Here is a 71272-nt window from a genome sequence, read left to right as displayed (position 1 = left end):
ATGTGCTTATATAACCACTGTCATATTGTGAAATGATTAGCAGTGCTCTTTACATCACATCATCAAATGGGAATGCAATTTAATCAGCTTTCATAAAGTATGCAATTTGTGTACTGAAGCAAATTTAAAAACATTGCCATGTTTATTTTCTGAACCAAGAAAAAATGACTGGTTACGAACTTTAGATGTGCTGGGCAGACTCAACAGAAAATGGTGTTCACAATTTGCAGAATTTCTGTTTAAAAGTTTAATGTATACTAAAGCAGAAATACTACTGCTTCTATAGATATATACACAGAAAGCTGTTAATTGTGCTGAAGACCTATAATGAAGGATCTGGGGGAACATTAAGCCTATCAGTATAATCACAGACCAATCCAAGAATAGGTGGCATCAGTGTGGCATAATCGGTCCTCCTGTGGGCATTTTCATTCCACTTTCACAGAAGAAATGAAGCGATGGGCCTAATGACACTTGTTTTGTTTGTCCCTGGTTAATTCATGAGTGTGGCTGTGAATTCAATTGCATAGCAATTTTTCATGTCAAAGTAGGTTATAAAAGGGGGACATTATTTGGGGTTTTCACATTTATGCAAGACACACAGGTTTAAAATCATAGCTTTTTTCTGCACCAAAATATTATTTTAAAAATAAAGTATAATTTGTTTAAATATAGTATGTAATGAAATGAATTGCCTAGGATCATCTGAGGTTTACTTTCTCCACTCAGCTCCATTTTTGTCTGAGCATCAAAGCTCTGCACTTTTCGCAAGCATGACAACCTCTAGTGTCAACATGGAAACATGGTCTTGGTTAATTATCAAATCAAATTGATTTTCTGACCTGATGAAAGTGATATCTTAATATGGGTGCGAGAGAAACCCAACGAAGTGTAATGAAAGCCGAGAACTGATTATGTATTTGTGATACAAGTCTTCCACTGAGGCCAAAAATAAGAAGGAATACAAGTCAAAAAGTATAGAGAAACAATTTCTTTACATGGTGTAAAGGTAAAAACAACTATATAGTGGGAATTCTGAAAGTTCGAGGATGCTTATTAATAATTATCACTTATTAAAGTGATACACTTATTATCTCCTTTGATCTCAGTGGCAGTAATGATCATTAGTGTTTGTCATGGTCCAATCTTAATTGTACCCAAGTGAGACATTCACCAGGTGGTAGACAGCTGCACGTGGCAGGTGTGGCTGTATATTACCTGACAGGAAGGGTGACTGTAAAACACCTGACTTCCTTTTCATTTAATCACAATTCCTCAGTGGAGAGAAAGCTAATTGCCGTTTTACTGTGGCTAAGACTCTTGCTGATGGATGAATGGAGAAGCCATATGATCAACTGCATGCTTGCTTGCCTAGCTAAGGACATAAATAGCTCCATTGTTTTAGCTTGGTGAAAAATAAAAAGAAAGTCCGGTTTGTGACTCAGTTCAACAGAGGTGTGTTGTGATAGCACTTCAAATCCAGGGTCTCACTGTATACACTACATGTGTTTTCTACTGCATATGTCACGTCTCTTTTCCAGCCTTAGCTACAGCCTCACATCATACACTTTCACCGATTCGATGCGCCTCTCCAACCTCTCACATTGCCACTTTCACAGCTTCGAAGATCACACTCCACAGTTATAGGGAAGACTCAGAAAAGTGCTTTTTCTTATTGACTGATTGAATGCAATATGTACATCTGGATGACACTTTTGTGCCAAAACTGCTTATTTTTTTCCTTGTTCTGACAAGCGCCCCCAAACTTAAGATGACAAAATCCAACACCACATTGACTTTATCTCTGGGCCACCCTGGAGCTTTTTTTGACAGCTGCACACTTAAATCATTTGAAACATGTTTAGAAGCTTAGTTTAGAAGACTTTCACAGCAGCAGCAGCAGACAGAGACAGCAAGAAGAAGGAGACCAAAATTCTGTGACAGATACCACAGGAATAGCACCTATGTTTATTACTAAAATGCAGTGTATTTGTAAGAAATTAATATGGACATTCACTATATGTTATTTGTCATTAAACTTTGAAGGTCCTGTCATGTTTCCTTGTAACAATTCGCTATTCGCCATATATAAAATACATACATTCTCATAAATGAAATGGAAAACAGGGTAAAAATAGTATCGTTGAATAAACATCAGATTATGCTGTCACTGAACATGTGTGGATTTATATACACTCTCTGTATCTCTCTCTCTCTACTTGACTGCTCTATAGGACAGGAAAATGGGTCTTCTGTATATAAATATAAAAGATTTTGGTCATATTTTTGTATATTTGGCCGTCTGAAGGGCTCTGTTGGACTCGTCGGCGCACAATTGGCTATCACTGCCCGGAATAGGGAGGGCTAAAGCGTCCGTGTCTCTCTCGGCTCTTTGATAATGAACAACCCCTACCAACTACCTAGGCTTGCAGGTTTGCACTTCCAGCAATAGGGACGTGCCTCTCCAACAATCGGCGCTCGAGCTCCCGTGCGGGCTGTATATAAATGATGTGGTGTAGTAAACAATTCTGAACAGCAAGCCTGATGTTGTTATATTGATATTATTAGTACTGAAACAAACTGGAGCTTTAACAAATGTATTGCTAAAGGGTGAATAATATAGATTGTTTTCATTTTGTTGTGCTGTTTTCTAATCATATGTTAGAGATCACTTTGGTGAAAAATTGTTCACTGACTATAAAGATAACAGGTGTTGCGTTGATCCAAATTGTATGTATTAACAACAAGCCAAGAATAATGTGTCATGTTCATGTATGTCTTTTCAGCTGTGAAAAGGATTGATATATTATTTTGCTTGTATTTTGAGCTGTGTTTTTTCTCTGTAAATAGATACATGTATTTTAGGTTTTCAAATACAATAATAAAAAATCTCTCCAGCAATTATCCAAGGCATTTTTTTCTCTTTTTGTTTTAGAGGAACAAAATACTCAGCAATTATACTTTTCAAATCTCACACACAAAAAAAAATAAAAAATGGTGGAAGGGCTATAATTTCTCCATGTCTTACGGGACCAAAAAGCTGCATGTGGGGGTGTGGATTCCTAAAACAACCTTTATCACAGCGACAACTGGAAGTGAGGTAGCTGATAAACCCTGGTGCTTAAACTAGCTCTGAAATCTGCTTCATTATGCCTCCTACTTTGCTTGAGTTCAGAAGGTAATCGCTGTTGCCATGGAACATTTTTCACAATCCAAAATTTCAGCTCATGTCATTTAGTCTGCCATTTCAATGTAACAGATGAAAGCACATAAAATATTATTTAATTACATACAAGTCTGAGTCAGTGTATTAGCAGGCTCTGTTTTGTCGTTTTTTCAAATCTGTATTTTTCCGTTGACCTTGGCAGCACTGTCTATTTTATTTGTGTGGCCCTTTGCACAGCTACCCTACTTATTCTGCCACCCAATCCATGCACGAAATGTATCCTTACTCAAACTGACTTTAATTGAAACTCACTGCTAAATTATGTATCCGAATTGCCCGTGTAAACTTCACTATTTCACTCCTTCTCTCTTCCTCACTCAATACAAAGCCTACTCTTTTCCTCCCTCTTTATGTCTTTCTTCTTCTGTCACTTTCTGCTCACAATGATAATATACTCTCATCAACTCCATTCTCCTCCTCCATTGTTTCACTCTCAATAGATTATTTTACCTACACTATTTTCTTTCCTTATTTCACAAAATGGGGCAGTAGAATCAGATGACAACTGTCGTCTCAAATTATTTGTAAGTGCTGAGATCAGACTTAAAACATGAAGTACTACTAGCTTTGCTGCCTGTACAACATTATAAATGAATGAAGATGGAAAAGGAACAATGTAATTAGATACTCATCATTGTCTGGAACTCCTGGAGCAGAGAAATGAAAATTTAATTTTTTTATATATTAAGCTTAGCTGCTTTGCTTGAATTTAATGTAATTAAATGTAATTTGGTTAAAAGTCTCTCCATTCCCAATGAGGCTTCGGTGCTTATAAAACAGTTTTTATGCTGAAAATTACAATACAGTGATTATGCTGATAATATATTAATTATATATGATATTGTGAACATTTAATCTTCAGAAGGTTTTACAATAAATTTGACACAAAGGACCAAAACAGAAGGACATATGAATATGAAAAAAATATATATATTTCCTTTAATGTTAATACTACTTTATGATGCATCTATTGCACCACCTTTCATGCAGTCTGATAGCTATTTTTGTTTTGGGTTCTTTAATTGCAGGATTTTATCAGAAATGTATGCCTGAGATACACATACCCTGGGCACTCCACATGTTATTATAAAAGGTAAATTGTAGTCTTCTGGGGATCAAGTTATTTCCACAAGCAATCCTAATGGCACGATACAAGCTGTCACCACAAATGGCGATCCTTCCCTTCAGCCACCCCATTTCACAGGAGCCCTCCAGGTATGTCTGCCGCACTTCTGTCAGCTAAAAAGACAAAAATGTACAAATACTTACTTGACACACACAGTTTTGTGGCTTTTTTTAAAAAAAAACATTCAATGTAAAATGTTGCTTTTTTCACTGCTGGATTGAGAAAACGTTTCAGTGACTGATGAAGATAAACACACACCGTTATTTTTGAGAGTTCCAAACATGATATACTTACTATATTTTCATGGTGCTACCCATACTCCAAGGGCAACTTGACAAGACTGAATGAATTAATAAAATCAAATATTATATATAAAACCCCTCCAAAAAACAATGTATATATTTTATTAGAGCATTCTGTCCTTGGGAACACATTAAAGCTTAATAAGGCACAGTAAAAGTTCAGCAAAACAGCTACAAGTAATCTAAGGGTTGGGGACTAAAGACAAATCAGGATTCCTTACCAAGCTGAGAACTCAGACTTGATATTAAAGAAAACTTACTCATTCCTTAACCATCATCTATAACTGGAGTTACAATAGTACTTTTAAGGTTTAAGTTACAAAATTTGAATAAAAAAATAAAAAAATAGCATTGGTTTACCTGCCTAGGTGCACCTGTTTACATATTAAATAAAAACATGATTTGTATTATTTAATTTATTTTAAGTAAAAAAGTATTGTATTTTATCTGATTCAATGCACATCCAAAGTAATTTATTTAAAATACTGCCATACATACATTAGACAATTGTGTCTTTTGTTGGACAGTCATCCTCAACATGGATCAAATAAAATGTGTAGTCTCTTATTTTGCTGCCTTGACTGATTCCAGCTCCCAGATCTTTGCCCCTTTACATCCACAACTACCCACACAGTGGTTTCTATGGAAACTCTGACTGTCTGGCTGAAAGTGTTCAACGGCTGATGCATGCTATATAAATCAACTGATCTACATTAAGGATAGGAGAAGAGTCTGATCTCTTCCATATTCCTTGGTTTAAAAGTGAAGAAAGCTCTCTCTGTAACCAAGCAACTTGAAATGATGCACTGCTTTTGTTAGTTTTTATGCAAACAAAAAGTTAAAGTTCAGTTTGTGTTATTCAGTATAAACAGCTCATAATCCAATGCATTCAAGGTTTATTGTCACCCTTGGTATGTAATGTAAGAAATGTAAATGTATACATTCTGAAATAAATGCTAAATCTAGTTAAAACATTTGGTATTTTTCAAATATCTAATATCACTAAAATAACTAATATTGTAGCAGTATCACTTCATTCACACAGGGAATGCAGACATCACAGAAAAAGGAAACACTCAGGTAACTCAAAATAACAAGAATCTTGTTTTATCAATGACATTTAGACATTATTCAATAAAAAATCTATTTTACAGTTTAAACTGTTGTTTTAATCTTGAGTAGTTTGTATACAAAACCTGAGTACTTCAATTATGTTCAATTCACTTCAGAGAATCTGTCCAATGTTTTATAGAGTTGATAAAAGAATACTAAATATGAATGAAATGATTGACCCTGTTGTCTTTTTTTATAGAATATAACACTTACATGGTAGTATGAGTTCCTACCTTTTTAGAAACATGCAGGGAACAGAATAATAATACAATGAAGAAGAACAAAAGCAGTTCAGAGGCATTATAATGAGGTTATGTCTCTAACTGCAAATTGTGGAGTAGAAAATGAATACCCTTAGGCAAGAGTCTCAGGTGATATCACTGGAGTTTGTTTTGTGAGAGGATCTGTAATCCTATATTTATAACATTTCTGACAGTTTAATTAGGTTATGTTGCCCTTAGACCCTGAAATTTTAACAACAAATGTTACATTGTTTTGAAAACAGGCAGTGGTAATCCATTACTACTGATATTGTAAATGTGTGCAATTACAATAAATTCACTGATTCACATTAATACTATAAAGACATTGAGCAGAAAACTTATTTTGTTCATGTAGACATTGTGGGCCATGTGTTATAAATAAATAAAATAAAAGTAAATCAAGTAATTGGCCAGATAACTGAAATGCAAAATGTATGCATCATTTGTATTTGGTGGGGGCTTACCAGTAAACCTAAAATCCCCAACAAAATCCACTCTTAAGCAATCAGGCAACAGATGTATTTATTCTATACACAAATTGAGATATATGATGTCATGTAATGTATATAATGTGAATATCATGATCATTAAATATGGCTATGCAGAATTTAAAAAGGATGGTGGCATCCTTAGTTTGATTTAATATACAGGGAATCTCTTAATCCATCATGGGAAGAACTGTGTATGCTATGCTTGTATTACCCATGGAGCCCAAACGATTCCACATCCTCGGAGGAACACCCTTTTGCTAATAGTAAATCTTATCACAAAAAAGATGCTCACAGATTGTATAGGGATTGCTGAACTTCCTAAACTTGAAAACTTTGGAAACTGTGTGAACTACTAATTAGCACCATTGGTTACAGCAAAGTATTTTAAAGAAACTGTTCATCACTTCAATGTTAATAATTAAATAATATAAATCCCCCACCCTTTCATTTTTAAATTAGAACCCAACAGATTTAATTGAGGCCAATTTCCATATATGACTGGAAGTATTTGTACATTACATAAACTTTATTTTATAACAGTCTGATATTTTGCTTATTGTAAAGCTGACTATTTATTTGAGACTGGTAAACTTTACGGTTTGCAGTGAGCTCATATTAACTTTATTATGAGCTTTGGCAAGCCCAATCTTATTGTTTTTCAAGAGATCTCCAGGCAAAACATGTACCCAGCCTTAACAGTGTCAGTTAAAATTAGCATAATTGGAAAACAAAAGGTATGAAAACATCCTGGTATTTAAAATTTTGTGCAAGGCAACTATTAATGTTAGCTTTGAGGTAATCTAATTATTAAGTTAGCAATTGCTTGTGTTGATTTGCCCATGTGCAGAATCTCAGTAGGTCATGCTAATATTTCATTAATTTGCAAGATTATGCACTTGATTAAAAGAGCGATGTTATGACAGTAATCAGAATGCCTGCACATTTCGTTTATAGACAAGAACAATTTACTCTTAAAATAGGTTTCAGCTGTAGTGTCTGTCTATATGTAGTGTACCTGTGTGCTGTCCAATACGTATAAGTTGCCATTCCTTAAAGGTAATAAAGTGGGTACATATTATACTTGTATTCCCAAATTGCTTTTTTAAAAGAGAGTTGGACCAATCAAATTGAAACTGTGTAGCTTAATTAAATTAATTGAGCAATTCCCTGACCAATATTTACTTAAGACACACCATTGATTTCAAGTAGAAATGTGATCACTTATCCCCTGTATCTGTAATCACTAAAGGAAGACATATTTAGATTTAACAAGTACAATAACATTAGAGAAGAAATGATTGTGCAAGTACAATACAAAGTAAATTGTACTGCTGCACTACTGAAACACTAGATCTTAAGCTGTCTTCCATAGCCACATGTTTTGTGCTGTTCAGTTTTGCATGACATAGAAAAACTACTGGTTAAAATTTCAACTCTTTCCTTGGTTTAAGTTATAGAAACCAATGACATATGTCTGATTGTGGCTCCCCAGCACCTGTGTTCACAATCAATGCCTCGCAGTCCTTGCACATACTCCCTAAATTGTAGGCATCCTTACAAAAACATATGGTGATCGCATTGTGGTATATTTTGTGAAAGTTGTTGAACTCTATAGCAGAATGACCTTGTCTCTCATTGGACAACAGAGCTATTGTAAATGTATGGATGATTGCAACCTGTCTATGTATGTTCTTAGCTTTCATTTTAACTGAAAATCACCTGCTTTTAAACAACATTATATAAAAAAATGTAAATGCCATTTCTGTATCTTGCTTACTTAAAAGGTTTTATTTTCTTCTTCTTGTCCCTCTCATCAAAGCACAAGCCTTCATTACAATGACAGAGTGTATTGATCTGGAACCTTTGTTTGATTTGGTGAAATTGTAAACTAGCCTAAGGTTTTAATTAAAAGACCTAGAACAATTAAAAAAATTGAAACACTGTGATGGGAAATTTGCTAAATAAAATCTGGAAAGAGTCCAGATTTAATACAAGCAGGATTCAGTCATATGATAATAATTATACTTGTTCAATGAGATACATAGACTAAATCCCTTCTCATGAATCATAAACTGATAAACAAAAAACTGCAAATTCATTGCCTTATATAGTATTTTGTGGTAACAAAAATATATCTTTATATCCTCCAAATGGTAGCATACACTAACAATATTGAGAATGGTAAACAATGTCCTGCACACACAAACTCCTCTCTCAAATAACATTTTGGCCACCAGACCTTTGTCAAGACTAACAGAACAAAGATATAAATGTACAGAAGAGATGTAAGTATAACTCTAACCTCAGTGATTAATAAAATCATCATATTTCCCTGCTGCAGTAATTGAGCTGTCAACTGGAAAATCCTGCTTATCACTGTCATAATATTTTTGAAATTAAGTTAAATTTAGTACAGTTTTTTCAATCCGTTTGACATTTTATACTTTTTAACTAGGTATATTTATATAAGCTGGATAGCAGGTCACATACCCCAGCCCCTTCAAATAATTCTCTATTTAGTTGTAGTACATCTGCTTAGAAATTAACAGTGATATACAATACATAATGTGTGTTATATAAACTATTATAAATACATTGCAAAACAACACTCCCTAACACACGGTGTACTGGTTCCCATAAACTGTTACAGGTGATTTAGATTGAAAAGATACACCTAATCATAGCAAAAACACATCATAAATATGAACTCCTTACACTACATTTAGAGCAGCAGCATATCAGTGTCCATTGATTTACACCATGTTGTTAAACTGTAAATGAAGCCTAGCTCGTGACTCACTTTCTCTCTCCCTCTCCCTCCTCCACAGCTCTGTGAAGACGTTCTCACTCCTTAGGTCAATAACACTCATCCTGTTACCTTGTAGGCTCAGTCCACCCCACCCCCATCACATAGACGTGGAGGACAATGTTACAGCCAGGATGGAGGAGAGTCCCTGAACGAATCCCTCAACACAGTTTCTCACATCCTCAAGGACAGACGCACTATTTCACTCACACACAGTTGGTAATTGGTATAAAACTGTTAAAACTACCACATGTATATAATCTTTCATGAAATCTTAATATATTCAAGTACATATATTTGCGCTATTTAAAAAACACTACATCCATATATGATTTGTTTTGTGCAGTAATGAGAATAACATTGCAGGGCTTTTAAAGCATATTTGCCTAGGAATCACAGGTGGGTGAAATGTGTCCTTATGTGGAAGAGTTTTACTCCTGCAGTAAACAATTAAGAAAACACAGAGGTAGAAATGACAAAGCCAGAGTTATTAAAAGTTGCATACATCAGTTATTGTTTATTACACAATAAATGTTTAAACTTTTCCAGGATCCAGGCAAACTGTAGATCTAGACAAATTACAAAATGTCCCCAATATTTCATTAGACAAAGAAGAGATTTAGAGTCATATTAGGAGAGGCACATCAGGAGCTGATTTGATCGTAGGCTGTTTGAATTCAGGATAAACTCCACACAGCTCCACACAAAAGCATGCCTAATGTTTTCTTCATGCATAAATGCCTGATTTTATCACTTTCTAATAGAGCATAAAGAAGTAGATGAATGGAAGACTACTTAATATGGATTTTGCTTACAGCTCTGCTTTAAAAATAAAATATTTCTCCAGTTAGCACCCATGACAACTTTGCTGTTAGATCATAAAATCTCCTTGATCATGCTTTCTCAGTAAATATTTGTAATTGCAGCAAGACACAGGCTTGTGTTTTTTAAAGAAGAAAAAATAAAAGATTCTTCTTTACAACGGCACAATCAAGAAACCAGAACTGGCATTTTGAATTCTTCTGGAAAGTTAAATATATAAATCTGTAATAAAAATTGGCTAGATCTATTGGGTTATTAATAAGTTATTTGAAGGAGTAAGATTGTAATGTTTTTAACTGACCCATGATGATTGCTATATTTTAAATTATGTATTGTAACTGAGCTTTCTGTTTTTCATCACAAAATAAGCCATTTTATTCAAGTTTACCACAGAGCAGTTAGTTTAATTCAGGGAAAATCGTTTTTTTTTTTTTTTACACTTTGACTACTTCTTATTCAGTTACTACACATTAACACCTTTGGTCAGTAGCAGCTCGTCCCCTTTAATACTGGTGGGCTGGTCCCTGACCTGCTAACCATAGCTGCATCCCAAATCGCACACTTGCTCTCTACACCCTTCGACACGTGTACACTTAGCGTGACGTTGTGCTGACGTCACAGAGTGTGCACTTGAGTGAGGAGGGTGTAGGGTGTAAGGTGTAGGGCGAAGTTAAAAGTACTCAATGGGACACACTTCAACGTCAGCATTCAGCGCCTTTTCCTTTGACCGAAAAAAGTACCTACGCAGTATTTTCTTGTCATCTGTCTCTGTATTTAATAATAATAATAATAATAATAATAATAATAATAATAATAATTTTGAAATACACTGTTCGTTAATATCAATAATATAAAATCATTTTATTTTATCTATCTATGTATTATTTCCTTGATACATAATTTAACAATTTCTACAACTGTCTAGCTAACATTACATTTATATACACCCGCCGCTGCTATATTTTCCCAGTTGACTTGTCTCCATCTTTAACGCACAGAGTTCTGGGACTTCAGCGCTAAAACACTTTCGCATAAGTGTGCTCTTTTGTTCACTCCGTCGAAGTGAACATTGAAGGGCACAAACGGCTCGATTAAGCTACCTAAGGGTTTGGGACACCCCTTAGGATGCCACCGGAGTACTTCCGCCCCGCAAGGGAAGGGAACGAGGGAATAAGTGCGCGATTTGGGATGCAGCCCATGCCTACTTTTGAAATCGTTATTTGAATAATGACTTGAAAATTAAATTGAAAACAGGCAAGTGGATAGTCACCTGTGACTGATATTTAGGATATTTAAGAGAATAGACAGTAAATAGCCCACTTACCATACCGTTATAGCTAGTAGCCCACAAAATGCTGCCTTATCCTACAACTACTGCTGCAACGATTATTCGAAGTATTCGAATAATCTAGGAATAAAATTAGTCAACTGTAAAAAAGAACTGTTGAGTATTCGCAATATTTTAAAAATGGCGGAAGGTGAACAAGCAACAAGTTCCTCTACAGGAAACAAACGTAAAACAAAAGTTCAGTCGTCTGGAATTACTTTAAAAGGCCAATCAACAACACAGTCTATTGTTTACTTTCCAAGAAAGCTGGCTTTTCACAATAGTACAATTTCAATATTGGAGCACTTAAAAAGAAAACATCCACGTGTCTTCAGCGGCGAAAGTGATTCGGAGGAAGATCACACTAGGTAAGTTTTACTTTTATTAAAAAAAAAAAAAAAAAACTTTTGCATCAGTTTTAACTAGCAATATATTTTACTATGTAACAATGTTGTTGTATTATACAGACATTTTACAGCTCACACACATATGTGAAACAGTTAGGGGGTGGGGGTTCATATAGCAAATAGAAGCGCTATTTCCTACCTTCCTTAGGACATTTTTTTTTATTGTTGTTGTTGCTAAAATCCCAGCTATTGATATCATTATCTTTTATTCGTGTTTGTGTGATCTTTTCATTTAAACTGATCCAGGTGTTCTCTCATTTTATGCTGAACAAAACTGGGACATTTGAACGATTTGTTTGACAATTATCTGAAATAATTACTTAAAATGCAGGACTGGTGATCACCCCAAGTGTAACAGTTAGCAAAACTTGAATGGACATTTAAAAAACAATAGTAAACAATAGAAAAACCTGTGTACTGTATTCTCAAATGTATTTATATTATTAAAGCTAATGCTTTGGTTGTTTAATCTTCATCAGAACTGTGACTAAGGTTGAATGACAAAAACACCACAGCTCCGCTTTTAAAAACAAAACGGAGACTTTGAAATGTGCAGGAGAGTTTTCTTACGAACGTTACTCTCGTGTTACTGACTGAGAGCAGGACTTCCTGTTATTATGGTGCTGCATTGTGGGAGTCTTTTGGGGCATCAATGTAGTTCCCTGTGCGCACACTTCTGCCTTTCCCAGCCCCGTACCCCGTTAGAATACATTACAATGATGCAGTACAGTATTTAATGTATAGCAAATTTTTGGGTTAGTATTTTGAAAACCAATTTAATTACAAAAAAGTTTGTGACTGCTATTATTATTATTATTATTATTATTATTATTATTATTATTATTATTATTATTATTACTAATGCACTGCCTATAAGCTTGTTTTTCAACAACTAAATAAAATATTACATTATATCATTTATTTACTGGGTATTTTGTAACTTGAATTATAGTAGTAGTGTGATGTCCCCTAAATATCCATCTAGGAGTATTATACTGCTACTGCCATACCAAACATATAGTGATACTTTACATAATACATTAAATGAAGTGTTTTTATAGCAATTAGTTATTTCTGACACTTATTTTCTCACACAAACAAAAGTATAAATAAGCCGCAAAATGACTGAAAAATGTCTGGCTCACACGCAGCATTTTTAGATAAAATTGTACGCTCTGATGTATACATGTTAACCATCACTTAAATTTGCATTATATTCCATTTAGAAAAAACACCCTTGATGAATATAGCCCAATATCCAATTGTTGTCAGGTTACCGTTACCGAATAAATACATGAATGTGAATGTTATCTTAACTGTTAAAACTGCAGGTTACTGCTGAAATGTGGAGTTTTTTTCTTTTTGAAAAAGAACTGAGACCTCCCAGTGTCACGTTAAAGTTTTCCAAGCAAACCAAACTCACTTATTTTGCCAAACGGACCAAGACCACCTCTTTCAGTGGTTTCAATTAGTTTTGTTGTTCACACTCTTTTCCAAAAGAACCAAATTGCACTGAATATGAAACAAACTTCTAGTGTGAACAAGCCTTCAGACTGCATTACTGTGACAATGGTGGTAGTTTGTTTCGAGTTATTTAATTTCATTTTAATGCAGTAATGTCAAACTTTAAAAAATGAAAAATAAAATAAGTTGTTTTGAGCAATTGCAGATCAGCAAATCAGGGAGATATAGATAGGCACACAATGTAATGTCATGCTCTTGTTCTCATTTATTTTTGATGATTTAACTTTGCAGCAGCGAAAACGCACTTAGATTGACATATCATTTGCCTTTCCCTCCTCGAACTGAACCGCCGCCCTGGTTAGAACCAATAGCTCAGTAAACACAAATGAAGGAAACTGGCAAAACGGGGAAATTATCGAACTTGTACAAACACGTCCAGAATACAGGTCCATGTCTCCTCTCTCCAATCCAGATGCTTCTGTAGCATCTCGTTCACATGGCTACTGTGCTCTTGCTGGCAATCTTTGTTTTCCGTGTGAATGGGTCCTTGCCGGCAATTTCCCGGCATTGAAAGCCAGTGTGAATGGGGTGCAACATGAAAAAAGCAGGCAAACGTTGCCTACAATTTACAGGCATTTCAGTGTTAATGGGGCTTTAGTTTTTAAATTGACAAGAAATAAGATCAGTCTTCATGAGAAAGAGGATTGCATCCTCTTTTCAGTTTTCTTAAACCATTCAGAAAATTGTGTTTTAAATCTGTCATCCCTGTGTTATTCCATTTATCCCCTGCTAACGATGACTGGAACATTATGGAGGGAAAATGGAATACTGTGTTCCATGTAGAGCAGACATAGAACCAAGTTTTCCAATCACACCACGTACTTGAAAATGTCCTGTTTTTCAACTTGTCTTGAAATTGTAGTCATTCAATTGTTTTTTAAAAGAAACTCTACACTGTTACACAATGTAGGTGTAGCTGCATTAATCGCCATTTTTACAGGTTCCTAAACGTGTGGACTGACACAGGAGACAGCTCAGAGTTGTGGAGTATGAGGGGCAGATGCTTGGCTTCTATTAGTGCTTCTTGCAGTACCAGTATTTGACCACAAGGCACCATAATAAACCTGCCTGCTGGAGTAGGGCACTGAGCTCCCCTGCCCCAATATTGTGCAATAGCTGGATTGAGACAGAATCACTGAAATTGTGATTTTAACTCTGAAATATCGACACTTTTTGTCTCATTTGATTAACTGATTGTACAGAAACTGGTAAATATTTATTACAACATTATTTATGATGGAAATTAAGCAAAGCGATGGTTCAGGCAGGAAACTCACTGAATTGTACTCAGTGGGCGAAAGCCTATTGGCTGCCTCAGAAAATCAGTAGGAACAAATGGTACATAAACTCACACAAAACAGTGTCCCATCATGTTTTTGAATTCACTGTGCTCCTGCTTGAGCTCTTCGTCTGTTCGCTCTTCACTGCTGGTGCTCTGTGTTTTCCTCTGGTTCTGAGTTTCACGTCTGGCACCGACTGTCTTTTTGGGGAATCCCACGGCCTTCACAGTACGGGAACTGCTGCTTATTTTTCTCCACCTCCGGCTGTGCATCGCAGCTCCAGAAGCTCTGGATGGCCATCCATGATGTCCCTATGGCCGCTGCCATGACTACTTGTAGCCCTTTTCAATGAATTCCGATCCCCGCCAGCTTCCAGGCCTGGATCTACCTTCTAACTCCGGAGCCACTCTCTGTCCCCGATGTCTCCTACACTCTCTCAGTTCGGCTCCGGTCCCTTCAACTGGATCTCCCTTCATCCCACCTGCTGCTGCTATGCGCTCGGCTCTGTAGACGGATCACCTCAGATAATCAAGCTGTTTAAGCTTCACGTTTACTGTGCTCGGACATCGTTGTTACATGGTTCTTTGGCAGTGTCGGTCTGGTAAGAAATCAAGTAATAATAAAAATAATGAATGCAGATTTGTAAAGTTAACCAAAATATATATTTTTTTCCTAACATGTTAATAACTAGGATTAAATCAAACAAAAGAAATCCCATATAAATCAAACGCACTGAATGGCTGCTCGGCCCTGTGCTGTGAGTCCCCGGCTCGCACAGCATCTCTCCACTGGAATCACTGGAAACAGTCAGACTGAGAACTCGGGCAAAAAATATTCAAAACGGACAGGCACGGTTCTGATTGTCATACCTTCAGAAGTTATTTTATTTACACAGTGATTACATTTTTAGTTTTGTTCTCCCATGAAGAAACCGACCACTCTTACTTTGCAAACACTACGAAAAACCCATTGCTGTTTGCCCATGTCGAGTCCTCGTATCTAAAACACTTAAATTTCAGGTCCACTAAATCCTAAATGACACCTGTCTACAAATCCACGTTACAGATAACCACGATGCCCACAACGTCGCAAATCGCTTTTTGTAAACCACTCACAAACTGGTCTATCTCAGTTTTTATGCAGGATTAATCACACTATCATCACTACGTACATAGCGCAACCTGCAATTAACACTACGAACCGGATCCATGGATGCATTGCTGAGCAAGCAACTCACAAAAGGTTTTACTCAATCTGCTTGGTGCATTACTGGCATTACTAAACCCTGGTGTAAATGAAAATGAAGGATCTTCTACTTGTTGGAATCACTAGTATTAAAACGCACTAGTGCAAAGATACGGCTTCTGTTCCAACAAAAACTACAATGCTTTCGGGAAATCATGCCCTCTACACTGACAGTCTCCACAGTAACCAAATGCGATCTCCTCTCCCTATCAGGGTGTCTAAATCTCATTATTGCATAATTCCCCAGAGCAGGTTTTGCTTTCCCGTTTTACCTAAATTCTGAAAAATGGTATAACCATCACTGCCTTCTCGAACTGGATGAGGGCTGCGCACTGATTTAATGTCTTGTTCTGTTTTGTAACCACTGGAACGGCAGCTCTGCCCGCCGGCTTCATGGGTTCATGGGTGATATAATCACCTGCACAATATGATCACAATGTGGATTTGTCATCAAGGATCTAATACTGTACTCTGACATGTATACCTTGCATTTAAAACAAGCTTGGCTGGTTATTGTGCACCCACTGCTTGCACTAATACACCTTTTTGTCTGAATTCTACCATTACTCGATGCATCAACATCCGTCCATGGACGACTCCGAGTGAACCCCATTTCTGACAGCGTCTCAGCAGCCCATGTCCAGGTCGTGCTCAGCTCATTAATCTCTGAAGAAGGTAATCACACCTCAACTGCACGGTGCATCCATGTCAAACCCAGGAAGCTGATCTATTCTGTCCATGAACTTTATTTACTCCATAAATTGTTCTTGCAATGATCTAATTTAGTGCCTGGAGGGGGGGCAACCGCAGGCCTGGGACCCCCAGAGATTTATTATTCCCAAGGGTTTTTTTCTCCTCTATGCCTGCAGGCTTTAAAATCATTATAATAATAAGTATTGCATTAAGCAGATTGCTGGCTAATGCATTCCTTCCCCGTGCTTCCCCCTAGTACACTTAAAGCAGTCGTGTGCACATCTTCTTCATATTATGTACACTAACTTTAGCATTGTTTAAGCTCTAGGAACCATAGCTTTCACACATAGTTAATCCCTGTCAGGTCTAGGTGGTCTGATCAAATCAGGCCTCACTTCTGTGGTCACACTATGAGCTGCAGGTAGCGGTTTCGCTCTAGAATCTAGCGGGGACACCGTGGCTCTCAAACATGAGTTGTGGAGTCCACGCTGGTTCTAGGTAGGCGCTGGTCCCCACTGTCCCGCCTGCGTCTCTGGCCACTATGCTAACGTGCTGTAAAACAGGGATCATTCCGGGCCACAGCTCACTCGGGGTCAACAATTGGTATTGTTGCACTCATCCGGCTCGGGGGCATGCGCATGCCCAGGTGGCTCCCTGTTCTGAGTGAGGTAGGGTCATCTCAAACATACTTGCATATAGAATATAAACATATGAATCAGCATTGTATTGCATATAGTATATGGTGGCGACTGTATTTACCCTGCATCCCCAGTACAGTCATAACCTCATGCTCTCACATTAATCTCCATCACTTATTACATACACCAACATCAAGACACTATTTCTAGGCTCTAGGAGCACACCACAGGTAGCTAATCCCTGTCAAGTCTAGGTGGTCTGATTGAATCAAGCCTCACTTTGGTGGTCATACTATGAGCTGCAGATAGCGGTCTCGCTGTAGGACCTAGCAGGGATACCGTGGCTCTCTATCATGATTCATGTCAGTCCACACTAGTTCTAGGATGGGGACGGTGGTTCCCACCACCCCGCCTGCATCTCTGGCCAGTTAGGTTGCTAACGTGCTCTAGAAACCAACAGGGATCGTTCCGGGCCACGGAACTCAGGGTCAACAACTGGCAGTGTTGCACTCATCCGTCCCGGGGGCATGTGCACGCCTGGGTGGCTCGTTGTTCTAAGAGAGGGTAGGATCATCTCTCAAACATTTACATGCATACATACATATATATAACATACATATCAAATGTAAGTAGTCACAAAAATCTCTTCTTGGGGTAGGTCAGGCATGTAAGCGCTGCCAAAAGTAATGGTGGGCAGGGCCCCCTTGAATGTGAGACCAATGCCAATGTCTTTGTAAATGCTTGTTACTAATAATAAATTACACATTATTGCATGAGTTGTCCTCACTGAAATTAAGCAAAGCGATGGTTCAGGCAGGAAACTCACTTAATTGTACTCAGCGGGCAAAAGCCTATTGGCTGCCTCAGAAAATGAGTAGGGAAAAAAGGTACATAAACTCATCCAAAATAGCGTTAATATTAATATCATATTAATTGAAGAAGAAACAATTATTACGTGCAACCAGTAAAACATGACCTAACCTGCATATGGTTTACACTTCTCCTTTCACACTTTCACATTATTTTAATTTGTCAGATGAATCAAATTTCAAAAGCAGGTATGACAATGATGCTTCGAGGAGCATATTCCTTTGAAAAGCATTCAATTTTACAGTCCATCACCGATTAACCATGCAAAAAATGACATGAATGCATGGCCATGTAGGATTTGAGGTCCTGTATTATCTAAATGTTAGTGCACACAACTATTGCTGACAGAATGATACCTCACAGATTTCTCCTTCAACAAAAAGTTCATCTGCAGCTGAGACACAAGGAACTGTAACATTGCATTTTTTTCAGATTAATATTAAGAAATTAATATTAAGCAGCCAGGGTTTTGTGAAAGGAATGTAATTAATAAAACAAATATTTGTTTTCATTTATTTATTTTCATTCCTCACCTATCTACAGTGCCCATGCTCGTATTTTGAGCAGTTGTTTAAATTAGTTTGTCTCTCTAAAATGTATTTGAGAAAAAACTGTATATGTAATCTATTGCATACTAAATATGTAAAATGATACAAACTGATGCATATCTTATTTAAATGCTAGATGAATATAAACACATGTTTGGCATTGTTCGTGAGGTTGATGTAGATACTAGAATACCCAAACCTGAATTCAAATGTAGTATGGAAGGCTCGCCAAATAGTGTTTGGAATGTGTCATCATTGTTCTATTTTACACACTACAACTGCATGGCTTATAAATCACATTGAGATGTTGCTCACCCTAAATGGCTTTCTGATTTATAAAAAAATATAAACTGATTAATAAGAATGAATCAGAATTAATAATTAATTATTCCTGATTCCTGGGACGTTCTTTTTAATTGAAACTTGTTAATGTTTGAAAAAAAAAATGTTTTACAAAAAACAAAGTAACCATTTAGTTGACTTAAATATAACCAACATACAGACATACATATTATATAAATGGTCAAGTCATATATAATATTTCAACTCCAATGGTTTTCTTCAGTCTCAGATGTCTTTCGAAATACAAAAGTTAATCTTTAAGTGTGACTGTCTTGTTTATGATATATGAAACATTTAATCTGTCAAATTCTGATCAGAGATTAAGATTGCTAGATTGATCTCAAAGAAGTTTGTATTTTATGTTTCAAAGAAGTGACAACATTAGACAAATTAATGTATGTGAGGGAAAATAGATAGCATCGAAGAATTCAAAGATCTAATCAAGAAAGAAACCATTACATAACTAATACCCAATATATCAACACTATATTGTTCAAAGGGAGTTGAACTGATAACTGACAATTTAAATTTTATTTTTATGTAACTGCATTGTACATCAAAGTTAGCACTTAAGTATCATAGCAACTGTATTTGCATGTGCAAGTATTGTTAGAATGAATGATATCTGTATGATATAAATTATTTGCTCATAAAATCTATAATGACATTTTGTTGCATGAAATCATGAAACATTATAAGTGTAGTCCAATCTTTTATTAGTCACTGATGTATACATACAGCTGAAATGGATTCAGATTCAATTGCTGAAAGACACCTTGAATTAAGGGGTTGAATTTAGATTAGGACTGTATAACTCCCAGTCTTTCCACTTTTTCACCACTGCCTAGGCACTCTAATTTACTTTTCAGTGATTGTTTCAGTTTATAAATAATAGGTTAGTTTAATTGTACTGCCTCCAAGACAGAAATCTTCATGAATCCCAACAGGTCCCTTTGCTCACTTTTTACAAAACGTTAACAATACTTTCAGCCTCAAATTGCATCACACTAATGGAAGAGGTGGTTTCTAGGCTGGACCATTTAAATGGGCTGAGTTTAATCCAGCAGCTTTCAGTAAATTAAGTTGGGTCAAAGAAATACCCCTACTGCTGACTATCCCCACTCGTGCATACAAATGGAGACTGACAACATCTTGTGGCCTTCCTTGGAAAATGCCAATAATCTAAGACATTTAGAAGTGAAGAGGATTAGACGCTATTTGTTGAAACAGAATAAAAGGATGCTTTCATAATGGCTGCCTATGTTCTTAATCCATTAAAACAAGAGTGGGAATAGTTTATGGTATTTGCAGCATAAAATCCAACAATCCATGTAAGAAATGCACCCTGGACATAAGAGGATACATTGAGTGGGTTATTCCTCATTAACATTAAATTTGTGTTACTACAAATCATAGATATGGCACTACCTGCATTAAATTATGACAAAAGCATACATTCCATTGAGATCCATTTTTATTATCATTCCAGTATGATAATTGATCCTTATCCCTGATATGACTTTTGATCGGTTTTCTGTATTCTGTTTTCATGCTCTTTGTGTAGCATTCTGGCTATATCCCAGATGGATATGTATAACATGATATGGAACTGATTACAATGTAATTTCAGCATTATGATCCCAGATTAGCTCTTAACTGACAGGATATCACTACACCACAAGGAAGTGAATACATTAACAGGCAATGCGCCATTGCTCACAACACCAAAAACACACATTGGTACAATATATTATACTTTCCATGCATACAGAAATACACTCTTATCATGAGCTTTGGGGTAACAAAACAAGTGCAATGTTTTCATTCCTGAGAGACCACCAAACAGACATTGAAATATAGTCTGACACTTCAAACAAATGCACAGTCTTTTCACAATTACGTTTCTTCACCTTGTTTCTTAACCTGTCGTTGTTTTAACTGAACTGAATTGCACCGACGTGTCATTTGAGCTTGTGGTCTTATCCATCTTATCGGGACAAAGTCGATCTCATCGGTGGTTTCAAAAGACCAGTGCTTGCCGTGAATAATAAAAAGATGCTTAACTTTAATTTGGCTGTCGGGAAAAGACACCAAAAGCATAGACAAGATATTGAAAATATATTTCCTTCCGTATATGGATCCCGTCAAAGTCTAAGCTATGGTGTCAAGCAAAGAAAGGCCTCGGCGCATTCTACATGCACTTTGCCAAATCAAATCAAATATGAAATGAAGGTTGAAAACGAATGCCCCAGAGTTCACACACATCAATATCTGCTTGCAGAAAGCCCTCTGCAGGTGACAGTTGATTGGCATAAAAAATGCTCAGCACACAGTGAATTTCTGCTTAGCATTGAAATGATTTTTCTGCTGAAGTTATAGGTTCTGCTGTTTATCTGGGCTAGGTCTTAAAGCAAGACATAATTTTGTATGGGGATCCATACAAAATGCTGGAGATTGTCAATCACAATCTGAAATTCATGGAAGACAACAAAGTAAAATAAAATGTACTTTGGAAAAATGTGAATGCCCTGACTTACTGTAGGCAAACATTTCTAAATCTTAATCTAGAATTTGGCACAAAACATTAATATTACACCACCAGCAGTAAACTTATTTGAAGTCGGTCTTTAATGGGAAATCTAACCAATACCTTATGATGGTCCTATACTAAAAGCTGCTTAAACGTTAAACTTAAATCTGGATGCTTAATTAAACCTATGCTATTAAACCCTAACCCAATACAAGCCTAAAACTCCATAATAGCCCAACATACACATAAAGACACAGGGTTCAAATACACTTCTATTTTCAAGATTTTAGCAATTATTGTAACTGTTATTTGATTAAAATTTTACATACACATTTTGCAGTGCAACCTCAACTTCCAGTGAGCTAGTAGTAAAAAAAACCCTTTACACTGAGAAAACAACTGATAAAAGAAAAGTTTTTAATGTTCTGCTTTTGTTCACTTTTCTATTGATAAAGGTTCAATTTCTTATCAGCAGACTCAGATGTTCCATTTCATTAAAAGGCAGGAAACTCAAACTTTCATGCAAGCAAAGTCCAGAGTGACATAAAAGACACAGATATCCTGCATAAATAGCCCTTCATGACTATGTAACAAACCTTGAACAAACATAAACGGGATACTCTCTAAAAAACAATCCACAGATCTCCACGTAGCATAGATGAGTTGGTTTTCTATAAGTTGTAACGGTTGAGCAGTTGTTTTATATGCACAACAATTATTTATATTATTTAATTCTCTAATTTTGAACACTGCCTCTTTGGGGTAACACAGCTTAAGTACCAATTGGAACCTGGAGGGCAGGAAAAGCAGATACAATTATGTGTGCTAGGAGGTGCCCAGAGAATCATTAGTGTCATTGTTGATTGATTCAGAAAGTAATCCTTTACTAAATTACCCAAACAAATATTTCAATGTTTGGAGTCTTAATGACTGGCACTGGAGATTAACAACCATATCTATGAAATGGGAAAAGTATATGTTTCTTGGTATCAAAGGCAACCAAAACAATAACACCCAGGAGGCAAATTTAGGTTTCTGTAATCATATCTGTTGAATCAAGATAGGAAGATTTGAGTAAATCTCTGGCCAGTGATACTGAAATGATATTCCTCTTGGATGCTTGAATCACTTCAGTCCTCAACCATTCCAGAAATGATTGTCACATTCCCAGGATATGACTGATCCTACCTTAAAGTCATTAACTTTGACATTTAAGCTGTCTGACAGCTGCAGTGGATAAGCTTTGGGTCAATTAAAAAAGTTTGTATAAGTGACACAACAAACTGTAGCTACATTCCTTTATTTTCACCCTAAGCCAATTTCCTTTCTCAAAAATAAATAATTAAATAATGAAGGTCAGTTATTTTTATAATGGTTGTGTATATCCATGTAGAAACCGATTGAATTTCCTTAACATCTGTCACCGAGCTCAAGATTTTAGCAGCCCTTGGGGGTAGAACATTTTTCAGTTTCCTATGTGGAAAGCCATTGTAATTAACAAGTGGCAACTTTAAGACGCTGAAACTGGCACACAAATCCAGTTAACAATGTGTGACCAAGGTCTCATCCCAACAGATGCAATCAAGTGCTGCCGGAAGGATGTTCCAGGTAACCTCTTTTGTCAGTGGAACAACTGCAACAACAATGGACACAAGACTACAATACATTTCACTGCTATCAAGGGAATGAAGGAAATATATCACTATAATCTTTTCTCAGAGACCTGTGAGAGCATATTAAACATATCCACAGTTGTTCAACTCGGCTTTAATGCAAAAGCTGGTGCTAGCATACAGGAATATAATGTTACTTACTTTACAAGAGGATAATGTTTATCCCGTATTAATTTCTGGTTTGGATTGGTTAAGGAAAAGGAAAGTCTACAATTGGGAGATCCAGTTAAAGTAAGTTTCAAATAAATACCTCCAGGAGTACAATATTACTCTTCCAAACAAACAACAAAACATTATAATCATGAACATATAAACATATAATTCCCAAACCATTTGTAAAGGAAGATTACATTTATTGACATTTTCTTTTGTTCACCCAGACATTTAAGGGTGGCACTTGGTGAATTAGCATAGCAATATGCAACAAAATGACACCAAAAGTTGTGTATGATTCCTGAGATGATTGCATTTGAAAAGAGTGGTATTCTCTCAAACCTAGATTGTGGCACTTTTTATATCCCAAAGAGCTACTCCAGCTAATTTGTGGTTGTAAATAAATTTTCCAATAAAATTGGCATACAGTAGTTTATGAAATAGTGCTGTTAATGATGCTCAGATATCCTTAATTGTCACTCAATCACCCTCAATAAGTACGTGCACAATAGGAAATTAATTCATAACATAAACATGTCTCTTTGTATACTTTCTACAAAAAGACCTTGCTGAACTACCACACAGGTGGATTGATATGAGCATCTGTATTTTTGCACTTTGTTTTACACTTATGTTGTAAGTCACCCTGGATAAGGGCGTCTGCCAAGAAATAAAAATAATAATAACACAAACAGTTGTCAAGAAATGAAGTAAATTGTTTGCTGGATTTCACTTTTCCCAATGTGTGATGAAGACTCATAACTCACGTCTATTTGACAGTCACACCGAAACAGAAAAAAAATCCAATATAATTAACACATTTATTTCCTGGGTATATAAAATTAAAAAATATGTCAATATGGATGGTGTCATGGTCCCCTGGCACTCCCCCTCTATCCCCACTAGGGGCCGCCATTTCCCTGCCTTCTCCCTCCTCTCCTCATTCTATCATCCTATTAGCATTCCATACACCCTTGTGCACTCTTGCTTCCACCCTCTGTTCCTATTCGCCCTGCACCTCCCAAGCCTGGTTCCTGCTCCCCTTCTTAAACCCCTCACTGCCCTCAGTCGTGGCGAAGTTTTGGCAGAGTCAGTGACTGCAACTCTGAGCCTTCTCCGTGTGTCCGCTCCCTGTAGCCCTGTACTCCTCGTGCCTTGGATTTCCCGTGTGCCCTTGACCTCCTGCCTGTCTTCCCGTATACGACTCCTTTGCCTGTCTGTCTGCCTGATCCCACGACCATCGCCCGTGACCACGACCACGTCCCTGTCTAGCCCCCATTGCTAAACGTGACAGATGGCAAACATATCTTTCAGGAAAAAGAGAGGGTTTGAATGAAGAAAATGTGAAGATAATCACTAGCTTTGTTTCAACTTACCAGACATCCATTTCTGAAAGAGTGCTAGAAATTCTTCAGTAACTATCAGCAACACTATGAAATAAATGCCTTTATTTCCTTTCAAAGTTACACATAAAACCTGCCTGGTGTCACATTTGAAAAGTAAAGCAAACGCAGGCAGCTAATTAGGGAGTATCTGAGGCCAAAGCATCCTACAGGGTGAACAGGGAGAAACGCACACCAACAACACTAACACTACTTGCAAATTATAGAAATGTAACACAGTTGTGGAGCAAATGCTTAGTCAGGTTAATCATTGGCAATACATAGATGACCTGTTTAGTAAGTGAACATGCTCCATCCAACTAGATTACTATACTATCATTCTTGAATCACTTAATTTTCCTGGGCATTGAAAAGAAGATTCACAGTAATGCTCATGTAATCAACATGGTTCCCAAACTGCGCCCCCCAAAAGACATTTGGGTCACAGCTCGCACCCCCTCCCCCCCTAGGTTCCACAAGAATATACTTTAAAACTTCTTTGCATTTCACTTTTCACAATTTTATTTGGCCATTTACATTGGAATCTCCCTATTCTTACTCCATCTAGTACGGATGAGCCTGAATCAACATAGTTACAGAAGATCCAGTAACGCTCTTTCCATTTTATACAATTTTACTTAACTTATTTTATTTAATATTTTATTTAATATATAGGATATCTATCTATCTATCTATATATATATATATATATATATATATATATACACACACACACATCTTTACCTATATATCCGATATAGATATATATGTATATATCTATATCTATCTAACATTCGATAGTTACAATAATAATAATAAAATAATGATTTTTATTTTAAAGCCTGTATGGTTAATTGGCTTTCTAAGTAGCTGTAATGAAGACTGACGGGAGGGTGGGATGTGTTATTTCTTGTATCTGATTGGCTGACAATGACAGATCTGCGCGACTCCGCTAATGGGATCGGTGGAATTCTGCAGATCTGCGCAGATCTGCGTCGCTACAACAACGCGAACAATGGCTTCCTCTCAGATAATTTCTGCGTGGAAATACTTTGACAAAGTAAATTAAAACACTGTTAAGTGTATAATGTGTGCAGTGCAATTAATATACCACAAATCTACAGCTGGGATGTTAACCCACCTAAAAGCCAAACACCTTTCTGCGAATCTAGCAATGACAGAAAAGGAAAGAGGAGCAACAAACAAATTAATATTATTAAGCTGCATACACAGCCAGCTTTCCTATTTATTTTCTATTCACTGGAACTGGAAAGCACAGGTGCGTTTCCGAACGCAGACCGCAGTTTGTATGTTGAGTGTGATTTGGAAACGTGGAAAAGTAAATTGTTTAGTTAAATAGATTGGCTAAATTAAACAAATAGTCAAAAACATTTCGCTGTTATGACCAGAAACCATTGCCACAAGGATGCTAATATTAAGGCATTTTCATTGCAGCTCACATTGCTAAACTATTATTCAATGAAAGTTTAATTAATACAAATTGAAAAAGCAAATATTTTTGGTTGGTCAATTACAGCTGTAATTGCAACATATTCCTTTATAAACAAATAGTCACAACCTTTATAGTTCATTTTAAATTGTGACAAAAAAAATGTGACAATATCGGGAAATAATAATATGAGAGTTACATTACATTACATTATTTGTCATTTAGCAGACGCTCTTATCCAGGGCGACTTACATTTGCTGACAGGTTTGTTTATTGCTGCTGCTATTATGCCACTTCCATACGTCTTCTAATAGGAAGGTATTTTACATAGCCTAATGTTTATTTAACAATGTTGTGTTAGATAAGTAATTTAAAATAAAGTTCAGAACTTTCTGCAATTGCAAAAAATGGCACATTGCATTATTTTGCATTTAATGTATGTCGCATTTTGAATGGGGGCGGTGACTACTACTAGTCGTGGACAACAGCTGTGGAATTACAAAATATTTGTCATGCACATCCCTATTTTAAAATATTGTAACCACATTCACAATGATGTAGCTAGCAAATAGATAATGATCTCAAACCATGTTGTAAGGCCTGCTCTCATGGAGAGGTGCTTTCTGTGGCGACTGTGCAGAGCACATAGAGCACATATGTCATGTTTATCATGAAAGTACAAATATTTCGTCTTCATTCTGAAACCGGGCCGCCACAATTTAGTTAATTACACAGGTAATTAAGAAGTAAATACCAGTAATTAGGGACACTAAATGTAAAGTGTTACCCTAGCACAGTAAAAACATTGTAACCATGCACAATTGCAGTGTAAATAGGCATTGTTACACTGGTAGTTACCAAGTAATTAGAGTGTAATACACAGTAATTAGGGACACTTAATGTATTGTGTTACGTGTATCTGGAATAAAAACATAACCCGAAGCAAAGACATGAAATAAGGTTACAGCAATAAGGGAAAGACAGAATGAAAACGAAAGAAACAAGTTCCTGCACAGCTTATAATTAATTGTTTCCTAATGAGAATCTATTAGTTGCATAGTTTACAGAAGCTCAGAACTGCTAACTGCTTTCTGCTGTGCTCACTTTGTGTTTCTGACGACAAAGCCATTCCCTGTACTTCCACAAGAACAGGGGGTTGCGCTTCTTGCGGGACACTAGGCATATTCTTCGTGCTGTGCTCGCTGAAGTCTTCAGCTCAGGCTGACTGGTCCCACACACCCGTCTTCATGAGCTCATCTGCCCATCGTGTTATTTTCACCTGAACGCCCTCATATCACACAACAGTGCCTCAATCCTTTGAAAAATAGAGACGCATTTGCAGTTTGTGCAGTTTACAGCACCATCGACTATTTGGTATGCAGACACTTTCAGGCTTGTATTTTTAAAGGCTTTCAAGCTTATTTATAAAGGTTTATCGGCACTTGAGTGTTACCTTGCCTTTTTGTATGCCTGAGAGCAGTCTACTGCAGCCAGTGGTCAAGTCAGAGATTATGTATTGCAGTAAAAAAGTTTTCATAGTCCACATATTTTGAGTATAAACTATACTACAATAAAAAGAAGTATTTGGATAAATACTAAGAGAGGGTTCCCTGTAGGGCTGCAACAACTAATCGATTAAATCGATTGCGTTGATTATTAAAAATCGTTGGCAATGAATTGAATCGTCAATTACCTGGGTCTACCTGGGGCAGAGCTAAAACAATTAAGGATGGCGGAGGCAGCAGCTACACGTGTGGAAAGCCGTGTAAGTCTCCTGAAGTGCGGAGCACTTTGCACGGGCACTGGAAAGACGACAGTTTGCTGCAAAGTGTGCAGCTCGACTCACAGGGCCGGAGCAGGACAGAGATGCATGAGCGGAGGAAGACGATCAGCCCTTCTTACCCCTTTATGAGTAACTATATAGACATATTGGTTTTGTTTTGTTTTGATTGATCTGTAATACAATATGAAGACGCTGCTATGCCAACGGCAAAAGCTGATCCTTTTAAGCTATTTATATGCTGCCCTGACGTCCTGCACGCATGCCTTAATGCATCTCACACAGGCAGTGGACACTTGATCCGACACATTTCTATCATCTGAAAAGTTGGATCCGTCACAATCGAACTAAGTACATAGTCTTTCCCATTTATTTAACTGATGTGGACTGTATATATTATTATTATTATTATACATTTTATTTATAACGCGCTATTAGTATTGTTATACCCGCGCGTACAGCAAGAGTAAAAGCAGACACACGTAAAGACACGCAATACAGCAGTACAGTATACAGACAAAACAAAGTAAGCAAGAAAACAAGCAGGACAGCCAATAAAAGAGAGCAAGCAAAACAAAAAAGGCAAAGATAATTTAAAACTTGCAACTATCATAGATCCTAATAAATAGGTGATTTTTAAGACATTTCTTTAAACTATCGCATGTATTGGACGGGCGTTGCACAGCTGTGGTGCAGTGCTGCGGAAGGCTCAGTCTATATGATCCAAGTAGTGCCATAATTATTGAATTCAAAATATATACTAATTATATATGGTAAATGAAAAAACAAATGGAAAACGTCTGAGTTTCATTTTGAGTTTGCCAAGGGGCTACTGAAGAAGTTAGGAGCTTTTACATACTTTTTACAATTATCGCCCACAAACTGCACGGACCTCACCATAAAGACACAAAAGCTGAGTGCATGTTTCAACGTTAAACTAAACTAATAATTAAATAATGCAAGTCACATTTTAGTTGTTTATCTGTGCTTAACCACTTCCTAGAATTAAAGCTTTATAGACAGTCGGTACCATTCATGCCCAGCTCCTGCACGATAGCTTGCCATATTGTATTTTCTCTGTTGTCTACTTACTCGTGGTTAGACACGCAGACTGTAAGCCTTTCCACCAATCCGTCTTCCTCTCGTGTTTCACTGGTGGATGTCATTTTGAACGCAGGTGAAATCAGATGGAAACAAACTCGTTTCACAGTCAGTGTGCAAGGTGAGAAAGGGAATATGCGTACACTCGTCTTTTTCTCTCTTCATGCACGTAACGATCGGATACATCATCGGATCCAGTGTGCATGGAAATGTAAATATTGTGTTACTATGCATACTCGTATTGTCTCTCATTTCAGAAAAAAATAACAATAATTCTACCTCCAGTATTGGACTGCCGTTGAAGCCTGTAAACACTGCATTTAATTTGTTTTCTTTTTTCTAATTTTTAATTATTGATCAAAAGTTTAGCACCTTTCAAACTGAGGAGTATAACAACTTTGTGTTTTGAGAACAATGTAAAAAACTCAAAAAGTTTTAATAACACCCTTGCATTTAATGCTGGATTTTTATTTGTATTTTTTTCAGATGAATCGAAGTAGTAATCGACAGATTAATCGATTATCAAAATAATCATTTGTTGTAGCCCTAGTTCCCTGGTATTTAACATAGGCCAGTCCTTAGCCCTAAAGTCTGCCATCACACTTCTGATGGATGGCTGTAGCAGTATTGTGCCCACCCTCCAAAAGCACAGATATTTGTTCAATTAGAGGGTCTCAGTGTCCTTTTTCAATTCACCCCAGAGATGGAATTTGTTATACAAGGTATCCAATGTTCTAGTTATACTAAGCAAATTCCAAATTTAATTGAAATGGTTAAGAAATGATATAATGACCCACCACCACTGTGTTGGTACCAGTAATAGAACAAGGTATGTTTAATTCTACAAAATGTTAAAAGTCTCACATTTTCACAGTGCTAACTTCATTTTGATAACAAACATTGCACAAAACATCTTTATTATAGCAATAGCTTTTCTAGTCTTTTAGTTAAGGTAATGTATTCAATAAATATGTATATTTCACTTACACACCCACACACCTGCCTCTGGGGAAAGAGATTCACTCTGACACTCACACACCTGCCTCCAGGGCAATGAAGCTCATAATAAATTAATTTATTGAAATATGCATGAATTATAGTCTTATTACAATACAAATATAGTTGATCTACTATATAATGCAAAATCAGAAGTGCCTAATCTAAATACACCTAAACATTTACATTAAAATGTGATATGCCCTTATAATGTTTGGAATAAATAAATATATTTAGCTCAAATAGTACAAACAATTACAGATTGGTACTGAAAAAAACTACATACGTAGATAAAAAAAATGTTTTGGTATTGACTTTAAAAAAATTATACATTGGAATAGGGCTGGGCAATATGACTTGCATGAGAATATCTTGATATTTTTAGAAGTTTGAGCAATACACAATATACATCTTGATATTTCTTGGTTTTATCCAATCAAGCTACAAAATAAGACCAAAGACATTCAAACTACAAGTATTTTATTAATCATTAAATATGCAAAACAAACAAATACAACATGCAGGCTGTCATGGTAAACATATGCAGAATGCAACACATTACAGCGCAAGTGGTGTGTGATTACTATTATGTGTGTTATGTTGTTATGGGATATATACACTGATCAGCCATAGCATTATGACCACTGACAGGTGAAGTGAGTAACACTGATAATCTCGTTATCATGGCACCTGTCAGTGGGTGGGATATATTAGGCAGCAAGTGAACATTCTGTCCTCAAAGTTGATGTGTTAGAAGCAGGAAAAATGGGCAGCGTAAGGATCTGAGCGACTTTGACAAGGGCCAAATTGTGATGGCTAGACGACTGGGTCAGAGCATCTCCAAAACTGCAGCTCTTGTGGGGTGTTCCCGGTCTGCAAGGACCAAAAGTGGTCCAAGGAAGGAAAAGCGTTGAACCGGCGACAGGGTCATGGGCGGCCAAGGCTCATTGATGCACGTGGGGAGTGAAGGCTGGCCCATGTGGTCCGATCCAACAGACGAGCTACTGTAGCTCAAATTGCTGAAAAAGTGAATGCTGGTTCTGATAGAAAGGTGTCAGAACACACAGTGCATCGCAGTTTGTTGCGTATGGGGCTGCGTAGCAGCAGGGCAGTCAGGGTGCCCATGCTGACCCGTCCACTGCCGAAAGCACCTACAATGGGCACGTGAGCATCAGAACTGGACCACGGAGCAATGGAAGAAGGTGGCCTGGTCTGATGAATCATGAGTTCAAGGTGTCGACTTGGCCTCCAAATTCCCCAGATCTCAATCCAATCGAGCATCTGTGGGATGTGCTGGACAAACAAGTCCGATCCATGGAGGCCCCACCTCGCAACTTACAGGACTTAAAGGATCTGCTGCTAACGTCTTGGTGCCAGATACCACAGCACACCTTCAGAGCTCTAGTGGAGTCCATGCCTCGACGGGTCAGGGCTGTTTTGGTGGCAAAAGGGGGACCTACACAATATTAGGCAGGCGGTCATAATGTTATGGCTGATTGGTATATATACATATACACATACATACATACATACATACATATACACAGTATTATTTACTGCCACATAACAATAACACAAGTAATAGTAATCACGCAACATGCGTCGTAATATGGTATAGATTCAGGTAGATTTACCACATCTGGGTTTATAGTGGCGCATCTGCTTTCGATTCTACTTACTGGTACAGCATGTGTTAATACAAAATAGTAATAATAATAATAAAAACTGTTGTACCACTTCATCTTAAAAAAAAGATAATGAAACTCTGAATCTGTTTGCATTGCTTTCCAATTTATTAAAATGCAAACAAACAAACTTTATTATTCTTTAATTTTATATAAATTATACACATCTAAATTAGCGGGGGTGGGGGATGCGATCGTGTATTGTCGGGGGTGCTGCTTGCAGATCGAGTTTAGCCTGGCGACGAGAGCGGGGTGGAACGTGTGCGCTTGTGCATTAAAGTATCTTTTGGTTATTTTGGTTATTCTGTGTCAAGTTCACTCTCCTCCATGTTTGTTTGCGTTTCTGAATGCAAATTTCTTGCCTGCATCCGGCACGTGTGGAAGAACCGGGGAGAACGCAAAGCGACGTCCAAATAACGAAAAATATTGCAGTCAAGAGTGGGATTTGCGACACAACAAAATAAACGATAGAGCATAATATGAAACGATAGACATTTTTCTTTCATCACACAATATATATATTGTCATATCACAGCCCTACATTTGGAAGGCAATAAGCAAATTAAATCTAGCAAATATGATGTCAAATAACTCAAATTTGGGCTCTCTTGCTCCGTGTACTTACAAAAATTAAAGTTACAAACTACAAATTACACCCCCTGAGTGCACATACATAAACCAATAGTACTGATGTTTTTGCTCTGTTTTGGAAAAAAAGTGTTTCAGGGTGTGTCCCAGTCTAGGTGAACTTCAGTAGTGTCTTGCAAATTCTCAAAATGATTATGAGGCAGCATGTATGACTGACAAATTGGATCTGCAGGGAAGTCACATCTATGGTGTCCATTTTAGGACATCCTCACGCATCAGTCGTCCTCGAGTCAAGTATCAAGCATCACCCACTCAAGTCTCCGGTATCAGGATCGTTACTCACCCCTCCCTCAGTCAATCGTCATTGCTCTTCCTCACGCCTCCTCCTCCTCAGCCTCAGTGCTCTGACATCGAGTCACCTACTCAGGTATCACGTGTTAGGTATCACGCATCATGTATCAGATATCAGGCATCACGCATCAGGTATCACGCATCAGGTGTCACGCATCAGGTGTCACGCATCAAGCTTCACGCGTTATGTGTCAGGTATCGGGCATCAGGTGTCAGGTATAACATTATTTCTGTTAAATGAGCAATTATTATTTGTCTTTAAATGATAGTCTTGGATTTCCATCCCATATTCTTCAAAATATAAGAACATAAGAAAGTTTACAAACGAGAGGAGGCCATTCGACCCATCGTGCTCGTTTGGTGTTTATTAATATCTAAGTGATCCAAGGATCCTATCCAGACTATTTTTAATGTTCCCAAACTTTCAGCTTCAACCACATCGTTGGGTAGTTTATTCCAGATTGTGACAACTCTGTGTAAAGAAGTGTCTCCTGTTTTCCGTTTTGAATGCCTTGAAGCCCAATTTCCATTTGTGTCCCCGGGTGCGTGTGTCCCTGCTGATCTGGAAAAGCTCCTCTGGTTTGATGTGGCCGATGCCTTTCATGATTTTGAAGTCTTGGATCAAGTCCCCACGTAATCTCCTCTGTTCCAGGGTGAAAAGGTTCAGTTCCCTCAGTCTCTCCGAGTAGGACTTTCCCTTCAGACCTGGAATAAGTCTGGTTGCTCTCCTCTGAACTGCCTCTAGAGCAGCGATATATTTCTTGAAGTGTGGAGCCCAGAACTGCACACAGTATCCAGATGAGCTCTAACTAGTGCATTGTACAGTCTGAACATTACTGCCCTTGCTCTCAATTCTACACTTTTGACAATATACCCTAGCATTGTGTTTGCCTGTTTTATTGCTTCCCCACACTGTTTGGATGGAGAAAGTGAGGAGTCCACATAGACTCCTAGATCTTTCATGCGTTACTTCATCTAGTTCTATTCCTCCCATAGTGTAATTATAGTGGACATTTATGTTACCTGGTTGTATTACCTTGCACTTGTCCACATTGAATTTAATTTGCCAGGTGTCGGCTCTGAATAGCTTGTGCTGCCAAGATTGTATCTGCTGAGCCACCCATTTTAGTATCATCTGCAAATTTGACAAGTTTTCTAACTATCCCAGAGTCCAGATCATTAATATAGATTAGAAAAAGCAAAGGCCCTAATACTGATCCCTGTGGAACTCCACTAACAACCTCACTCCAGTTAGAAGTGACTCCTCTAATCGACACCCTCTGTTTCCTATACATCAACCATCTACTTACATTACCCTGAATGCCTACAGCTTCCAATTTGAGGATCAGTCTTTGGTGTGGAACCTATGTAAAGGCATGATCAATACAGTAATTAAACGGATCACAAGGTTGTTACATAAACACAGCACATTTAATTGCGTAAAGATGCATTTCTATTAATTAAGAAAGGTAAAAATCAAAGTATTGTATCAATGATTCCCAGAGCAGGATTTGAACCCAGGTCTCTCACACCGCAGTACAGTGACCCAGCTGCATGTCTAGGACCCACACCTTAGTTAAATGAAGATTGACTGGATCAGCAGGTGAGATGTGATTTCGTAACATTAAAAAAATAAACAGCAGTGAGGTGTGAGGAGCAGACCTGACACCTGATGCCCGATACCTGATACCTGATGCATGATGCGTGATACCTGATGCGTGATGCCTGATACCTGATGCGTGACGCCTGATGCCTGATGCCTGATAACCTATACCCGATACCTGACACCTTACGCGTGATACCTGAGCAGGAGACGATGTCGGAGCACTGAGGCTGAGGAGGAGGCGGCGTGAGGAGGAGCAATGACGATTGACTGAGAGTAACGATCCTGATACTGGAGACTTGAGTGGGTGATGCTTAATACTTGACTCGAGGACGACTGATGCATGAGGATGTCCTAAAATGGACACCATACACATCTGCATCTAAAGGTCAACAGGAGTCAGATCAAATTAGCAGCTTCCGTGAAGGAATAGCCTCACATCACCTCAGTCAGTATATCTGAGTCACTGCCCTCAGGTCTGTCACCAACACATTATTATTTTAATGTATACATTTGGATGACACTTTGGTTTATCTTTGGAAATATTAAAAACCAAATAGAAAAAGACCTTAAATAAAGATGCATGCAATTTTGGAAGAAGCCTGTGACCTACTTGAAATGAGAGAAACATTTCACAGAGGAAAGGGCAGATGATTTACACAGATGTTCAGACAGAAGTTCATAGTCAGCTTCGCTGAAATAAGTAAGAATCGTATTTTACAGCTTCATATTTCATGTGAGAAGAAAACTTCTGAATTATTTTACCTCAAGAGATGACATCAGTATCATAGTCTGGAGTTGGAAAATACTTAAGACTTTCACAGATAAACATGAGCTTTTGACACTCTTAGCCTACACAGCTTGTCAAAATCATGGAGCTACCTGGAAATCTTACATACCAGACCATTGAAAAACACTTATTTATCTAGGTTGTTCGTAATGAAATATTACTCTAACTTGTTGAATATCAATCCGATAACTTTCTGTAACTTTGTCTGCTCATTAGTTATTTTTTTACTTCAAGGAAAGACAAAAAACCAAGTTAAACCCATGTATAAATAGTCTGTTTTCTGCTTCCTGAAGACTTACTGCTGACATAATGATCTCACCTGATTGGAGAGATTACACGGTAGTACATTGGTTACAAGAAAGGATTTTAATCAACTAACCCCAATCAGCAAATCCGATTACCAAGAACCTGATTAAAGACAGAAACCCGATTCTCATATATGATAACAGCGTTCATAGCACTAAATTCCCCAACTTGATTATCGCCTCATCTCAATCACACAGGGTTCTGGAATTCACGTACATGTGTAATTTTGTTCCAGTCAAATTATACTACATTGGTTAGTGAAATTACAGTTAATTAATCATATCTGCCCAAGTCAGTTTTGTTACTGGGAATCAGTCCTTTGTAATTGTATAATTTCAGTTCTGAAATACAGAGAACTTTCTCAGAGAACAGAGACTAAACTTTCTGTAAATATATTGATGACTTATTTTGATTTATCTCAATCTATCTTTCAATTAGCTCTTTGGCTTGGTTTGTTTAAAGTACACAAAACATATAATTTTTGAGACACACACACAGTTTAGAAAATTTCACTTTGTATGTTTTAACTTGAGTTCTCCCAGTCTAGTCCCTGTGCAGTGCAAAGCTGTTTGATCAATGATTTGGATAATCAAATTAAATTTTGTAAGATTTAAAGCCCCTGTGGCCACTCCCCAAACAGCACGGGTGAGAGAACACATGGAGTCGCACTGAGACGGTGCTAGCTGGTTTGGTTGTCAGTCTGATTTTATGTATTTTAAGCTTAAATATTCTACTCCTCAGACACCTCCGGCCTTCATTTGCCCACACATTAAACCGTATTGTTTATTAAATGAAAGCATGAAGGCTACATAACTGTTATTGTCTTCATTCCACAACTGTAGAATTTACTGTGGTAAGGAATAGTGCAATGAGAATGGTCTCTTTTTGTCGTCCCCAATGATGTTCAATAAACATTCAAGAATGTTCCAGAATTGTACATGAAACAAAGAGGGATTGAGAAGTGTTTATCTTTGCCCACGGGAATTTAAATACTAAATTCTACAGATGGGTCTGCATTGAATTCCAACTTAATCACTATGGTATATTTTACAACGGAGATATCCAATGGTCCATGTATGAAAAAAGTTTGGTGTAACCCCAAAAAACAAGAAAAGAAAAGACTGATCTCATCAGGGAATATGAACAAAGTTCTACAAAAAAACAATAGTTTGCTATAAGAAAACAGAAAGGAAGGGTGGAGACAGAAAGAGCAAACATAATTCTGTTATGTAAGACTTTGAAGGGAGTATATTCCATCTAAAAATGAAAAATGCACAGAAAGTTTCTCAGTTGAATTACATGTGTTGTACAATTGTAAGAAAATGCAGAGATTAATGCTTTGCTGCCACACCACTCAACCTGATTATACAACGGAGGCAGGGTAATTGAAACTGCAGTTCAATGCAAGTATCATCCAGGAGAAACAGTGGTACATAATGCTATCAGACAGAATGGGATTGGGAGAATATAGAAGAAAACAGGAAAACCATTTAACCTTTCAAAATTTACATAAAACCTTGAACTATTTTTGGAAATGCTACAGGTTGATTAAAGAGAGAAATAGATATGGACTCTTATTTAACTGCAGATTTCAAATGTGCATAATAGAGTGCTTTTCAATTGACTATTTGTTCATTTCATGTTTAAGTAATGCATGTTTCTCCTCGTTTCAATGTTTTCCTTAATCCTTACATTAGCAATATGCATTCTTCCTCCTAGAAAACACCAGCAACACAAAAACAGAACAGATGGAGAACATATTGTTGGATTCCCATAAACCTCATAAAACAAAAACCTTTTCCTCTAATATATGTACATTTTTAGAAGTGCATACTTGTCCAGTCCTGACAAATAGTCCCAGTAGCAATAGGGTTCTTCAAAAGCATCACTAAATATATTCCCCACTTCACAAGTACATGTACAGTCCTTTGACACTATACAGCACAGCTGGTAAGTACTAACTTAAATCCACTGAGGAGGAGGCTGTTATGGTTAATGTTCAGTTCAATAAATTAACAGTGAACTCTGTAGAGAACTTACTGTGTCAGCTGGTGAGTATTATTTAATTACATGGTTATGTATTTAAAAAAAAATACATAAATCATGTAGTATTGCCAAAAATGCTTGATAGTGATACTAAAACTACTTCTGAAACATCCATTAAGTGTGGAAAACATGAGAAAGTAGTACATGGATTTTAAGATCTCAAATGGTTCAAATGGCAAATGCTGAACGTGCATCAATAAAGGCTGCTGCTGCTGCATATTCACAAGTGCAGGGTACACCATATGCAGCCAACTGGATGTTTCTTGTTAGTGACCAGAAGACCTTTAACACCGAGATACCTACTTAAGACATTAATAGAAACTAACTTTAGCTAATGCCAGCAAAAAGACTTGAAACCTTGACTTTGTAAATGATTTATTTAATGATTAAAACCAATTACAGCATCAAATTGCCTTCCTATTCATCTCTAATAATGCTGACACATGTTCCAGTTCTTCTAATGGATTCATTTAAACTAGTCATTAAAGTGCAAAAGAAGAATTACCCAACAATCATGGTATATCACTATGAGAGAATTTAGCAAGAGGGGATTGCTGTTCCATTCAAATAAGGTTCTAAAACAATACAGTGCTTTTTACAGTGCTTAGGAGAGATAAGAGCACATTGTGCCAAGATGGGAATTATACAAATGAATAACCTCTAATCAGAGACTTGGACTAAATTTACTTAAAAATAAATAAATGAAACCAAATAATTTAAGTTATAGTACAAAGATAACAACATGTATGCGCCTCCAAATTTGTCTCTTCAAACGTTGTTTAAGTGAATTCTTCAAGCGTTTCTAAAATGAGAGCGGATCGACTTGAGTGCGTTATGTCCATTGATCCAGGTCAATTGTATTCTGTGCGGATGAGGTTTGTACATTGAATGTCATCCATTGCAGCCTTCCAGGAAATCCAGGGTCTGTTAAACTCGGTGATACACAGCTCCTCGTGCTTAATTTGTTGGTCGAACAAAGATTTATTTCTCTTGAATGCAGATAATGCCTGAGGAGAGAACAGATTAAGTAAATCTATACAGCTATCTACACATGCATATGAAATTAACTCTTCTGCAAAGGATACAATATATGTATGTGAATGTGTGTGTGGAAATGCATTGATTTTTATACTGGGGTACAAAAGCGAAATCAGTTTTAGAAATCTAGTTTCATAATGTATGTATGTATGTATGTATGTATGTATGTATGTATGTATTATTATTATTATAGTTTTATGCAAAACAACTTTATTTAGGTCTAAAATACCAGTAAAATTATTAAATGTATTTCATTAGTGAACACTAGTGTTTGCTTTGAATGGATTTCCTTTCCGTGTGTGTGTAGTTAAGGATTTGCCATGCAATGCTTTTTGGTAATGTCTTGAGCTGAAGTTGCAGGAGAGCTCCAAGAGATGGAACATGTCCATTATTGTGAGATAATAAACTGAAAAAAAATGTTCTTCAGGTGGAACTTCTATTTAAGGAGAAAAAGAAATCCTAATAAAATTATTGAAACATGTTAACAAAATATTTTGTGAATGCATTTTCAATTTCCTTTCTTTCTTAAAAAACATTTTAGACTTCATAAAATTGTTAATCAGTCCAAGATTTAATATACAAATCCATTCAAATTGATATACTCTTACATTTGAGATTTATTTTGAAGAACATACTTTGTAAATAAAAAGAAAAAAAAAGAATAGTGCCTGAACCTTGCAACCTCATTATGCAAATAAACCATAATGTACAAAAACAGATTGGTAACACATTATATTAAAGTGCTGCTTATTAATTGGTTATTCGTGATTTATGAATATATGTTTAATTAGATGGTTAAGAACATAAAATTTAATAAATGCATTATATTTTAAAACAAAACACACACAAATATTGGTTGCCAAAAACTCTCACATTTATAAAACATGTACAAACAGATTATAATAATTTTAAAAAATGCACAGCGATCTGGCTACCATCTAAATGCAGATCCCATTGCTTGTCCAATGAAATGACATGCCCATTTTTGTGTCAACAACATTTTGTGGGAAAAATGTTAACATATATCACATTACTATTAGTCTATAACAGAAACAAAAATGCATAAATATTACTGATATTTCTATTTTTTCATTACTGCATGTTCCTGAGCAATTTATCATCCTCATAAATAAAAGTAACACTTGAGAGTATTAATGCCTTGTTGGATTTATTATTTGTTTTCAAATTAAATATATTCAACATTTTTTGTCCTTAAATGTTGACACAAAAATTGGCCTACTGCACCGCCCTTAGCACAAACCAGGGACAGAACTGTATGATGTTTGCACTCGTTAGGTCATTTGTACAGGATGTATTCTTAATGGTATTTTGCACCACTTGAGTTTACAGCACTTTGTAATGTTTTGAAAATGTTTCTTAAGAAAACTGTAAGTCACCCAGGGTAAGGGCTTCTGCTAATAAATAAATAACTAAGAAATAATAAGAAGCCAACAGTTTTCAGCATTTGAAGGGAATGCAAATCTGTTCTGAAATGTTAATCACACCATCTGTGTTAGTGTAAGAACAGATTCTTTAGTAACCACTGCTGGTCTTTACAGCTAGATACACTGACAGACAGACACATATCACATGTATCACATTTTTTGGCATTAGGTCCCTTTATTTTCAGTGCATATTAATTTCCAGTCTATTGTAACTAACTATCTCTAAGCAATCTACATTCTGCATCTAATAAATTGATGTTTATTTATAGTGAAAGGAGCTGAAGTATGTTTGTGATGTTGCTGAAACAGTATCAGTTTTATTCTTTGTGAAGTGCCTGTCTAATATAAAATTAAGAAAAATTAAGGAGATTCCCCTGTGTTCACTTGACCAAATAAATCAAGCATAAGAAGCAAACTAACATTAAAATATGTATACATATTTATTTTTTCTCTGATGTCAGATAAAAAATTTTTTCGAAAGGTTCACATTGCCAATATAGGCAGTTGCAACATGGTGCACATCCAAAATCAGGACCTTCCCATTTTTCTCCAATGTATCATTGAAGGGTCTCATATATATGGGTGGTGACATATGAAAAACGTGTTTACCTGTTACAGCACAATAGCACAAGGACAGTGGCTCAAGGATAAGCCAATGACACAAGATCACCATTTCTGTTTACAATGTTATGTCAGACATTAACTGATTCATAATTATCCAAAAATTCTAATTAACAAAAATTGAGTGTTCTCTGTCATTCAATTGGTGAGCCAGAAAATGGTCCCACTTCTCATGTATGTATTTATTTTAAAAGATTTAAAGTCTTGCTGCAGTTAAGCATACACATCAAAGAGATTACAGATTGTCCAGTTAATGCATTTAGACAGATTATTTTTGTCAGATTGATAAACTCACTTGATAGATGTAACATCGGTCCTGATTTACTATAATGTTGCCAGTGATGTCAAAATGCTGGCACGATTCCAAGAGATAATGACATGCCATATTTAAATTACTTTATGTATTAGTTTATAATTGATTGGAGCTAAAATTAAAGATTATCTGCACTGTAGCAATACAGAAGACAATAATATCAGCCTGGGTTTAGAAAACAAAATAACTAAAAAAGAAACTTGGTGGCATTCACTGTCATGATACCCACTCAAAAGCACTTAATATGAAAATAATGGTTAATGGGACAAAATGGGAAAAATAAACATCCCGACTATATTGAGAATAACTGTCAAAGATAAAGGAAATCTGAGGGAATAACTCAATTTGTTGATGATGCAAAACGTTGGGTAGCAGAGGGGAAATACCAGGACATACATAATGTATAATATTGTATAATTTCCCAATAAACCCAATTTACAGTGAGGGAAAAAAGTATTTGATCCCCTCCTGATTTTGTACGTTTGCCCACTGACAAAGAAATTATCAGTCTATAATTTTAATGATAGGTGTATTTTAACAGTGAGAGACAGAATAACAACAAAAAAATCCAGAAAAACACATTTCAAAAAAGTTATACATTGATTTGCATGTTAATGAGGGAAATAAGTATTTGACCCCTTCTACTTAGTACTTGGTGGCAAAACCCTTGTTGGCAATCACAGAGGTCAGACGTTTCTTGTAGTTGGCCACCAGGTTTGCACACATCTCAGGAGGGATTTTGTCCCACTCCTCTTTGCAGATCCTCTCCAAGTCATTAAGGTTTCGAGGCTGACGTTTGGCAACTCGAACCTTCAGCTCCCTCCACAGATTTTCTATGGGATTAAGGTCTGGAGACTGGCTAGGCCACTCCAGGACTTTAATGTGCTTCTTCTTGAGCCACTCCTTTGTTGCCTTGGCTGTGTGTTTTGGGTCATTGTCATGCTGGAATACCCATCCACGACCCATTTTCAATGCCCTGGCTGAGGAAAGGAGGTTCTCACCCAAGATTTGACGGTACATGGCCCCGTCCATCGTCCCTTTTATGCGGTGCAGTTGTCCTGTCCCCTTAGCAGAAAAACACCCCCAAAGCATAATGTTTCCACCTCCATGTTTGACGGTGGGGATGGTGTTCTTGGGGTCATTCCTCCTCCTCCAAACACGGTGAGTTGAGTTGATGCCAAAGAGCTCGATTTTGGTCTCATCTGACCACAACACTTTCACCCAGTTCTCCTCTGAATCATTCAGATGTTCATTGGCAAACTTCAGACGGGCCTGTACATGTGTTTTCTTGAGCAGGGGGACCTTGCGGGCACTGCAGGATTTCAGTCCTTCACGGCGTAGTGTGTTACCAATTGTTTTCTTGGTGACTATGGTCCCAGCTGCCTTGAGATCATTAACAAAATCCTCCCGTGTAGTTCTGGGCTGATTCCTCACCGTTCTCATGATCATTGAAACTCCACGAGGTGAGATCTTGCATGGAGCCCCAGACCGAGGGAGACTGACAGGTATTTTGTGTTTCTTCCATTTCCGAATAATCGCACCAACTGTTGTCACCTTCTCACCAAGCTGCTTGGCGATGGTCTTGTAGCCCATTCCAGCCTTGTGTAGGTCTACAATCTTGTCCCTGACATCCTTGGACAGCTCTTTGGTCTTGGCCATGGTGGAGAGTTTGGAATCTGATTGATTGATTGCTTCTGTGGACAGGTGTCTTTTATACAGGTAACGAGCTGAGATTAGGAGCACTCCCTTTAAGAGAGTGCTCCTAATCTCAGCTCGTTACCTGTATAAAAGACACCTGGGAGCCAGAAATCTTGCTGATTGATAGGGGATCAAATACTTATTTCCCTCATTAACATGCAAATCAATTTATAACTTTTTTGAAATGCGTTTTTCTGGATATTTTTGTTGTTATTCTGTCTCTCACTGTTAAAATACACCTACCATTAAAATTATAGACTGATAATTTCTTTGTCAGTGGGCAAACATACAAAATCAGCAGGGGATCAAATACTTTTTTCCCCTCACTGTATGAACTGGATTAAAGCACAAGACAATAGATTAAGCATTAGCCATAGGCAGCTCAAGGAGAAGACATTTAAAAGGGAAGACAATCAGAGGACATTTTTTTTTTTTAATTACAACTGTGTTTTTTTATAGTTTCCCTGGCACATGTTAATACCGTTTGAAAACACACTATTTCCCTCTGCGTAAACAGCCATCTTCTTGTGTCCCCTGAGGTTGTCTTTAATCTCTCTGAATCCTTGACTGTCACCGCAGGTCAATTAGCCAATATTATCCAGCAGCAGTCAGTTCAAAAGCAAAATTAATTATTTAGCGGTTAATTTGTCTGTTGAGTGTATTAATGCTCACATTAAATATCTTTCTGTGTTAAGACAAAGTCTCTTCTGAATGAAAGCAAGATTTCATGCATAAACAGATTAAAAAGATCAGTAGAATCTGTTGGCAAGGAAAATGTAAATATTGAAACAGCAGAAATATATTTGTGTTACCTGACAACCTCCCTGTTTTGCATCTTGCAACCATGCAAGTGCCAAAATAAGACTCCCACAATTCTTCATGCCTGCTCTCTGGTATCATCCAAGAATGATTATCTTGACCCTTCCTCTCTCATGTATTTGTATCTGCAACTTTAATGAGATACGTTACATTCACCCAAAAGCAATCAAACATTCTACTAAAAGCAGAAATGCAATGTAAACATTATTAGTTATAGGGGGGATTTCTTTCTAATTAAATGGGTAATAAATACTTGCTTGGGTTTCTGAAAACTTTAATTATCTGATGATGCAAAGACAAATAACATTAATAAATCAAATTATGCAGGATTACCTTTGGAAATGCAAAATATTTGAATGAATTATACTCATTAGTTTCCTTCTTTGGTTTACGTCACATCTGACATTTGAAAATTCTAAATGTAATGGGGGGTTTGTTGCTAATTTATCTTATTGCTGCTACCAGCTCACCTCACACTAGATAAACAAAAGTGAGAAATTCATAACCCCGATGTTACTAAACAGGGGATATAGCTATGTCACATTGAGAAACCCTGATCTGAAATCTAGCCAGGTCCCCAATATTATCCTTATTCTTGAAAATAGTTGAATTTCATCATCAAACATAGGGAGAACCCTGGTTTCAAATCTTCTCTCACACTAAGATTTTTAACACTTTTAAAATTGTTACAAATATTCATATACCCTCAGTTTTCAACAAATTGCTCTATACTTTATATTTAAAATCAACAAAAACACCAATAACAAATGTAGGGTTGTTGTTGTATAGCCATGCCATAACTTATACATCAGTTGCTTTGAACAGGAACGATCATCTGTGTTTTGACGATTTTAGTTAGTGAGTCCCATGAGTTTTAAAGGTGGGTACAGTAGATTGTACAGATTGAGCTTGCGCAGGATTTAAAAGGCACCTTTTTGTCTCTAACTTCAGCGTGGCTAGTCCTAGAGAATTGTCAAAATTGGCTAAACTATATACACCACAGACATTAGAGTTGCTCTTGACCTGAAGAAATCCTACCCATTCCCCTTACACACAAATCGTCCCACTTAATATTTACTGTTGGCTTCCTATTAACTTTTAAGTTTTAAGAAAACAATGAGCACAATACACTGATTTTAGATAGGGGGGTATTAAGACACCTAAAGGTTAATAGCTTGTTAAGCTTCAGTGAACTTTCTTTTTTAACAATAAAGGTCATTTCTTAGAAAAGAATCCTATTGTAATTCTAAAGCAGTGGCTTTATTTCTTATCTTAAGTATATGAACACTACCGCTGCCCCATTTCTGTCAGTATTGCTCTTTGCTGATAACAAATTAGGTTGAGACATTATTTTAAACTGTGCATAGTTCCTAAGAAGTATTTTCAGGTTTACTTTTTAAAATAGATACCCAGTCTTAACTTAAGTCTCTCCTTATATTTATTAAAAAGAGAAAATAAAATAATACCAGATAAAAGGCTCAGATGTAAGTTATTACTTTCTGTGGGAAATATTTTATAATTTGGCAGTTACACTTTTTTTGTACATGGAAAACAATAAGTTCAGTACTTGATTTCCAAGACCGACAGACAGAGAGAAAGAAAAAGACAAAGAGAAAAAATAATAATAAAGGAGATATATTATGATGTTTGAACCTGAATGATTCAAAATTAGTATATTTTACTGGGTACAATCTCCAGATCTTTTAATGTAATCCACTTAGCAATTAATTTCACAGTTACTCTCCATGTCACAGAAAATGAATTAATAAGTTGCCTCAGCGAGTCAAAACAATATGACCACTTCAAATGAGTATTATTCTGAGCAAAGCTGAATCCTGTCTGACAATAAGAAAACAGTTTAGGCATATCAAATGACAAAAGAAACTAAATTAAATAAATTAAAAAAAAAAAGCTTCTTTAAGGTTTCACTAAGCGCAGGGCCCATTGTAAAATCCTTTTCTAAAACACAGTAGTTACTAGTAAAAGCTTTTCATAACCACACATACATATTTTCACTCACATCTATTTCAATAAGGTAGTTGTTATTTGTCTTCAATAAAACATGGTATGAAGCCCAAGGAATTGAAAAAAAAAAAAAAACGCTATAGCCTCGATGCACTTTCCGTGAGACTCTCGTCTTGGAATGAGTGGCAGCGCACACATGAAAGCATCTTAAGACCTGACTATGCTGTGAGCCTTGAGAAATCGGGCAAGACATTGGGGAGGTCGCTCATACACCAGAGACTATGTATTCTGCAAATTAAGTACACTGTCTCAGTAAGATGAAGCAAAAGTTAGTGACAGGCGCTCTTTCTTATATAAACTTCGTAGATATGACCCGTTTATGAAAATAAATCATAATAAACACATACATAAAGATGTTTGTTTTGTGATATTTGTATACTACAAAACTAGTATAGATGGTTAATGTTGAATCCCACATGATTCGAAGCTTCTATCCCTGCAATTAAAAAGAATACCGTAGATCTTATTGATGTGCAGAAACTTAAGAATGTGTCACAGCAGACATCAGGACAGTGCTGACTGAACACGGAATACATGGAGTAGGGCAATGAACCGCTCCCAGGTGTATAATGCTGCATTCAAGACTCAAAAGTGGTCTTTTGAAAAGGGCTGGTATGCTGGCCCGTGCACTGCATATGCCAACAAAAGCTGAGGGAAAGGATTTTTTAATGTTTTTTTTTTTTTTTATTAATATCAACAAGTTAAGGTGCAGACCAGTGGTCTAGACTAGGGAATATACATGAATATGCCATATGCCCACGTGACTTGAAGTGAACTTTGCCCATGTAACCTCCTATAATTCCTGTAACAAATTCTATAATTCGTCCCCCATTCCTTGGTCGACAAACCGCCAGCACCACCCGGTCAAAGAAACGCAAGCACCGCTCCTACCCCCCAATTCAATTTGTCAGGGGGGGGGGGGGGGATATTGTGATATATTTGAGTATCATACCCACTACTTCAGTCACCACTACAACACTAGTGCAAACGTTTTCACTGTTATTGTATCATTTTTGGATAATTTGTCAATCCTCTTTTGAATGAAGCCAAGAACAAAATAAATTGTCACTGCCCTGCAAATAGTCACCAACAAACTGGCTTTATGTGCAGTCATCAACATTAGCTTAACAGAACAGTCACACAGTTGATCACAGTTATGTACTTACGTATTTTGAATATTACCGTATGTAATCCTTGGAAATTATATTTCCATTGGTGCGTCTACCTCGACTGAGTTTGATATTATAGAGCTGCAATGTATACAACACCATTTATTTTCCATTTTAAAACACGGTGTCGCTGAAAACATAATTACATGGTGCTGGTACAGCATGCATTGTTAATTCATATGAATGCTTCAGGACAATGCCGGCTCTCCAAATGAAGAATCCATAACCAACAGAAGAACGAGCAGAATAATTTGTACATGAAAAAATAAACGACATTGCACTTTACAACTTAAGCACAGCTTTTATAAAACCACCTTTCATGTCTGAGACATGCAATCACATTCCAAAACCATAAATAGCAGTAGGCATAAGATGTCAAGTTGCTATGTAGTGTCTAATACACTTATCGAATTTAAGATAAAATCATAGATAAAGGCACCTGCTCAACTGCCCTGCTCATTTAAGGCCACTGACTGTTTCCAACATTGCAAGCTGTATAGGATAGTGTGCAGGGGCTGTTGTGCCACCATTTTGAATGAGAACATGAGCTATTGCATAAGTAGGCCTATATCTCTAATAAACAGACTACCACCTTTACGTATCCTGTCCCAATTTTGGTAAACCAGGCCCAAAGGTGGGGGTGTAACAGTGGTTTGTGCAGAAGACTGTAGAAAACATTTCAGGTCCTGCTCAGAGTACCATCATCAATCACACAGAACAGCTCTGGGAGAACAACAGATATGAAAGGCACCATACAGACCTATTTCTCTCTGCACCCAAACCGAAGCTGTAAGAGGAATAGCACCATTTCCCTCTGTCTGTTTATCTAAATGATTGCATCAGTGATTTAGGCCAAGTGTGGTCCTTAATTACACTGTGAACAGCTGTCTTTTGTTATTTGTCTGTGGTTCCAGTGCTTTTTGTAATATAGTGTACACCTGGGAGGACTAGCACAGATTGTGACTGAAGTCTGTTATTCTGAGAAACATCCCCAAACATTCTTCCAGCATCAAAAACAAATCCCCCAGTTTAGGCAAATGTCAAGTATTTGCAAAGAAAACATGACATTATTAATTTAGACGCAATTTTACAGTTAAATCAAAAGCAACACAAAAAAAGAGCAACTATGCATAACTTATTCTTTTAATCTTGTGTACAAGAGCTTGTGTGCCTTTTCAAGAACGTGTCGAGTGCATCCCCTTACCCTTTTCGAATATGCAGTGTGGCAGGCCACACAAATCGCAAAGCATGAGCTCCACTTCTATAAATTAAAAATGTTGGATTTGTGGAAAGGGATATTTTTTCTTGCCTAAAAGAGTCTACTCCCCACACGAGAATATGGGAAAGTACTCCAAACATGCAGAGAAGCCCTACTTTATGTTAAATGGGCACAAAGAGAGGTCTGCTTGGGAGTCACTAATTGAATAATTGTTCTGCACAAGTGTGGATAATTATCATTTGTGCTATGGCTCAAATAATGAACAAGCTTTGGTGCAAATAAATTCTCAATTATCAGCCAACCAGTTTGGGCAGTGTCACTTCAATTTGGTATTATTATAATTGAATGAGAAAGTTCGTTTTATGTATGTATTTATTTAACTTTATTCATACACATACAAATGGCTATAACATACATATAGAGAATTACCATATAGCATCTGGATTTTAAGTGTCACCAAACTATATCATGGTTCAGAAATAATGCATTTGGGCTATTTAGATGGCTAACCATAGGGAACATCCATTCTGACCAGAACTGGTTTTCTGATTTTTTGATTTAAAGCAATTAAGACACTGGCACACCCCTCTGAAACACACTCCAGAGTCCCTTCTAAAAATAAGCTCTCTTTTTACCAGGAGAAAGTAGACATCAGATGCTGTTCTCTCCCTCAGTCCAGCTCCCCCCTGGAGCCAGCAGCTCACCCCTCTGCCTCGACATGTCAAGTTTCATTGAGAGAGAGAACTGCAAGATCTCTGGTTGTGAAACTCAGAGGAATAAGAGTAATGGGTAATGAAGGCTTTGGGGAGCGAACCACATCTCCACTGTGCTTATTGAGATAAGTAAGGCTTAGTCAATGAGGCAAAACTGCTGCCTTTTAAATTCACCTTAAAACCAGGGATTTTAATAACAAGCAGTCAAGCCATTTAGGCAGCTACAACTACACTGAAGCCTGGTTGAGGACTGTGTTTGGAACATAACCTATGATAATCTGAGTTGACAGTGATATAATAGAAGAGCTGTTACCACAGGGGATCTCTTCCACAATAGGATTCCAGGGGAGTGGTGTTACAGAAGTGATAAGCAGATTGTTGTTGTGAAGGTCTCTCTGGCACCAGCGTGACCTCATAACTCCCTTCCAAGGACCTCCTTCAGGAACTGTAGTCTCTGCAGGGGGGGGGCAGGCTTTGAAAAGAGCTTGCAGATGTATGGCCTTTATTACATCTAATATGGCCCTGATCATATTATAGAGCAAACCATGGCTGGTTATATTACATTCTTGCGCTTGCATCCATTATTCTGAGATAACTGGAGACACTAATGACCAAAGCTGGTTGGAGAATATTTGACCCATACAGTTTTATTCCACTTTTTACAGAGTTGTGCAAAAAAATGTCAAAAATAAATGCTCTGTTGGAACTAAACATGAAGAATATAGGTTCCCTATTGCAAAAAAAACAACAGCAGACCCATATTGTTCTCAACCACATAACCTCTTTCTTTCTAAGTGGAAGTAAACAATGGCAATAGTCAACTGGGGGCTTCCAAACTGAGCAGTACTGAAGGTGGCTGCAATATATGACAGTCATGGCTATTAAGGCTGAATCTTATTCAAAGTCTTTACATCTCAATATTGAGATGTTATCAATTCGATGGAGATACCATTGTGTACAAACAAAACAATAATTGTACCTTAGTACTTCAAGAAACAAACTAGAGAATAGTTTCTTTATACAAGAAGCAACTGTCCCAGAAATATTTAATAACTATTAGCATGTCAGTCTTAATAACCCTCTTATTATTACCGCCTACACCAGAGACACCACAGTGTACCTGAACAATATTCTGCTGCCATTTAACAAGAAAGAAGGAGGAGAAAAGCTTTTTTGTTTTTTACTTCAGTATAAGCAAGGACAGGTTTCAATATAGTATGAAAAAACAACATTCATGTTAGGATACCAAAATAAGCAATAAACAAATGTCACCACACTGCAGTGATTATGTATGCTGACAGATTCAGGCCATTTTATTTCTCAGCCCAAAATATTCACGTTCAGAATAAATTGTTTCATACGTTTTCATTGCTTCTTTTTTGTGGCAATAGTTTGTTATTTTATCCTTAAGGTCAAAAGTATAAACAAACATCAAGTTAAATTATTCAGGGGAAATAATGGTCTCCTATATTGACCCCAGTAAACAGAATAACATTTAAAAAAATCACCTGTTGTATTATCAAAAGAAATTCTAAGACAAATAGGCCTCAGTTAAATCAAATAAAGGTCAGTGACCTACAACTGTAAATTCAGAAGAATCTCATTCAATTGTAAAATATGATGACATAATATTTTGAAAGAGAAAAGCAAATGTGAGTATTACCTTTGGGAAAGAGAACATAAAAACTCCCCAGTTAATCTGTTGAAACTATGTAAGTAGCCATGATCACAATCTAAATTAAAAATGCTTAATATATTAACAATTCTATTAGCACTACGTAGTTTACACATTTCCCATTTCTGTATTTTTGACAGAAACGAAAAGGAAAATTAAAAAGGAAACTCTGCCGATTTCTATTCACCTGCAGATCTTTGATTCAAGCTTGAAAAGTAAAAAGGGTCTTGTTCTTTTCAATCAACAGAGAGATGCAACATTGGAAAATTGACAACGCCCAGTTTTCTCTGGAGAAGGAAATCAAGTAAATGGACCGTGAAGGAGGTCACATCGGCCAGATTGACTTCTGACTGTGTAACACGTTACAGCACACTTCTGTCATCATTACACATTGTGTGAACTGTATTCCAAAAGTGTGTCTCTATGCCATTCCATGGTAGCGAACAGGAAATATTAATTAGCACCTTGTAAGCATGTTAAACTGGGCCGTTGATTAAAATGAATTCAGTACTTTAAAAAAAGCAAATTCTGCTGGTTACTTAAAGCAACACTGAAACTTATATTACTATATTTCATTTAACTTTTTTGCAAAATTATAAGACTCAGCATTAATATTATATTTTACGAAATCAGTTGTTAATGTTTAAAAGTGCAAACACAGACTTTTTTTTCCGTCATTGAAATGATCTGGTGTTTATTTGGAGGTAGAAACAGTGGAGCACAAAACGAAAAGCTTTGAGTGTCATTTTAGTTACTAAAAATAACAAGTTTATTAAATGCAAACCTCTAAATGTTCAAAGGATTTAGGAATATTAATAGAATGAAGGTACACTGGTGTCATTTGCAGGATGATCTACACTTGAGATTCAAAGCCTAAGTAAAACAATTGTCACAACGAATGCTTGTCAAATTTGAATAAATGGTTTATAATAACCTACTCAACTGTTAGATGGCTATGAGGTCTGTACCAAGTGACCATGATTCCCTTTGAAAATATACTATTCAATGGACCTAGACATATTCAGCAATAGCAAAACAATAGGAGGTGCCAATCACATTCTGAATTTGTGCCATCAATCCTCACTTTGAAGGTTTAATTTAATCCTGGAAGATAATCAGGCACAAGTACATAATTCTTCTCTATATACATATATCATTAATCATCATCCATTGTCAATCCAATGCTGAGAGAAAGACTTACCAAAATGTGTTCATGGTTTGTTTCTTTAAAAGGTATTTTATATAGAGTTAATAATAATACAATAACATTATTTAGAGGATTCTGTTATGAAGAATGGATGTTACTGTATCCCACTTCCCAACATTCCCAGGTAATTCCTTAATGTCCTCGGCTTATGTAAATGATCTGTGTGATCAATGGAGCATAGAATTAAAAAATATAATTGGGAGGATAAAATATGTCTCGCATTATACACACAGTATTTAAAGCACCTGGGGGCATTCATTAAAAGTCATTTTGTTTTAATTGGAAGGATCATTAACATAAAAGACACTAGTCCTAGGAGGCATCATAAATCAATCAATGCCCCATTCGGATCCATATCCTTGTGCTCCAATAGGGGTACTTCAAAATGCTGCCAACAAGTCAGCTGAGCAAATGCCTGAAAGAATTTGAAATCCAACAGAGCATGAATATGCATTATTTTCCTCTGAAGCCTTTCCTGGACTTAAGTATATTTCAAATTGAAAGGGAATTACAAATTCTAAAGTTTCCACTACCAAATAACCCAGAGCTATATTTGGTCATGCGCATAGTACAGTGCATTGTCATCTTGCCTTGCCTTCTCACAGGTTTCATAATCTTACAATACCGCGGGGAGATACTGGGCTTCCTTTAGCACTTTGGCTTCTCAACTCAATGAAGGGGAAATCAATTTGTGCTGGATGGATAGCACCCAGAACTGAAGTGTTTTATCTATCCACAGAGTACTTCCCAGATGCAATAGGAGTTTCCGAACACCTATACAACTCAAACCCCCCATAATACAAAGAGTTCACTGGAAAAGGGTTGTGTTTTCACCCTATCAATGAGTCACTGACCATTAGTGTCAGTATTGCTTTTAATCAGAGAATCCCCATTTGGCATAAATTGAGACCAATTTAATTTAAAGTGATCCAATCCAACAATCCCTAAAAGGGATCAGCAGGTATCTTTCAGGAGGATATACATTAACATGATCATCCACAGAGCACTAGCAGCATCCAATAAACTTTATAGACAGGTTGATTGATCTAAAGAAAGATAATTGTATATGGAAACCAGGATACACAGCACATTAATACACAGATTTCTTATGTATTGCCTTATTTTATTAAAATAAAACAGTGTATTAATAATCAGAAAAGAGTATAAAAAGACTCATCTTGCAAAGTATACAGACCCAGAGAAAACTGAGTAACATAGAGAATATATTGTATTTCTGACTGGAATTTCTTTTCACATCAAATGTGTGATCATTTGGTGTGAAAAGAAATTCCAGTCAGAAATACAGTACAGAAATACCAATCATAAATGTATTCTCTAGGTCTAGGTATCCCTGCCTTCTCTGGGTACCTAGTGAAAAGTCATGAAACAAATTCCATCAACTGTATTAGTTTCACATCATAGAAAAGCTGTGATAATATGTTCAATTTGAGGACAAAGTTAACAAGCCATGATTTATTTATATCATTTGTGAACTAACTAGATCAAGATTATCAACAGTTGAATAGAAGAAATATGAAACCCATCTTCTTTATCAAATTTACATTGAATGTCCATTGTTTTGTATGATTACTTATTGTATTGTGCCATGTATCTAATATATTAAAATAACAACAATGGTCCTGCTTGGGCAAAACAAATTACAGCATTTTATTCTGCACAGAATAAACAGGAAAACATGAGGGTTAGTACTAAAGGATTTTGTATGTTTTAAAAGTCATAAAACAGTCAGGAATTCCATGTGACATGTACTAAACAGAGCACAATGGTTTAAACAACTGTGTTACTGAAATGATGCATCTTTGCAGTTAATGAATGAATATTTAATTCAACTTTTAATTGCTAGTTAATGACTGAGGAAAGCACAATCTTAAACAGTTGTAATCAACAATGCTTTTAATGGTAATGTAAAGAAAAACACTGTAACCTTTCAAAATCAAAAGAAAAAAAATCAACATAGGTGTATATAATATAATTACCTACATTTCCAGCTCTGGAAAAAATTTAGAGACCACTGCAAAATTATTAGTTTCTCTGGTTTTACTATTTATAGGTATGTGTTTGGGTAATATGAACATTTTTGTTTTATTCTATAAACTACTGACAATATTTCTCCCAAATTCCAAATAAAAATATGATTGGAGTGGAATGGCTGCCATACATGTAGAGATGCTGATTTAAGAATAAATTGCAGTGGTCTCAATTTTTTCCAGAGTTGTATATATGAAGAAGAAAAATCTAATAAATTTAACATTTTTAAGATTTACAATTAAAAAAATCATAGCTAGTATTTTCCTAGTTTAATTTGGCTTTTTGGAATCATTCAAATAATCAACATGCCCCATGTGAAGGTGTCATGTGTGCCCCAAGGGGATCAGCACGGACCCCCTGGTTGAGAACCTCTGATCTAAAAGATGGCCTGGAGCCAGCCACCCCGAGAATCAATGCTATCCCTGTGGTGGCGAAACGATTATCTACGATGCATTTTCTTACTTCCAGGTCTTCTCAGGGGACCGTGGCAACATTCACTGGGCATTAGCAGCTTAATGCTTCTTTTAGACAAATGCATTAATTCCTATTTTTCCCTAAAAGCATGCTTGACCTACAAGTCTTAAAAATACATTTCGAATTGCAAGTTTCCCCAACATGTTGGGAGGAATAGAGTGTACACATGTGACTTTATACCTCCCACTTATTCTGAACATGTTATAGAAATACCTCCCACTTATTCTAAACATGTTTATAGAAATATTAAACACACCTATTCTATGATGTCCAGTGGGCCATTTCCCCAAAACAACAGTACCAAATGAGCATCAGTATTTTATCAAAAGTGCAATGTTTCAAATGTGATGCATTTCCCAAACTGTCGGTAGTTCATTAATTATTTTGTGTCCATCTTCATTAACATATTTTTTCTTAGTACATATGGTATTTTGTTTATTGTGGGACTAAATACAATCATTAATTGTGGTATGCTTGCACTGCAACTTGCCTTTCTTAGTACATCTAGCCCTAAATGTCAGTGTTATTCATCAATTGGGGGAGGAGTGGGAAGGAGTCTACTGACATTAAAGTCAGATAAGTTAAAGTTAATGCCTTAACTGTACCCTCTAAGCTGAAAAATGTAACGGTTACAAAACAGTCATATTTGTGTTCATCTCTTCCTTCAAAAGTCTGCTCTGAGCGTGCCTTTCATTTCTGATTTAGTTTATTGTATCATTACACATCAACAGTTGTCCTCCCTAAAGAACCAACTATGCCTTTGTGGAAGACACTGCAGATGAGTCCCCCATCTCTTTTCCTGTAATAGTCCTTGTGCTGCTGCCTACAGTCATTTGGATGTGTTCCAGCACTGAGGCTACCCAGGCATATAGGGAACACCATGAAACAAAGCCTCTTAGAGCGATTCATCTTATCCCAAGGCAACCAGCCTCTGTTCATCTGAATTTAGTTTATTTACATATCAAAATACCAAGAGAGGAGGAAGTTTCTCTCGCTTGGCCACCCTTCTCTTCTTATAATATTAGCAACAACGTACAGAATATGCTAACAGTTAAAAAGGGGTGGGGGGTCTCAGGGCTCTACAGTGCGAGCGTTTTACTCGCTTTTGCGAGTAAAAATAATGTTGTGCGAATGTGAAATACAATTTGGGCGCACAGTGCAAATACAATTTTTGAAGTCTGTAAGGAATTATTACATTGACAAGATTATGATAACGATATTTTACACTAAGTGGAATGTATAAATTCATTTTGGGAGTAAACAACTCTGATGTCATGAACTTCCTCTGCTCTAGGTGTTTTCCTCCACACAGGTACATTCAATGACACTCGGCCTGGCCCCCCCCCCACCACTTGGACGCCAGCCGTCCCCTCCTGATGACGCTTTAGTCCTTCCTTCGGCCCCGCCCCCCACCCAGCTCGCTTAATAATACCAAAAAAAAAAAAAAAAAAAAACACCTCACTTCCCTCCTCCTGTGGTAGATCCTGCTCACTGTCCCCCACCGCCACTGTTTACATGCTTTCTTGCTTTCTTTGTTCCTGTCCAGTCTCATTGTTTCTGGCTTTCCCACCTCGCTCCTCCCCTCCCCCGGGCCCAGCGCTGTCCTCCATGTCTACGTCCTTTTCCTCCCTCCTCCCTCCTGCCTCCTGTCTCCACACTGCCTTCTGTCCAGACTGGTGTGAGGCTTGGCGTGGGCCGTGTCCCACCCTAGGCCCCCAGTTTCCTCTTCTGTGGCCCCCGCTGCCCCCTTCACGTGCCTTGCTCCGCGTCACCTCAGCTCATGCCCCGCAGTGCTGGCAGCGGGCCCCACCCTCCCAAACCCCTATTTCACTGGCGCCCTCCCTGCAGCCCCGGCCGGCTGTTTCTCTGCCCCACCCCTAGCCTCGTTTGATTGCCAGGGGCCCCCTGCAGCCCTTTGCGGCTCGTGGCCCTCATGAGGCCCTCATCGCCTGCAGCACTTATTGCCAGTGGCCATCGTCACCTTCAGCCCTCATGCTACCCCTTTTCGCCAGCAGCCCTCGTGGTCAACCCCGCCAGTAGCCCTCATAGCCATGACCCACTGCGCCGTCGGCCCCCATGCGGCACTCTCTTTCTTCCCCTTGCCTGCAGCCCCATTTGGTTTCCACTATCTCTCTCCCCTCCCACAGCCCGGCATGTTGCTCTCCCACCTGCCATCGCCCGCGGCCCTCGTGCAGCCCTCAATCGCCCGCAGCCCCAGACCGCACCATCCGACATTCAGGAGATTCTACTAGCCAAGATAGACTTTGCTCTTAAAAACCTGCTTAGGTGGTACAGGGAGCCGTATCACTTTTTGGGGGTTTGACGGTCCAGACCGTCATTCTCATAGCCAAGAGAATAAGCCAAAATCAAATAAAATCGCATTCCCCGCACCAATGCAAATCGGTGTTGTGAAACTACCGAATCGTTATGACGGTGGCAAATGTGGGAAATGTAGTTCGGTTGTGGATTGTCGCAATTAACTGAGAAGGCAAAGAAAAGTACAAGTCCTGTGAATGACATTTATGACCCAGTGTTGCAGTGGGTCATTTGGCATGATATCCAAACACCTACTAGCTGGCGTTAGCCGCCTCATCATTAAAACACACTTACAATAGGTCTTAGCGACAGTGGGGCTGCAACAACTTAGCGGTAATGTTGATTAAAATCTAGGAGCACTTCACATTTAATTTACACTGAAGAGAGATTGCTGCAACATGTGCAAAGCTGAACTCACGTGGCACGAGCACGACAATTACGCAGAGCACTGAAGAGAGACGCACTTGAGCCGTGATGACTGGATGGAGCTCAGCTGGTGCAGGCCGCTGCCTCTGGGTCCGAAAAGTTGTCCGTCAAGGATATTGCACATTGGATCCATTTAAACCACACAAAGTACTCTTTCCTGTTACTTGAACTCGTGTACGTCTCGCAAGCTATGCCTGTTTCTTTACTTCCTCAACTACATTATTATCTTCATCATTATTATTATACATTTTATTTATAACGTGCTCTTATTATACCCACGCGCTACACTGAAGCAACAGTCAAAACAGACACAGTAAAAATATGCAAAACAGTAGGATAGTACAGATAGACAACAAAATAAGCAAGAAAACAAGCAGCTAGGTTTTCCAAAAAGTGATTTCTTTAAATGTGTAGTGTGCTCAGAGCCTCTGGAAGTGTGTTGCACAGCCGTGGCACATTATACTATATGATCAAACTAGTGCCATACATATTGAATTCAAAATATAAATATATATCAGAAATGGAAAAACAAATGGAAAACGTATGAGTTTGCAGTGGCACTGCTGTGTATGCATGTATTGATACCGGGACGTGCAGAGGTGGGGGGCAGGGGTGCCCATTTTCTTTCCCATGCCCTTTTTTCCCCCCCGAAGTGCCCTATATGACCTGACTGCACCCAAACACCCTTTAGAATAACTAAAGAAATGAATGTGACCAAAACCTCTGGACAATAAGTAAAAATAAAACTAGATTTACAGATTTACACTCAGCTTTGTGGTAAATCACTCAGCATTGTGGTAGACCACTTCAAGTTGGGGTAAATCATGACATATTGTTTATTCTGGTGAAAACAAGGACATCTGAATCAGACCTGGGGCGCAACTGAAATATACAGAAATAAAATTAATGAATAAACACATGAAATGAAACCAACAAGAACGTCTTTGAAGTAGAGAAAGAGCTCTCATCATCATGAAATCACAAATGTCTTTGGCATTTCAAATGCACTCAAAGATCAGAGCCAAATCCTCTACAACAAAAAAAACAACAGCCAATATTAGATAGCTTTAGATTTGCCTATGCATACATTTTTATTACATTAATTACATTACATAATTAAATGCCAGGTGAATATCGAAATTCGAGATATAGTGGTATAGTATATTTTGCTTGATCTGTGAGTCTCTAAAAATACTACGACAGCAGCAGTGCTTCTCAACCCTGATCATATGAATGCACTTTACACCTGCTAATTCCACATGGCTAGCTTTTTGTATCTGCTCTTCACACATCCCCTCTCCATGGACACATGGGAACCCTAATCCTCTTTGTTCAGGTCAGTGGCTTTGTATATGCAGGTGCAGAATCGATTAACCAGTCTGCACCATATTAACTACCTGGCTGAGAGAAGGGGACTGGTAACAAACTGATTGCCTAATTCTAAAGAAATATATCAAATTTGAATACAAGACACAATAAGAAAAATAAATCAAATTCAGAGTGTGCAAGTAACCTTGTAGCAGAGAAAAATCCTTCAAGACAGGTTAGCTCTTTGTTGGCCATTGTGTTTTGCCATTGTTGTAGAAATTAAAAGCAAGACAAACAATTCTAGAGTTAATCCCCCTAACTGCAGGGCTCTCTGCGTGTATATCGGAGGAGAGCGTGCCATTCTGTGCTTTTGTTCATCATATCTCTGTGGGGGTTCTATGACATTTCCCACTGCCTTTGTAGAAGAGATTTTACAGTTTAAGAAATCAAACTGGTGCAATAATGTGAATTTTATGATGGAAAAAACTGGTTATAACATACACAGTAACGTAAAGTGAATGGAAGAATTGTATGGCATTCAATGTGACCCATAGGGTCTTTCTCTCCAGCCTCACAAAGTACCGCACTATATAATTCCCTTATGTTACTATGATGAACTCATGCAAGGCAGTGCAATCAAATTACATTAGCCACAATGAACAGCTACTGTGTTTGACAAGCAATGCAAAGAGAGAAAACACTGGTATATTTCCACTTCTGAAGTGAAGTCCTCTGTAAATGCGCAAAATGCTGCAATCCCTGGTGATACATTTTTGGATTGTAATTAGCTTTCACTTCAAACAGAGATACTCAAATTGATTAATGCAAAGACAGAAAACACTTGTTTTTTTAGATATCTGAAGTGACTATTCAGCAAAAGCACCATATACAGCAATAAATTATCTGATGACGTACTTGCTGCTGTACTGACTTTAACTTAAACCTTACATAAATTGAAAAGGCTTTAAAAATATTAGTATGTAATTTCAGTTCTGCCTAACCACTTCAACAAAGCACTCAGGTCTCTAATGGAGCTATCCGAAATATTTATTCATCAGTTTATTTCCTTATTCATTAATGCTTTGTTTTCTCACTACTTTATTTGAGAACCCAGGACTACAAAATTAGCACAATACATTTTTTACACTAAACACAGGAGCTTCGGAACTACAATCTTACATACAAGGTGTAAATTGGCTTTAGTCATGTAATTTAAAACCACTGAATGTTGAATGTTTTTTCCTATAACAATACTGATTTTGGAAATATTTTATCATTCGTATTTTGTCACTGAGGCATTTCTCTCTATCTACAAATCAAAAGTTGAACCATGACACAGACTGCAAGCTCTCAGGTTGCCTTTTGGTTCATGGGAATGTTTTAAAACATTAAATTTCTTCAAGATACTATATGGAAATACGGCAACTGTTATGCTGCACTGCTATACTGATGTGAAAAGCAAACACAAGAGATGTGTGGCAACAGTATTTATATGCTGTAAACTATTCCTATTTTCAAGTCAAGTTTTCCCAAAAGAAAATCACTGATATCTTTCTTCAGATAAATGGTACATATTTCAAGTCAAACGGACACATTTACAAGCACGGGTTATGCACAAATCCTCTAAAAAGGTCAGTGTTCTTGTTATGTGAAAACCTCTTGAGCAAAATAGCTCCTTAGTACAAATATGCTGTCATAGTGTTCAGACCATATTACAAACCGATGTAGGTATCAATCCATCCTTGGTTTGCCAAGGACCTGGTGTGGACAACTACTCAATCCAAGTTAAAAGTAGTGACATTAGAAGTAACATGTCTGACATGCAGAATTAATTTTAAAAATACATTCATGACTTGCCAGCCTTGAAATAATGAAAACCATTACATAAGTTACATGTCTGTTTCCCCTATTGTTTTCATATAAACCCAGCACAATCAAAGAAAAGCTGATTATATGCTGAATATGGTTCTCATCCAAAGCATAAATACCATGTGATACATATTTTTATAAAAAAACACCTGAAAGTCTCTTCCCCCTTCTGCAACACATTGCTACTTTTTGATATGTAAACCTCGTATTTCTCTCCACTGTTACAGAGGAACCCACATCTTCTTTGTGTAAATCAAGGACCTTTTTATATGCAAGTGTAGATTCGATTAACCTGTTTACACTATATTTACCACCTGCTGAGCCTGACAGATGGGAACTAGAAACAAATTAAATGACTAGCTCACATACATTTTAAAACTGGAAATTTGAATTAAAAAACATTATCATAAGGCAGCAATTGAAAAAGTCATGTTGCATCCCTCTAGACAAGCTTTTCAGTGTTGATTGTAGTATTGATTGATTTTAAGCACTCACATGGCATAAGTTAAAAGTATTACATAGCAAATAATGCAAATTATTAACACCTCTAACAGCAAAGTACCATTCCCTTACATGTTGTTTCCATCAGAGCACAGTGGTAGCTTTGTGTCAGATTTAGAAACAAACCTATACAAAAATGTCTACTAACAAAATAATTTAATGGAACAGCGGAAATGACATTCAACAATTTTTTTTCCTAATATATATATATACATATATACACGTGTGTATACACTCACCTAAAGGATTATTAGGAACACCATACTAATACTGTGTTTGACCCCCTTTCGCCTTCAGAACTGCCTTAATTCTACGTGGCATTGATTCAACAAGGTGCTGAAAACATTCTTTAGAGATGTTGGCCCATATTGATAGGATAGCATCTTGCAGTTGATGGAGATTTGTGGGATGCACATCCAGGGCACGAAGCTCCCGTTCCACCACATCCCAAAGATGCTCTATTGGGTTGAGATCTGGTGACTGTGGGGGCCAGTTTAGTACAGTGAACTCATTGTCATGTTCAAGAAACCAATTTGAAATGATTCGACCTTTGTGACATGGTGCATTATCCTGCTGGAAGTAGCCATCAGAGGATGGGTACATGGTGGTCATAAAGGGATGGACATGGTCAGAAACAATGCTCAGGTAGGCCGTGGCATTTAAACGATGCCCAATTGGCACTAAGGGGCCTAAAGTGTGCCAAGAAAACATCCCCCACACCATTACACCACCACCACCAGCCTGCACAGTGGTAACAAGGCATGATGGATCCATGTTCTCATTCTGTTTACGCCAAATTCTGACTCTACCATCTGAATGCCTCAACAGAAATCGAGACTCATCAGACCAGGCAACATTTTTCCAGTCTTCAACTGTCCAATTTTGGTGAGCTTGTGCAAATTGTAGCCTCTTTTTCCTATTTGTAGTGGAGATGAGTGGTACCCGGTGGGGTCTTCTGCTGTTGTAGCCCATCCGCCTCAAGGTTGTACGTGTTGTGGCTTCACAAATGCTTTGCTGCATACCTCGGTTGTAACGAGTGGTTATTTCAGTCAAAGTTGCTCTTCTATCAGCTTGAATCAGTCGGCCCATTCTCCTCTGACCTCTAGCATCAACAAGGCATTTTAGCCCACAGGACTGCCGCATACTGGATGTTTTTCCCTTTTCACACCATTCTTTGTAAACCCTAGAAATGGTTGTGCGTGAAAATCCCAGTAACTGAGCAGATTGTGAAATACTCAGACCGGCCCGTCTGGCACCAAAAACCATGCCACGCTCAAAATTGCTTAAATCACCTTTCTTTCCCATTCAGACATTCAGTTTGGAGTTCAGGAGGTTGTCTTGACCAGGACCACACCCCTAAATGCATTGAAGCAACTGCCATGTGATTGGTTGGTTAGATAATTGCATTAATGAGAAATTGAACAGGTGTTCCTAATAATCCTTTAGGTGAGTGTATGTATGTATTAGAGCAACATACATACAGTAGATTGTAGTATTACAATTCCTTTGAAGCATTCCCTGAGTTATTAAAACCTGAACTTGTGTCTACTCTCCTATGTGTTCAGAATACACCTGAAGAGAAAAATACATTGGTATACAAGTTGAGGTGTCCCTGTCAGAAAGATAAAGTATCCTTGTCGTACACTTTGTGCAGACAAAAGCTCCAAGCATTTGGATTATACCTCATTCATTCCCCTAGAATCTTTACCCAAAGTAATTTATTTTTTTGCAACAGTTGGATGAAAGTGATTTATCTTAAATATGTCTTTTTAAAGCATAGCGTGCATGGCTTCTATGATGATATTGTTAATCTTTACATGTTGCTGTAGTGTATAAGTAAATATGTGTAGCATAGCTCTTCCAGACTTTTAAAATGTATCAAATAATCATGGATGTCTAAATTCTGCATGTATGCTCTTTCAGGGTTTTGGAATGTGTTGTGTCATAACTTTGGGGATAGTAATTTTAGGAAACATCTGTGTTTCCCTTTAAAATAAATAAGTTGAGATGCAGAATTACCACCATCGGTGTATTTAACTACAGGGTGAGATGCGCAGAGAGCACTAATAAACATTTCTAAACAAGGAAGATTTAAATGATTTGTATCGAACTTAAGCTGATTTTCCTCTTCCCCCACAATGTTTCCTTAGATATTCTCTATAAAACATGGAGTAGACAGACAGTCAGCATGCTTCAGAATTTAAAGTAAGTCGATAAAAGACAGTTAGACCTCATGGCTGACAAGTTCCATGCCATCCACTTCGTCATTAGGGGCATCACTCTAAAATGATTAAATTAACATATAGATAAATGCCACCATCCCCAGGTGTCTAACAATGAGTTACAGCTCCAATTAGGATAACTACTGAAAATATCTTTCCTTACAGGAAATGGAGGTCCTTCAGCCATCAAATGATTCCTATTTGGAATTAGGCTATATGTCAAGTACGACTGTAAGGTTTGTTCATAAACAATATAAAAAGTCCATATGTAACACTTAGATGTATCTGTAAGGAGTCTTAATAAATGTAAACATTCATCTTTCAGAATAATATGAGGAAAATAGGATAACATCATCAGTCCTGAGGAGTTAGATTCCAACTATCAGGTTTGCGGAGACACTACCATGGGTTGCAAAGCAATATACATTGGGAGGCCTCAATTCTTTTGGCATCACTTGAATTTGAAATTCCCCCTGTCAATAATTGACAAAACCAAATAATTTGGCTGCAGTCAACAGCTAAGTGAGCAATTGTGTGTGCCTTTAAGTAAAGTCCATTAGCCTTGTCAACCTCCTTTTCAAAGGCATCTTCTTCTGGTCTGTACTAATTGTTCTTTAAAATCAAGGGCTGATAGTCCACATAAGTATTTTCTAGATAAAAACAAGTATATTACCTCCCCATCAACCCTAATTATTTTGTAAGGTCTGTTTATAGCTCCTGCTTTTGTGTGTGTGTGTTATGTTGAGCCATCTCATCTGCTTTCTAATCATCGCCTTGATTCATCCTCAGGTCATTGCCTATCCAGGGCTTGTTAAAGGCACATTCCTATTTAAATATTTAATGTCCAATGCAGAATGAGACGGTGCTACTTTTGACAGATGACACAGCTGGCAGTGACAGCAAAGGTCTAACAGCCATTGCTGTGTAAAAAAAAAAGTGCAAAGGCAAATTGCATCAGCAGGTTGAAGTCTTTTCAGTTTTTGTTCAAGTTTTACCAGCTGAAAAACATCTCAATGTCATTTTTTTTTTTTTTTTAATGCATTCTGTTTGGAAGTCATTCAACAGATGTTCTTTAGTTGCATAATTGGATTTACACTACTTTTACAAGAAAAAAATAAAAACCAAAATAAATATTAATGTATATAGGCACTACGGTTTTATGACAGCACATAGGTAACAAAAAAGAGGAAAAAGTGAGTCCTGAATAAGGTTGTCCAGCAGAAGAGATTATGTATGCAAACTCACAATGTGATCTAAAACATAGAGAAAAAACTAAAACTAAAATAGATAAGCAGCCTACCCCTAATAAGAGTGTCTTCAGGGAACAGAGTTTTGTGAACAGTTTTGATGTGTATAACATCATATATCAAGACTCAAGTATTCACAAATTAAGTATAGCTGTTTTGTAATGTGGAAGACACAGGCAAAGACAATATGTTGTATTGCAAGATTCTTGAACCCCTATTTATTAATTACACTAAGATAAAAAATACATTTTTTGTGTTCTTCTTTCATCAGCAGAACACCACATTTGGTTTTGAAAGCCGAATACGCAAATCTTTATTCTTGGCAGGTAGTGAAGTGTGAAGTGGCGCAAAAATGCTACGAGCACAGATCAGCTAAATTACAGTATGCACTTCACTGAGATTATAGTCTTGTATTCTCTACACAATATGACACAAAACATGTCTTCTCCAGGAGTATAATGCTGTATTTAATATACATGAGATCCACATTCAGTCCTTCAGTGGAGGACGTGGACCTTCCCTGCGTTTTCACTGTGTCACAAAGGCTTAAACAGTCCATGGGGATGGCGTCTACAGTTTGAAATAGTCTGGCTCATAAAATGATCTGTAGCTATTTCCAGCCCTAGAAATCCATCTCACAGCCCATCTCACTGATGAGAAAACAGGAGAGCACACATAAATAGTAGTTATAAATAATTAAATGATAAGTATTTTGTGTTTCCATGTTAAATCTCTTCCAAAAAAAAGGTTCTTCAAATATTCTGTGATTTTATAACTGGATGAAAGCATCACCTGGTTTCCACCTTTGTAAGGGAAGATCAATGTTTGGCCTTTTTTTTTTCTCCATACTTTGCAGATAACCACTTGGCATCATGTCTGACGTGTGTGGCATTCAAGACGGAAAACAGGAGGCACTTCTTCACACAGAGGGTTGTCACAATCTGGAACAAACTCCCCAGCGATGTGGTTGAAGCTGAAAATTTGGGAACATTTAAAAGTAGACTGGATAGTATCCTTGGATCACTTAGTTATTAGTGGACACATAACGAGCAAAATGGGTCAAATGGCCTCCTCTCGTTTGTACACTTTCTCATGTTCTTATGTGTGTTTTGTAGTAGTGCACTGCTAATTAATAATAATGCAGTTTAATTATGGGTTTTCTAAAAGGAATCATGCTCTCAATTGATACTGTCCTCCACTTCCAGAAATTCTCACTAATGTCCAGACCCTAACAGCTATACAAGTAACAACTCATAAACAGAACTCTTTTACAATACGGACATTTTATAATTGGTGCTAAATGACCACATTAAATAAATACCCACTTATTGCAGCAATATTGAATAACAAGAGTAAAAACAGTCGTGCTCTTTGATGCGAGTCTGGACAGAGTGATAGAAGTGTCAGTGACAAATAGGTTTCATACTGGAGCAATTTCAGAAATGACTGCCAATAACACAGCGGGCCATTCAGTTGAGCCTGACTGAAGTGAATATTAAAGCACTCTAACACAAGGGGATGGGTCATGCTTGTTAAAATGATTTAGCAGTAGTCCTAACTAGTAAGCAGCCTGCATTGACATGAAGGATGATTTTATAAATAATAATTAAACTGAAGCACTTCAAGTCTAATGTATTATGCTATGTTGCTTGATTAAATGTATTCTGATGTAAAAGACGGCCTTGCATGTATCCAGATCAGTCCAACCCTGCAGTACACCGAGTAGTACCACCATTGTTTTCACTTCTAAAGGTTGGCATTTACAGCATAGTAATTCAAGTGGGGCGAGTATTCCCTTTGAGGAATTGTAATGCTGCCAGGGAGTATGTCATGCAAGTTAGACAAAGAGGGAAATAATAAATAAAGTAAAAACTACATATTTGGTTTATGAAATAAACAAAAACTTCAAGACACATTATATCCAAATCTCACTCTGTACTTGACCTCCCCCTTCAGGGTAAACAATTAATGTGGAAAACTAAGTTTCCCCAAGTTATTGGCATTTTCTAGGGATGTGAATTGGCAGCAGTAAAGTTACAAAAAGCCTTCCAAACATCACATACCATGTACACACACACGCACACCAACTGATTGTATTATTGTAATAACCTTTTTATTTTTTTTGTAATCAAAGCCCAAAACATGATCTTTAGACTTAAGTATTACAATTTCTAAGATTAAAAATATGTTTGCATCTCAGAAAAATCATATTTGACATGTAGCATTTAGAACAGGGATTCCCAAAGTGCGGCCCGGGGGCCAAATGCGGCCCCACAAAGCCAAGCTTCAACCCCCCATTTTCTGAACCTTTACTATATTTGTAGACTTTCTGAACATTTTCTGTTTCAAATTGTACATGTAATTTGTGGGGAAATAATAAAACAACAATTAAAGTTTATAAATGTTCCCTAACAGAAATGTATATGAAATAAAAAGTTATGATCTGGGACATATTTAGTTTTCATCTGTGGTTAATTTTCTACTGCGCCCCCCCATCCCATGCAACCTCTGGAAACTGGCCCTCCATCACCAGGCTTTGGGAACCCCTGATTTAGAAAATAAGAAAAATAGCAAAAATACTGTCCTTTACAACTTGAAATGTGCACAGGACTGCCCCTGGTGTTTAGCTTGGAGCAAAGCATTTAAATATTCCCTAAAATACTTTTAAACTTGATCCTTTTTTATTTCCCCCCAAAAATGTTTTGTAATAAATTGACAAAACCATTGCCAGATAAACTACATTCATTCTTTTTTCGGTAATGTATGATAACTCCTACGGTGCATTTATGTTCTTATTCGACATGTAATAGCCATGTAATAGCAGAAGCCAATGCCGCAATCTCTGCCATGTTAGACAGGGCCAAATATTAACCTATGGAGGATGAAGCAGTGCAAAACTATTGAAATATTTGTTGTACAGCACTGGTTTGGGGAGGGGGATGTTACTAATAACCCATAGCCTTGCATTAAGCCTTGTCTAGACAAAATGTGAACTCAAGTGCCACTTTTCCTAGCTTTTAATTTAATTCTATTTATCGTTTTATTCCCTCTAATTTTTCACCGTTTAATTTTGCCAGCCGAAGCTGGAGGCACAATGTGCTTCAATGAACAGGCCATGGACCACAGTTTTTATGTAGTCAAATTAATTATCACTGGGGAGGTCTATTTTATGAAAATGAGTTTCAGAATACAACATTTATAGTTTTTAGGCTAAAAAGATTTTAAGACCCACATTCTCCATTCCACTCCCCTCTTAAGTATTTTGTCTGTTTTCTTAGGAGTTTGATGTTTTGATCTTAAATTAAGTAACTTCAGTTTGCTCCGGTATTTTTTTTTTTTTTTAAACATTCAAAACACCTACAAAATATTCAGATTCTTTATTCTTATCATTGTTTTACTTGAACAGGGTAAAAGCTACAATTGTCAATTTTTCTAATTTCAGGCATGCCATGGGATTTTGAGAAAGGCACACATGAAAAAAATGAAATGTCAAAAAAATAAACCAAGTCTACACAAGTTTATAATGGGGTGGACAGTGGCATTACCAAACAACAACATTTTACATTACCTAGGTGTGGCTGACTTAGTTTCATTATTTAAAATAAATATTTTTATTCACAAGTTATTGTTTAAAACAAAATTAACTATTCGGCAGAAGCATTCACAAGTTAAACACAGAAAATGCATGTGGATTGTCTTATTAAAACTCATACTCTTATGAATTGCATTTCTCAGTAATTTCCAATACAATATACTAGTTATTTGCAAAACATACAATCTGATAATGTATTTTGACAAGGATGTCCATTGCTAATGGAAAAAAAAATGGGGAGTACCGACACTGTTTTGATCTGTGAATGATATTTTCTCTCAAAGATACAGTTTCAGCGATGACAGCCCTTGAATCTCTTTGTCAACCATTAAATAGCCTACTTCAGCATGCAAATTATTATATACCTTTGTGTTCAAAGAATGGGAAACTGGGTCACTGACTTCATACACAGCCTCTGTTAAATAGTTTTCAATTTGTGATATATGTATTGTTTTCAATCAAAACTCAATCAAAATAGCTACAGGACAATTCCCTAATGCTAAGCATAGACCTCACATACACGAACAGGCACAGAATACATACATAAATGTACACTTCCTGCCACAGTTTCCCCACAAGAGTGTACAACTATACAATTTACTCAATAAATTAGTCTTCAACGCATTCTAATACGAGACCTGAGTACTTACAGTTCAGATCGACTAGCATTAGTGTAAGATCAGTATTGAGTTAATGATTGGGTTAAATACTACCCAATAGTGGGTTCTGTTAGCAATTACTTTTTACGTATGTCACATCCTAAAGAAAAAATAAAAAAACAATGTTGACTGTAACACATAGCTCTGTTGCAGTGTAATGTTCGAAATATTGAGAATATAATTGTGCCTTCTCATTAAATCAACTGCCTCCGAGTTCCTTAAATAGAAAACATTGTATTTAAAAAAAAAAATATATATATATATATATATATATGGAATATAACATTAAACCATTATATGTGTAGCCTCTGTTTTAGCACAACCATCCAAGTAATAAACTCCATGTATATGAAGCTCCAATTAAATAAGGACTTTGCTCTACCAACCGATGGTGAAAGTACTGAATAATGTCTGGTAGTCTGTGAGTGCCCCAGAGTCAATTTCTATATCATATTCACTGTAGATCCGGTTTTGAGTGACAGGAGTGGCACCCTGAGCACAGCCAATCTGTGCAGTTTATTTTTAAACAGAGAAGGTATAACTCTACGTATAAAAAGTGTGAAAAATCTTACTTGACCAAAAACAAATGGTATAACAATGTGTGGTTAAAACTCCTTGAAATATGCTTATGCTCTTTTAAAGATTACACTCTGGGAAAATAAATAATCAAGACATTGTTAAAAAATCTTAAGATGTACCCCCAGTTTGAAAAAAACATCTGAAGTCTGTGGGGGAAATGTTTTTTAGGATAAACACTGGACACAGTTACAGAGAGCCACAAATCTATATTTGTATTTGGATAAGCAGCTGATGCACTGCCTGCTGCCAGCAGCACACAACGTGCGCTTAGTCATTCCCTGATATAATGGGGCTACAATTATAACCAGAACCATTTTGACAGCACTGACTTAGGGCACTGCTATGATGCATGGGATGTGGACTTACCAGGGATGACTCTCGCTTCCTAGGTAATGAGATATTTGAGCACGAGAATTGCAATACTGAAAAAAATTGATCTGAAATGACAAAAAAAACAAGTACTTAAGACACATTTAAACAGCAGGGTGCCGAGATGTACTTGCTGCTTTTCCCACAAATAAATAGTGATCAGTGCCATCTTGGTGATGGGAAAGATAGAAACTTCAGGATAAAACATTTATGGCATATGTGAGCATCTCCACTCTTATCCCAGTGCCACATTACTCCAACTTGCCACCCACATCTCTCCTACTGAGACACCCCACGGAGACTTCATTAGACTGGACTTGGCCTTCCTCACCACGCAGCCCCCGGCACTCCTGTCACTGCATTATCCAAACCGTGGTATCCTCCTCACCTACCGTAAACAGCCTTGTCAACAGGCTTCGTATTGAGGTTAAACGGACAGATTCGGAGGTTCATTGGCCTGTTGAAATGACCCACGTGTACATGGGGTTTTCAAATTGCTAATTTACACTACTTTCTGAGGTGGATCTGAGCTGGCCAATCTGGGTGAGATGTACCAAGGTATCTCACCCGGCATTACTAGCATATCGTTTCAGGCTGAAGGTTAGGGTTAGTCATGCCTAGCAGCTGAATGGGCTTAATGCATTACACTGGAGAATTAGAAGGCTCACAATTTGACAAAATACCAGACTGAAAACAACAAGTAAGAAATCAGCTTACTAAAAATACGTTTTCTTTCTTCTGAGTTTCAAGATCAATCATCTTTACAGAGCAGTCTGTAGCATGGGCTGCCGGAAAGAGAAAACTGCCTTGAAAACGCAGGTTAGGTGAGGTATGAAGTCCGCTCATCACTGCGACTGTGATATGATGAAAAGTGTTCCTGGCCTCTTAATCAGACATTTGATTGACTTGGGCTGAGGTTGGGTTCCTCATAAAACACGAATTGTGCCTGAGGAACTAGTCCCTCTACATAAATGGTGGAATTATAAATGTTCTATGGTCGTGTATGACTGTTAATAGGGTACCTAGTATAGGAAATAGGGATATTCCTCTGTACTAGCATTTCTCTGAGGTACTGTACTCCAAATATGTTTTTGAACATTGCATCCAGGCCTCCATGATATCTAAGCACAGCAAATAATCTGTGAGGCAGCAGCAAGTTATAATCACACAGCACTCAGTAAGAAAATACAACCAACAAAACCAAATAACAATGCACATAAAAAAATACTATTTCAGCAGGGAGCTGTTTTGCTATAGGTAGGCTTTTCAGATGTGGCCAAGTGCATAACAAACGATGAATTACATGTTTTAGAATTAATATATTTAATACTGTATTGTGAATTCATATGTTCCCCATTTTGTGGGTGGATGAATAGAGCGTATTTTGCATTGAACATCCCCCCACATAATTGCATATAAACCTCCAAATACAAATAACAAGGGTTCTCAGAGGTGTTTGTGAAACCTACTTTATATTCTCCAAGGACTCCAGAAGTCTGGGACTTCACATCTTCACAACATCTTTAAAGAAATGCTCCCACAAAGCAAGTCTAAAATAAGATAATAAAGAATTCTACAAATTAAAAACATGCACTTTCAAGGATTAAATGAAGACTAGGCTGGGGTACATAATTCCGTGCATTGTAAAGTAGGCATGTCAATCTTTTGGCAAACCACTGTAATGTTAACAATTGTTAATGCCCAATACATTTCAGAGACTATAGTACATGGATTTACATAACCTGTATGAGAGCTACTCACACCACTCTCATCATTGTATTTAAAAGAATACTTGAGAGCCCATGACTACATGACAATGTATTTTTTTAATAATGTTGTTGCTGTTATTGTTAGTTTTCTTTTGTATTGTATATGCACACACTGTCCATCTTGATATTTTCTCTCAAAGATACATCTGTGACATCTGTATATTTGAATGAATATGGGTACTATGGGTACTCAAAGGGTACATATCTGGGAAAAAAAACATAACTGTGATGAAACATAAAACAAAGTGGAAGGAGTTGTATTTAACTTATTTCTGGCTACGTTGAAAATGACAGGAAATGTGTTATCAAAAAACACAGATAGCTCTAGATTGCAAATAAAGACACTTTTCTTCCTTCAATGTAACGGTGATTTTGAACTTTACTGAAGATCATCTGGCATTATTGATCAAAATACAAAATATCACACACTAAAAACTACAGTAAGGCATTGCTGTGCCAGTGGTGTGCATGTGTACTGTGGTTAATACCTGAT

At 37.1% G+C, this 71272-nt stretch overlaps 1 long non-coding RNA gene across 1 annotated transcript; it reads right to left on the bottom strand.

Moving 5' to 3' along the window:
* Nucleotides 1–37819: 37819 nt before the first annotated feature.
* LOC136759604 (uncharacterized) lies at nt 37820–70561 on the bottom strand. Its single transcript, XR_010820065.1, has 5 exons — nt 70480–70561; nt 69728–69795; nt 69008–69078; nt 43385–43522; nt 37820–38464 (listed from the first exon to the last, which is right to left on the bottom strand). It is a non-coding gene; the product is annotated as an uncharacterized LOC136759604 (long non-coding RNA).
* Between the last annotated feature and the right edge of the window lie 711 nt (nt 70562–71272).

The sequence above is a fragment of the Amia ocellicauda genome, chromosome 10, assembly GCF_036373705.1.
Source record: "Amia ocellicauda isolate fAmiCal2 chromosome 10, fAmiCal2.hap1, whole genome shotgun sequence".
Classification (NCBI taxonomy): Eukaryota; Metazoa; Chordata; class Actinopteri; order Amiiformes; family Amiidae; genus Amia; species Amia ocellicauda.
This window is presented reverse-complemented; position numbering and strand designations above follow the sequence as displayed.